The sequence below is a fragment of the Felis catus genome, chromosome D2, assembly GCF_018350175.1.
Source record: "Felis catus isolate Fca126 chromosome D2, F.catus_Fca126_mat1.0, whole genome shotgun sequence".
In the NCBI taxonomy this organism is placed as follows: domain Eukaryota; kingdom Metazoa; phylum Chordata; class Mammalia; order Carnivora; family Felidae; genus Felis; species Felis catus.
The window spans coordinates 38,454,521-38,526,609 of record NC_058378.1 but is presented as its reverse complement, the minus strand read 5'-3'; the positions used below and the strand labels follow the sequence as shown (position 1 = coordinate 38,526,609).

Genomic DNA, 72,089 nt, shown 5'->3' with positions numbered 1-72,089 from the left:
CTTCTGCATCCGGCTTCTCGTGCTCCGGAGTCTGTGTTTGTGATGCGTCCTTGATGCCTGTATTCCTTTCCTGTCTCTTTCAGTGCTGAGCATTGAGTGTTCCGTCCAACAGTCGTGTCTGTTGATCCATTCACCTGTAAATACACACTTGGATTGTTTATGGGTTTGGGGGCTTTTTTTTTAATAAGATGGCGATAAACATTCATGAACAAGACTTTTTGCGGACCCATTTTTATTTGTCTCGGGTGAACACTTAGGAGTGGAGTTTCTCCACAACACGGTCAACAGCTGTTTCGCTGTATAAGGAAACGCCAAGCTGTTTCCCAAAGTGGTTGTATCATCTTCAGTCCCCACCGGCAGCGCGCGGGGCTCCCATCCCTCCACGTTCCTCGCCAGTGCTTGTTGTGATCAGTCTTTTTCATTTTGGCCGAACTGTTGGGTGCATTTCGCTGTGGTTTTAATTTGCACTTCCCCCATGACCAGCGGTAACGCGTTCTGCTTCCGGGCCTGAGCGCGCCCTTCTCCAGCTCCACCCCCGGGAGGCGCACTTCACCTCTCTGGATTTTAATTTTCGTGTCTGGACAAGGGGAGCACCAGTCCCTGCCCTGTCCCCGTCCCCAGGCCTTTGTAAAGATGGCATCAGAGGCCATGTGTGTATACAGAAGTACACGCAAGTATTTGCAAGGCATAAAACTCTAAGTTGCACTTAGTTTAAAATTCTCACAGCCCTGAGTTCATCCGTCTTTCTCTTTCGTTTCACTTTCATCATTTCGTTGCAGTAGCTTCCTTACTAGTTTCCCTGACTGTGGTCTCCCCTGGTCTCGTCCTCACGGGGGCAGGCTCCTTGCCTCCATCCTGAGATCTTCCTTTTTTTTCTTTTTAATTTTTGTTAATGTTTAGTTATTTTTGAGAGAGAGAGAGAGAGAGAGAGAGAGAGAGAGTGGGGAAGGGGCAGAGAGAGAGAGAGAGAGAGAGACACAGAAACCGAAGCAGGCTCCAGGCTCCGAGCTGTCAGCACAGAGCCCGACACGGGGCTCGAACTCCCGAACCACGAGATCATGACCTGAGTCGAAGTCGGACGCTCAACCGACTGAGCCACTGAGGCACTCCATGAGATCTTCCTACTACTTCCAGCAGCTTCCCTGTCCTCTGTTTGCTCAGAGCCACAGTGGTCCAGAGCTAAGGGGATGCAGCCTGCAGGGGCCACCATAGATATCCATCCCCTTCTAGGGAGCCGAGGGAGCTCTCCTGGAGCCCAAATGCCCCTTTCTTCAGAAGCCTTGTCATGAATAACTGCTTCTTGTCAGAGCCCAGACCCGGGACTAGTTGGTAAATGGTGCCGTTTGCTCCTGCCTCTTTCCCCGAGGCACCTCCTGATTTGCAGCCTGCAAGATACTCGGTCTGCTAGGAGAAGGAGCACAGCAGCAATCTCCTTAGGCTGCTCGTGGCTGTCAGTCTCCTCGTAAATGGGAAAGCCGAGCACGGTGACATTTAGAGAGGACTCTGCTGTAAATCCCAGCCTGCGTTCCCATCCCCTTCGAGCTCCCGTGGTTATCCCAGGCCCGAGGCCACAGAATGCCCGAATGGAAAGCACGACCGGTGGCCATGCCAGAGCCCAAGAGAGAGGAGCAGACGTGCCGAAGCTCACACATCCAGCAAAGAGAAGAGGCATAACGAGGGACTCAGATCTTCCACCCTGTGGCTCAGTACCTTTTTCTGCACCTCATCGTGGCTCTCAAGAGATATACTAGTGCCACGCCTACTCTCTCCCCAGGACCCCTGCCTGTCCCCCGCCCCCCGGACTGGAAAGGGATCCCCGCCAACGGCTCCCCACGCGCCCCACGCCCGCCCCACCAGGCAAGTGTCGATCAGTGCGCACCAGCAGGTCGATGACACCACTCAGGATGCATCAAACAGAAAATGACTCAACACGGGGAGTCGGGTGCTTACAATGTCCCTGGCGGGACTGGAGGACGAAGCTGCAAGGTCAGCTTTGGGAAATGAGTCCCAGAACGCCACAGCCAGACCACATACTGAAGGAGCTGGTGCCTCCACTCTGATAAGAAAGTTGAAGGCCCCAGCGGCGGTCTCAAAGAGCCATACTGCCTCCACGTGACCTGGGGATCAGGGAGCTGCCGTCTCAGGTGCCCGCTCCAAGGCCCCACTGCCTCAGAGCCCAAGCCTGGGGGAGCCTGGATGGAGGTACGTGAGCCCGACTGTGACACTGCCCCCCCCCCCGGTGTTCTTGGTGGCTTTCCCTAAACAAAGCTAATCTCTTTTGCTATATTAATAAATATCTTTGATCTATGCTCAAGCTGTGGTGTAAGTCTTTATTTTATTTATCCTGAGCCCGTGTTTTGGGCTACAAGACTTGTAAGAAGAGGGGAGGTAGATGGGAGAGCCTAGGGCGGCGTGGGAAACCAAGATCCACACCCAAGCCCTTCCGAGAAGTGCAGCCCAGTGGTTGAGGGCACAGGCTCTGGAGAATTCCACCTGGGCATGCTTCCTGGCCACATCCTTGCACCCTTGTGGCAGTGGGTGAGTCACCGACACTTTCCTACGTCTCAATTTCCACATCTCTGTAATGAGATGACAACGATAGCACCCAGAAGGTTCTTAGAACAATGGCTGGCACTGAGACAGCAATTGCTACGGACCGAACCATGTCTCCCCCCAAACTCATAGGTTGAAGCACTAACCCCCAATGTGACTATATTTGGACACAGAGCCTCAAGGAGATAATTAGGAGAGAACACGATCGTAACAGTGGGCCTGGGACCCAACAAGATGAGTGTCCTTAGAAGAGAAGACACCAGAGCTACCCCAGCCCCCCTCACACCCCCGCCCACCCACCACCACCACAGACTTGTAAGAAGAGGGGAGGTACATGGGAGAGCTTACGACAGAGTGGGAAACCTACATCCACAGAAGCCTGTGAGGACACGGCAAGAAGGTGGCTGTCTGCAAGCCAGGAAAAAAAGCCCTCACCAGAAAAAGACCATGCTCACAACTTGATCTTGGATTTCTGGCCTCCAGAACTGTGAGGGAAAAAAAAAAAGTTTCTGTTGTTTAAGCCTCCAGTCTGTGGTATTTTGTTATGGCAGCTCCAGCAGACTGAGACAGCTGTTAATTAACGGGAGCTATCGTCGCTATTCCTGATTCTCCGGAGCTGACTTAGTGCGGGTTATTTGAGGTCTCTAAACCTCGGTTACCTGCCCTTGACCAGGCTTTCTTGACCTTGGCACCATTGACGTTTAGGGCTGGATAATTCTGTTGGACACAGAATACCATTCCGTGCACGGTCGGATGTTTGGCCCCACCCTGGCCTCTACACTCTAGATACCAATAACATCCTTCCCGGGCCCCAGTTGTGACCATCAAAAAAATGCCTCTATGCATTGGCCAATGTTCCCTAGGGGCCCAAATCACCCCTGGTTGAGAACCACTGCTCCACGAGATAGGACAATTGTACTCATTTCCAGAACGGTCAGGTCGACTAAAGAAGGCAATTGTGGCAATTATACATCACCTAGAGGTTATCTGCGTCACCCCTTGAATAGTAAGTAAAATGGACTCAAACTTTACCTCATATCTTGTAGGGGGTTCAATGTCCTCCTCAGATTTTTGGAAGTTCTTGGGAGTCCGCACTCACGGTCACCTCTTGCTCCAACTTCCTGTGACTGATGTCCCTACTTTTGTCTTTGCCTTTGGAGTAGTCCCTCAATATGGAAGATCGACACTTTTCATTCATTTCCCCAAATGATCACTCAAGGCAGCTGAGCCTATTGGGGCTGCTCTTAAAAGTTCATGGTCTCCACAGCCCAGTCTGACACATCACCTGGGTTTGGGTATGAGCCGCACCCAGCTCAGCTCACGGTGGCACCTGCAGCTGCCCTGTGTTGGGAGTCTTTTCCCAGCCATCCCTTCCCAGGCTCCTCCAGGACTTCTGCATTTAGCTCTCTTTCTAGCTTCCCGGGGCCAAGTGCCAGTCTCTCCAAACAGAATCCCCATCCCCTCTGCTCTTCATGGAGGAAAAAACCATCATGCCCACTACGAACACAGGGAAGTCCTGGCTAAAACATAACACAGGTAAATCTATAACCCCATCGGTGAATTGAAAATCAGGAAGGGAATATTCTCCCACTCCAGAAACATACAAAATTCAGAGCCAGGGCAGTGAGCAGGAGCTAATGCCAAGTGGCATAAGAGTATAAGAACGGGACAAAGTGTTATGTTTTCGTACTCATGAAGAATGAGGAAGTGAGGCAACGGGCCCCATGCACAAAACAGGAGTGATCTTTCTGCTTAGAGCCAGGAACCTGAGAAAGCTGTCCCTTCAGTGAAATGAAAACGAGAAAACCACCACCCCTGCCCCTCACAAAAATGGGCCAACCTCCCTGGACCATGGGTGACAAAGGAGACACCCAAGAGAAGTCAGAACTCTACATCTACTCCACGTGCCCTAGAGAGTCCTGAAGCCATACCTCTCACCAGCTACAAGACCCAAGGAAAATAAGGACAATAAGCCCAGAAAATTCCTAGATCAGTAGCAAAGGTGACCATGCAACCCAAACCTGCCAGAAGGGAGACGGCACCTTCTGGAGATGAACTTGGAGTAAAAACCACAAAGCAGGTGAGGAACATGAGCCCAAGATCTCCTACCAGATCCAACAAGAGTCCTATGAGAAGTCAGGAGGCTGGGAAGAGACCGGTGGTCCTCCAGAACTGAAGATACACATGAGTTCTTGTATCAAAAATGGAGCCTAAGCTCCAAGAGCATAAATATAAACGCATACTCACATTTGGAGTAGGGGATCAACACATCAAGTGCCGATAAATCACATAATCATTGTGGAAGAATATTGTTTATAGTATAAAAGAACTAATAATAACATACCCAAACAAGACACAGGAGAAAGTGAGGTGGGAAAAAAAACCCAATTTCCTTGTTTTTTTCCTTGAAAATCTCATGAGTTATAATTCAAGAAATAAGGCATAAAAGAATACTGTATATAGTTACAAAGCAACCACTAAAGGGACTAAAAGTACTCCATAAACCTTCCAAGTTATTGAGAGAAAACCTATACACAAAGCAAACCATGAAAATACAGGCAATGAAGTAAAAGGCTTTTAAAGGAAGCATTAAAATCAGAAAGCATAATATAAAATAATATGACAGAACTGAAACCAAACGTATCCTATCGTATCATTAAATATACTAATGGGATAAACTCATCTATTATTTATTTTTAAAACTCTCATTTTGGGATCAAAGAGTGAAACAAAAAACACAGGCTTATGGAAGATACCTCTGATTCCCCAACTCAAATTTTCTCAGGCTTACTCCTGAATTCAGCCATACCACGTAGACAGTTCTATGGCTGATTTCAAACTGGCAGAATCCGGATAAAGAAAGCACGTGAGAGCACATTTCCCTCTGCCCTCGGGCTCCTCCAGTGCAAGTGGGAGCTCCCCGGATCCTTACATATGAACTTTGAAAATGCAGGGAAATCAACACCTCCAGAGGAACACCCACCCAATGTTAAGTGAAGCCCATCCATGGGAAAATGTTCAGCCCCATTAAGTTGTCACAGAAGTACAAACTAAGCTCAAGATGTGACACCAATTTACCCTCATTCTGGGGGCAAAAATTAGAGTCCATTAGTGCAAAGGAATGGAAGGGATGTGGATCAACTAAACCTTTATATGTTACCAGTGAAAATCTTGGGGCGCCTGGGTGGCTCAGTCGGTTAAGCGTCCAACTTCGGCTCAGGTCATGATCTCACGGTTCGTGAGTTCAAGCCCCGCATCAGGCTCTGTGCTGATGGCTCAGAGCCTGGAGCCTGTTTCAGATTCTGTGTCTCCCTCTCTCTCTGACCCTCCCCCGTTCATGCTCTGTCTCTCTCTGTCTCAAAAATAAATAAACATTAAAAAAAATTTTTTTTAATTTAAAAAAAAAAAGAAAATCTAAGTTTGTATAGTCACATTACAAAACAAGTTGGCATTATCTTATAAAATTGAATATTCTCATAGCAAGTCCATGCATAGGCATGCTCCCGAGAGAAATGCTTGAAAATGCACCCTGAGGTATATTCATGAAAACACTCTTCATAACTGCAAAACCATGGAGACAATTAAAAGGTCCACAGATAAAATAATGGCTAAATAAACTGTGGCATATTCACACCATGGAATATTATGTAGCAGTCAAAATAAATAAATCACAGCATATGCAACCATATTGCCATGTCTACAAAATATCATCTAGAGTGAGAACAGAAGTACCAGAAGACGATAGGTTGTCTGATACCTTTCTTGATAAAGTTGTTAAGCAAATGCTAAACAATGCAATGTTAGAAGTGTAACAGTAGGTCAACCAAACTATATTGAAAATAGTAGCGAGACAGCTAAAATCATATTTAAGGTGAAAGATTACTTTCCCCTAAGATCAGAAACAAGACAAGGACTCTGCTTTCAACACTTCAACTCAACATTGTACAGGTGGTTCCAGCTAGAGGAATTAAGCAAGAAAAAGAAATAAATAGCATTCGTTTTGGAAGGGAAGAAGTAAAATGGCCTATATTTGCAAATACCTTGATCTTGTATATATAAAATCCTAAAGAATTCACTCAAAACCTACTAGAATTAAGAGAGGAATTCACGAACATTGCAAGATACAAATCAATATACAAATCACTCGTATTCCTAGAAACTAGCAATAAACAAAACAAAAATGAAATTAGGAAAGCAATTCCATTTGCAATAGCACCAAAAAGAAGAAACTGTTTAAGAACAAATTAAACCGAGGCACCTGGGTGGCTCAGTTGGTTAAGTGTCCGACTTCAGCTCAGGTCACGATCTCATGGTCTGTGAGTTCCAGCCCCGCGTCGGGTTCTGTGCTGACAGCTCAGAGCCTGGAGCTTGCTTCAGATTCTGTGTCTCCCTCTCTCTCTCTGCTCCTCCCCCATTCATGCTCTGTCTCTCTCTGTCTCAAAAATAAATAAACATTTAAAAAAAAAAGAACAAATTAAACAAAAAAAGTGTAAGACTTATACATGCTTCAAAATATTGTTGAAAGAAAGTAAAGATCTAAATGAATGGAGAGACATCCTATGTTCAGGGATTGGAAGACTTAATATAGATAAGATAGCAATATTCCTCAAATCGATCTACTGAATCAACACAATGTTTATTAAAAAAACCCAACTTCATTTTTGGCAAGAGACTAAGAATAATTAAAGTAATCTTGATTAACTGTTTGTTTCTAGACTCTCAATTCTATTCCATTGATCAAGATTGCTTTGACTATTCTTTTTTTTTTTTTAATTTTTTTAACGTTTATTTATTTTTGAGACAGAGAGAGACAGAGCATGAACGGGGGAGGGTGAGAGAGAGAGGGAGACACAGAATCTGAAGCAGGCTCCAGGCTCGGAGCTGCCAGCACAGAGCCCGACGTGGGGCTCGAACTCACAGACTGTGAGATCATGACCTGAGCCAAAGCCAGAAGCTTAACCGACTGAGCCACCCAGGCACCCCTGCTTTGACTATTGTTAATCCCTTATATTTCCATGTGAATTTTAGGATCAGCTTTTCAACTGATTCTTAATAAGAGTGTCAAGACAATAAAGTAGAGAAAAAATAGTCTTTTCAACAAGTAGCCCTGAGACAACTAGATATTTACATGCAAAATAATGAAATTAAGCCCTTTCCTCACACCATACAGAAACATTAACTCAAAATGGATCACAGATTTAGACGTAAGAGTTAAAATTATTAAACTCTTAGAGGAAAGCTTAAGAGTAAGTCATGACCTTGGGTTAGGCAATGATTGCGCAAGTAGAATACTAAAAACACAATCAACAAAAGAAAAAAGTAGATAAATAGAACTTTACCAAAATTAAAAGCTGCCGTGTGCTGTGATGCAGATGATAGCATTAAGAAAGTAGAAAGACAACCCACAGAATAGGAGAAAATATTTTCAAATCCTGTACTTGAGAAAGGACTCGTATCCAGACAGGTTGAATTCTTACAAGTCAATAATAAATAATAACAATAATAATAAATTAAGTAACCCAACTAAAAAATGAGCAAAAGGTCTTAACGGAAGGAAGATAAGCATATGACAAAATGTTCAGTACCATCGGTCATTACGAAAATGCAAATGAAAAGCACGGTAAAATACTTCGTATCTACTCAGATGGCTACAATAAAAAGACTTTTGCCCTGTTGGCAAAGATATGGAAAAATTAGAACCTTCATACGTTACCAGAGGGAATGTGAAGCAGTGCTGCCACTACGGGACACAGTTTGGAGTTCCGAAAATGTTGGATGTAGGGCTGAATCAACAATTCTTCGCTTAGATATATACCCAAGCAAAAAAACCTTGTATATGAATGGCCATGACAGCATTATTCACAATAGCAAGAAAGTAGAAGCAACTCAAACTCCCATCAACTCATGAATTGACACTAAAATGTCATATATCCATACAGTGGAATATTATCTGGCCATAAAAAGAAATAAAGTACGTATGACACATGCGATACTAGGGCTGACCCTTGAAAACATGCTAAGTCGCAGAAGCCAGTTATAAAAGGCCACCTTCTGTATGATCCCATTTACGTGAAATGTTCAAAATAGGCAAATCCTTAGAGACGGAAGGAAATTAGTTGTTGCCAGAGCACAGAAGGAGGGGAGGGCTGGGGGCGGCTGCCTACGAGCATGAGTCTTCTTTCTGGGTTGACAAAAATACTCCCAAATATTGGTTGTGATTGCACAATTCCTAATATATAAAAAGCATTGAACTGTGCACTTGAAATTGGTGAACTGTATAGTATGTGAATTACATCTTTAAAAAGCTGTTTTCAAAAACAAGTGAGGAGGCAAAAAAAACAGCAGCACAGGATTTACAATGATGCCTAATCGAAGTGAAAGGAAGTTAAGAGGATGAATGTGACAGGATCCCAAATGTGGATACGAGTTATTGTTATTTTTAATGTTTATTTATTTATTTTTGAGAGAGAGAGAGAGAGAGAGAGAGAGAGAGAGAGAGAGAAGGGTAGTGGCAAAGACAGGGAGAGAGAGGAATCCGAAGCAGGCTCCGCACTGTCAGTGCAGAGCCCGATGTAGGGCTCCAACTCACGAACCCGTGAAATCACGACCTGAGCTGACGTCAGGAGTAGGACGCTTAACTGAGTGAGCTGCCCAGATGCCCCTAGATATGAGTTTTCATTGTGTCACAGCCTGAAAGATCTTTATTATTAAAAGGAAACAAATACCTAACAGGTAAATACAGAAAAGAAGAGGGCCATGCATGGACCACTGAGAGTGTGTCATAAACCAAGGATGTGACTGATCCTCTTCTGAACACCTGTGGCCAAGCAGAAACAGTTAAAATGAGTATCTAGGAAAGACCAATAATAGACAGACTGCCAATGATAATCCACGGGTACAATTAAAACAGAGTCCAGAAGAAACTTTACAGCCTTGAGTTATTTTACTAAGAACAAATGAAAATAACTCAATTTAAACGTTACACAAAGCACAAAATATTAGGCATTAAGGAAAGCAGAAGAAAGGAATTAGTAAGGATAAAAGCACAAATTAATCAATTATGAAATAAGAGACAGAGGGATTAGTGCATTCAAAAGCAGGTCCTTAGAAAAAAATCAAAACCTAGTTTTCTTGAAAAAGAAAAGCACGCCAAAACCAATAAAGGAAGAAAGGGGTGAAATCACACACACACAAAGTGGAAATAAAAATGGAGACACAATCACAGATACAAAGAAAAGTAAACAAAACATAGAGATTAATAAGTCAATCTTGCAAATAAATTCGAAGAGCTGTGTTCACGAATAATTTGCTATAGAAAATATAATTTATGTAGTCATAGAGTCTATGATGAGAACAATTATCAGGGAATAAATTGGGCTAAATGTCAAAGAACTGTCACTTCATTCTTCAAAGTACTAGAAGTTTCCCAAGAAAATTTTTTTCACTTTTTACCACAGTCTTAGTTTCTGTGTTATCCCTTATTTTTAGATTAAATTTTTATGAGATAATTGTAGATTCACAAGTTGTAAGAAATAATACAGGGGCGCCTGGGTGGCTCAGTCAGTTAAGCGTCTGACTTCAGCTCAGGTCACGATCTCACGGTCTGTGAGTTCGGGCCCCGCGTCGGGCTCTGGGCTGATGGCTCAGAGCCTGGAGCCTGTTTCAGATTCTGTGTCTCCCTCTCTCTCTGACCCTCCCCTGTTCATGCTCTGTCTCTCTCTCTCTGTCTCAAAAATAAATAAAACATTAAAAAAATTTAAAAAAAGAAATAATACAGGAAGATGCCATGTGCCCTTTGCCCCGTTTCCCCCAGTGGCAACATCTTACAAAATCATAGTATGATATCATAACCAGGATATTGACCTTGATACCATCCATACAGAGCATGCAATCAAGATACATAACATTTCCATCACCAGAAAGATCCCTCACGTTGCCCTTTTGTGAACAGACCCCCTAGTCCCTCCTTAACTCCTGACAACCACTAATCTCTTCTCCGTTTCTATAATTTTGTCATTTCAAGAATGTTACATAAATGGAATCACGCAGTATATAACTTTTTTAAGTTTATTTCTTTATTTTGAGAGAGAGCGAGAGCAAGGGAGGGACAGAGAGAGAGAGGGGGAGAGAGAGAATCCCAAGCAGGCTCCACACTGTCAGCACAGAGCCTGATGTGGGGCTCGAACTCATGAACTGTGAGATTATGAACTGAGCCAAAACGGGGAGTCTTAACTGACTGAGCTACCCAGCCAGGTACCACCTTATAACCTTTCATATTGTCTTTCTCTACTCAGGATAGTTCCCTGGAGATTCGTCCAAATTGTTACATGTGTTAATTACTTGTTTCTTTATGTTTCCAATTGTATGGGTATACCAAACCTCTTTTAGCCATTCATCCATTAAAGAATTTCTGGATTACTTTCAGTATTTGGCAATTATGAATAAATCTGCTATGAACATGTGTGTACCGATCTTGTGCGCACGTTTTTCTCTCTCTGGAATAAACGCTTGCGAGTACAATTGTTTCGTGTACGGTCACTGGATGTTCAGTTTTATAAGAAATTGTCAAGATGCTTTCCAGAGTGGCTGCACCATTTTTGCCTTCCCAGCAGCACTGGATGAGTGATCCAGGTCCTCCTCATCCTCGCAAGTATTTGGTGTCATTACCATGATTCATTGTAGTTTTCTGATAGGTGTGTAGTGATACCTCATTTGCACTCCCCAATGGCCAGTGACATTGAATACCTTCCCCTATACTCATTTGCGATCTGTCTTCCTCTTCAGTGAAATGTCTGTGCATGTCTTTCACCCATTTTCTAATTGGATTCGGATTGTAAGAATTCTCCAAATATTCTAGAAACGAGGCCTCAGAGAAGTGATCTGAAGATACTTTCTCCAGGTCTTTCGCTTTTCTTTTCACATACATAATGGGGTCTTTCACGAAGCAAACATTTTCATTTTGATAAGGTTCAATTTACGGATTTTTCCTTTTACGACTCATGCCTCGGGTGTCAAGTCTCGGACCTCTTTGCCTAGCCCTAGATCCTGAAGATCTCCCTCATGTTTTTCTGTAAGTTTTTACAGTTTATCTTTTACATTTAAGTCCATATCTATTTGAGTTAAGTTTTGTGTAAGGTATGAGATTTGGGGTGAGATTCTTTTTTTGCTGTTTTTGTTATTGAAATGACTATACTTCATTGAATTGCTTCTTCACCTTTGTTCATAATCAATTGTATATATTTGGGTGTCTATTTCTCGGTTTTCTATTCTATTCCATTAATCTATACGTCTATTCCTCCAACAATGTCACACTGTCTTGATTACTGTAGTTATATGTTAGACCTTAATATCAGGTTGGCCCATGTGTTCCTGGAAGAAGTGGAATCCTTCAAGGCCTGTGTCCTTTTCCTTTAAGTCTCTCAGAGACCAAAGCAAGACCCAAAAGCAGAGAGAGGCTACTGTTGCCGCAAGATCCATACTAAATATGATTGACATTGCTGACTTCAAACCCAGAGAAGCATCTTTCTTCTTCTGTGTGGAAATATGTATTTATTTTTTGTAAGTCATACCATTTTTTACATCAGGTCAACCAAGTTTCTTTTGCAATATTTTTGTAATGACTTACACTGGAAAAGTAAAGATTTGCAAATAACTTGTAGGAAAAAAAAAATGTCTTTCGTTTCTAATAAGATTCCATTCTTCTGGTCAGAGATCATATTCTATGACTTCAATGATTTTAAATGTGTTGAAATTTGCTTTACGTCCCAGGATACGGTGTATCTTTGTGAATTCTATGCGTGCTTGAAAAAAAAATGTGCTTTCTTCTGTTTTGGGGTGGAGCATTCTACATATGTCATTTAGATCCTATTGGTTAGGTGGTTGACTTCCTATATATTCTTGCTTATTTGCTTTCTAGTAGTTCTAAAAGTTTCTGAGAGTAAGCTGTTGGAGTCCCAACTATAATTGTGGATTTGCCTATTTCTCATTTCAGCTTCTAGCTTCTCCTGTATTTTGAGGCTCACTTGTTTGGTGTATACACCTTTAGGATTGTTATACTATACCGGTGGACTGATCCTTTTATCATTATTTAATGTCTGTCTTTGTAATAATTTAAATTGCTCTAAAATAGACTTTATCTGATACTGATATAACCAAAACTGTTTTTTAAAAATAATGTTTGTATTATTTTTATGGCATAACTTTTTCTTTATTTTCAGCCTATTTGATCATTTTTTTAAACATTTTTTAAAATATTTATTTATTTTGAGAGAGAGAGCACACATGAGATGGAGAGGGACAGAGAGAGAAGGAGAGAGAGAATCCCAGATAGGCTCTGCGTGAGATCTTCCAAACCCGTGAGATCATGACCTGAGCCAAAATCAAGAGTTGGGTGCTTAACCGACTGAGCCACCCAGGCACCTGATCATGTTTTTTAATCCACTCTGCCAATCTCTGTCTTTAATCAGTATATTTAGACCATTTATATTTAATCTATTATTAATATAATAGAGTCCAAGTTGGCTATTTTATTAATTTGTTTTGTTTGTTTCTTCAGTTTCTCATGTCTCTGTTTTACTTTTATTACCTTCCTGTAGATTATTTTTAAAAATTTTAAATTCCATCTTGATCGATTTATAATTATTTTAGCATACGATTTTTTATAGTTATTTTAGTGGTTGCTCTAGGTATTGAAATATACATGCATAGCTTATCACATTCTATTTGTATTGACCTTATACTAGTTGGAATGAAATTTAGAAAACTTACTTCCATTTAGGTCCACTTACCTTCCCTACTTTTAAATATATTTTTGTAAGTATTTCCTCTGCATACATTGAGCATCACATCAGATGGCATCATAATTTTTGCTTCAAACATCAAATATGATTTAAGAAACTCATGAGAAGTGGGATAATCTATTATATTTACTCCTATTTTTACCGACATGTTCTTTTTTCTTTTCTGAAGTTCCAAGACTTCTATTTTCACTTCCATTCTGTTTAGAAAAGTTCTTTTACCCATTCTTTAAGGGTAGGCTTGTTAGCAAAATTTCTCATAGCTTTCCTTCATCTGAAAATCTCTTTACTTCCCCCATTCATTCCTAGAGGATACTTTCTCTGGGTATACAAGGTACTGATGACAATTCTTTTCTTTTAGTACTTGAAAAATGTTGTACCTCCTAGCCTCCATGATTTCAGATGAGAAATTCTCTGTTGTTCAAATCCATGTGCCCCTATAGAATGTTTCTTTCTTTCTGGGGGCACCTGGGTGGCTCAGTTGGTTGAGCGTTAGACTTAGGCACAGGTCATGATCTCACAGCTCATAGGTTCAAGCCCCGCATCAGGCTCTGTGCTGACAGCTCAGAGCCTGGAGCCTGCTTTGGATTCTCTGTTTGCCTCTCTCTCTCTCTCTCTCTCTCTGCCCTTTCCCCACTCATGTGCACGTGCCCTCTCTCTCTCTCTCAAAAATAAACATTAAAAAAAAAGAAGAAGAATGTTCATGGATGTTTTTGAGCTTTTTTTCTTTGTCTTTAGTTTTCAGAAGTTTAGTTATGATGTAACTTGTTGTGTACTTCTTCAGACTTCTCCTGTTTGGGAATCACTCTGCTTCTTGAATCCAATGTTTATGTTTTTCACCAAATTTTGGAAGCTTTCAGCCTTTACTTCTTTGAGTTTTTTCCAGGCCTTGTCTCTCTCACTCTCTCTCTTTTCTAAAACTCCAGTGATACAACATTAGTTCTTCTGATATTGTCATCCAAGTTCCTGAGATTCTGTTACATTTTTTTTCCTATTTTCTCCCTATTGATCAGATTAGGTAAATTCTATTGAACTATTCTCAAGTTCTCTGATTCTATCCTCTGTGATTTCCATTCCACTATTGAGCCCACCCTGTGAGTTTTTATTTATTGTTGTATTTTTCATTTTTATAATTTCCATTTAGTTCTTTTATATAAGTTCTATTTTTTTTTTTTTTGCTAAGATTTTCTAGTTTTTCATTTGCTTTAAGGGAATTCATAATTGTCTGTTTAAGCGTTTTTATGATGGCTGCTTCAAAATCCTTGTAGGATAATTCCTACATCTTGGCGTTGATTGCTTATTCATTCACAGAGTGTTTTTTCCGGTTATTGTAATATGAGTGATTTTTTTTTATTGCATCCTGAACATTTTGGACGCTGTGTTATGAGTCTCTTTATCCTATTAATCTTTTTTCAGCAAGCATTTTCCCTGTTGAGGTGCAGCAGAGGGATGGGTGGGCATGTGTGTTCAGCTTCCTGCTGGGTCCTGTTGCCACCAAAGATCAGGAAAGGGACAGCTGACTCAGACCGGGTTGTTGCGGCAGGCTAGGGGAGGAAGCTCAGCTACCCTACCCGCAGGGTCCTGCCGATGCCATAACACCAGGGGAGGGGAGGGAGAAAATGGAGGTGTCGACTGGCCTGCCTACCACTTCTTCACTCCCCATAATGCTGTTGAGTAGAGGTAGAGGTTCAGCTCCTCACTAGACCTCACTGATACTCTCGTGGTGAGGGATCGGAGCATTGAGTCCTTCCACCAGTCAGGATGTGGAGAATCAGCTCCCTGCTCATCCGGTCAACACCATCCCAGCAGGGGAATGGGAGGACCAGCTGAATCTGCTGGAGAGAAATGGAAGGTTACCTCTCTCTCTTGTTCCACCAGAGTGGGATCGGAATGCTGTCCGCTTCGGTGAAGTCCTTTGGGTAGAGGTAACCATTTTCTTTGGAGGGTTTTTCTTTAGGTGCTTTTTGTTGTTTTGTTCTTGTCTACACCTATTGGTGTTTTAGGCTCCTGTGAAGGCTCCACAGGTGAAGGCTCCTGTGGCACTCTGACTGGGATATATAGGAGGCAACAAGGAAACCCAAGGAACCCTCTGCCATATTGTTCCTCAAGTCCCATGGATCCTTCCCTCTTCCACCAGGCAGAGTAATTCCATGCTTGTTTCTTGTGTTATGGGAATGACATTTTAATTTTAAGAGGAAGGATCTGGGAGGAATGAGACTACTTTATCTTGGCAGAACTGAGACTCAGGAATTTTTTTTAATAGGCATTTTTTTTTTTTTGAGGAATCCTATACTTATGGACAAAGGTACAAATGCTAACTGTCCAGCGTGATGATTTTGCACCCTGAATACATCTGGGTAACTAGCACCCAGTTGAAAAAAACATACAAGAACACAACCCCAGAAGTTCATTTGGAGCCCCTTTTATATTTTTAAGATTTTATTTTTAAGTAATTTCTATACCCAATGTGGGGCTTGAACTCACAACCCCAAAATCAAGAGTCATTTTGCGCCCCTTTTACTCACTATACTCCCCAGGGGTAAACCCTCTTTCTTTCTCACGTGAAAGATTAGTTTTATTTGAGACCCCCCCCCCCCCCCCCGTCTTTCTTCCAATAAGCAACAGAATAATGACTAATTACTTACTTTAGTCCAAGGTGAAGGCTGGATTTCAGCTCCGGTCTGGTTCCATCTGCCTCTACTTTGCCCTTGTTTCTTGGGAATAGTTCCCTGTATGAGAGGTTTTTCTCCCTGATGCCAAATATGTGGTGTCTTTTCCAACACCAATGATCTGATTCTGAGTAGCCAATGATTTAATCCAATTCTGACACTAACTATCTGGAGTTGGTGCAGATCCCAGAGCATAAGGGCTCAGCCCCCACAAAATGCCCTCACTTCAGATGCCAGTAGCAACTCCCAGTACTTCTGACCAAATGTTTCTACATCTGGGGACTCCCACAGGCCCCCTCTTTAAGTTCAGTAATTTGCTAGAATGACTCAGAGAACCCAGGAAAACACTTTACCTCCATTTTCCTATTTATGATAAAGTATACATCTCAGGAATGGCCAAATGGAAGAGAGGCACAGGGCAAAGTGTGGGGTGAGGGCAGTGCTGTGGAGCACTGAGGACCTCAATATGTTCATCCACCCGGATTGAGGTCTGGTGGGGGTGGGGGGAAGAGGGTGGAGCTGACAGTTCTAGTCCTCCAATCAAGACACGATCTTTCTTGACCAGCCCACATTCTGAAGCTTTTCAGGGACCCACAGCCCCCAGTCATGTCATTAGGATACAAAAGCCATTATTATCTCTCAGGAAGTTCCAAGGGTTTTAAAAGCTCTGTGCCAGGAACTGGGGACAAAGATCAAATACATATATATTTTTTATTATACCACACCATGATTCTCAGCCAGGAACTATCTGATGGGCCTCAAACTCTCATCTTTGTGTTGCAAGACTGACAAAAGTTCTGCTGCTTTATAGAACCTTTCCATCTAGGTTCTAAGCCGTCTTCTCCATTAAATTCCAGAGTTTAGTAAGTTGCTTGAGGTAAAAATGAGCCAGATGCCTGAGCCTCCTCCAAAGTCTCTGCCCAAAGATCTCCTGCCGTCTTTGCTTTCAGCAGCGTCCTGCTACCTGTAGAAAGCCCAGATTACCAGCCTCCAGTCCATATCCAGGATCAACAAATGCCCCTGCTGTAGAAAGAGCTGAAAAGAGCTCACTTTTCCAAAATTATCCCTTCTCTGGGTTTTGTTGTCTCTGTGTCCTCTCATACCTCCAAATAAATGATTTCTCTATTTTTCATCCATTTGTGTTGTTCTCGATGGAACTGTGGCTTGCCACCGGCTATTCCGTCCTGCCTGGAAGATGATCTCACTGCAACGTCAACTGCTCCAAAATTCTTCACCCATTAGAATCATATGTAATCAAGGCGGCACAAAAATAAATAAATTAATAAAAATACCAGATCAAACCTATTTATGAATTATGTTGTAAAATGACTAATATCTTTTTCAGATAAGATCCAGCAGCACACTAAAAGTATAAGACAACATGGCAAAACAATAATTATGGCAGGAATGCCAGGATGGTTCAAGTTTGCCATAATAGCAAATAACTGAAGGGGGAGAAAAAACATGTTTATGTTTACAGATGGAACAATAAGGACTATTACAAAGGCAGCATCCAAGTGTTTAAAACAAGTCTTGATAAAATAAGAATATTTTGAATATTCTATGTAAGAGCCAAAATGCAGCCCCATACTAAATGTGGAAAATTGTAGAGAAGGTAAAGATTCCCAGGGTGATGATATGACTTAGTCTTCCTCCGGAAGGAATTTTGTGTTGCAACTCTATTCTAGAAGTATATAGGATATAAGAATTGGACAGAAGAGGTAAACAACTTCACCTTCTCGACAATTTCATTTTTAACCTGGAGATCTCCAAACGAACTGAAAAGCTATGAATGAGAATGAGAGAATCTGGACAACGGCTGGTTACAAAGTTGATATGCCAAATTAGCAGCCATCATATATACAACCAACAAACACTTAGAAAATGTAATGAAACACAGATCCCATTCACAAAACAGTAAAAATTAACATGTGAAGGAATAAACATAACAAGCAATGTTGAAGATCCGTATAGAGTTAGCTTTTCAAATAGCACTGGGTGTTGTGTGGAAGCCAATTTGATGATAAATTTCATATTAAAAGAAAGAAAGAAAGAAAGAAAGAAAGAAAGAAAGAAAGAAAGAAACATTAAAAATAATAATAAAATAGCAAAAAAAAATGAAAGAAGATGTGATAAATGGAAATATTATACACATTTAATCATGAATGCAGTATTCTAAACAGGTCAGTCTTCCTCTAGTCTATAAATTTAAACACAAACCTAACAAGAGTGACCATGTTTTTTTTTTTCCCAACAAGACAATGTGACTTTTACTTTACGTATTTTTATTTTGGATACAATTACAAATTTTCAAAGAGTTAAAAGTACCCTACAGAGAACTCTTATCTTAACCTTTTTAAAATAAATCGCCAATATAAACTGCCGAAATAATTTGCCAATGCTTTGCAAATATAAATTGTCTATCGCCCTGGAATACTTTAGTGTGTTTTGAATGTATTCTCAGAATAACCACTATGGTGCGGCTTTAATCAGGAAATTAACGTTTTACACTGTCACCACCTAATCCTCAGGTCACCTTCAGGCTTACCGCTTGTCCCAAAAATATCCTTTATAGTCAAAGTGATTGTCATGTTTTGTTAGTCTCTTTCATTATGGGACCGTTTCTTGTTTTTCCCTTAACTCATATGACCTTGAACTCTAAAAGATTATAGGCCTTTTTTTTTTTTAGAGTATCTCTCACTTTTGGTTTGCCTGCTGTTTCCTCATAATTAAATTTAGATTAGGCATCGTTCTTCTGAATATTCCAGAAGCAGTGTTGTTTGCTTGTTGCATCTTATCACATGGCATATAATTTCAATTTGTCCCCATGGCTGGTGATACTCATTTCGATCATTTGATTAAGGTGATGTCCCCAGGCTCCCCTAGAGTAAAACTACTTCTTTTCTCTTGGTAATTAACACATATTTTGAGGGGAGGTACTTTGAAACTATATAAATATTCCTTTCTTCATGAAAGTTTACATTCATTCAGTAATTTATTTATATCTGTATGGATTCATGGATTCCCATTTTATTCAATGGGTTACAATCTGTAACTACCATTCATTTTGGCCTTTGGGGTCCCCTTCAAGCTGGCTTTCTTGTCCTTTAGAATGACGGGCTTCCCCTTCACTCTTTGAATCCTTTCTTATCCTGGTCCTAGAACCAGCCATGTCTGTAAGGACCCCAAATTCCTTTAGTGGAGAATCGAATCATGTGGTAGGCAGAATATTGATGACCAAAGGTATCCTTGTCCTAATGACCAGGACCTATAAATATGCCATCTTACACTGTAAGGGGACTTTGCAGATGTGATTAAGGATAATGAGATGGGGGTGGATATTTTGGACCAGACAGGCCCTAAATGTAATCACAAGAATCATTTATTTTTGTTTTTTTTAATTCTTTTTAATGTTTATTTATTTTTGAGAGAGAGACAGAGTGCAAGTGGGGGAAAGGCAGAGAGAGAGGGAGACACAGAATCCGAAGCAGGCTCCAGGCTCTGAGCTGTCAACACAGAGCCCGACGTGGGGCTTGAACCCACGAACTATAAGATCATGACCTGAGCCGAAGTCGGACGCTTAACCGACTGAGCCACCCAGGCGCCCTGTCACAAGAATCCTTCTAAAAAAAAGAGGGAGATTAAGAGTCAGAGAAATAGAAGTGAGGAGGAAAGCAGAGGTCAGGGTGATGAGGTTGTTGGCACTGATGGAAGGAGCCCTGAGCCAAGGAACCCGGGCAGCCTCTGAGAGCTGGAAATGGATTCCTCACTAGAGCGTCCAGAATGACCTGATGTCCTCTAGCCCTGCCAACATCTTCGTTTTGAGTCCTGGGAGACCCATGTCAGACCCAACTTCCATAATTGTAAGCTAACAGATGTACTGTTTAAAACTACAAAGTGTGGGGTAATTTGTTACAGCAACAACACGAAACTAATACAAATGGGTGTGCTCATTGTTATTGGAGTATCGCTGCTCCCAGGCCCTTTCAGGGACCAGAGCTAGAATACGGATACTACACATGCATGTACATTTATGTTTATAGGTACAGATCTAGAAAACCATGAGTTCACAGCAATCCCTTTAATCCCAGTCCAACACCACAGGATGCTTTCTGGTTTTCCCCCTTCTTATGTTTGCAATTCCCTTCTCCAACAGTCAGAAACCTGGCTTTCAGTATCTTTATGATACTGGCTTCTTTGACAGATCCCGCTGTATGTAACCGATCTCTTACTTTAGCCACCGCCTCCTCCCTGCATGGACACCTTCCTCACCCAGCTTGGGCTCTGATTCCCCATGACAGGCCATCTCCCTACAAGCATGTCCTCACATCTCTTGAGCCAGACAATATGATTAAAAATTACATGTGGGAAAACAAACTTGCAGGAAAATGCACAAAAATATGAAAAATCAGAATGTCAAGAAGGAATCCAATTGTCTCATAAATCTAGAATAATTAACTATTAGATATTGGCACATAAACAAAGAGACAGATCAATGAAAAAAAAATTAAAATTCTGATTTTTAGAAAGCCCCCAAATAGTAATTTAGCATGTATAGTAAATGTGACATTCTAAATCAGTGAGAAAATGGAAGTAATTTGATAAATAATGTTAGGACAATTGACTAAATGTAAGAAAACCTAAAGTTTCTGGACCCCTACTTTATTTCTTTCTTTTTTCACGCTTATTTATTTCTTTTGAAAGAAAGAGAGTGCACATGCACAAGCAGGGGAGGAACAGAGAGAGAGGGAGAGAGACTCCCAAGCAGGCTCTATGCTATCAGTGCAGAGCTCAATGCAGGGCCTGATCTCACAAAATGTGAGATCATGACCTGGTGCAAAATCAGGAGTCAGACACTTAACCCACTGAGCCATCCATGTGCCCCCTCCTCCCCCACCTAATTTACTTCTTAACCCAAAGCAAATTCTAAATAGATCAAACTAAAAAATAAAACCATGAAAAATGTGTGTAAAAGTTATATTATATACGAAACATAAGTGATATAGATATAAATACATTGTAAAAAGACAGAGATATATCTAGCTAGCTTTAGATTTATAGAACATATGGAATAGAACTAATATTCCTATGGGGCACCTGGGTGGCTCAGTCGGTTGAGCGGTGAACTTTGGCTCAGGTCATGATCTCGCGGTCTATGGGTTTGAGCCCCATGTCCGGCTCTGTGTTGACAGCCCGGAGCCTGGAGCCTATTTCAGATTCTGTGTCTCCCTCTCTCTCTCTGCTACTCCCCTGTTTGCACTCTGTCTGTCTCTCAAAAATGAATAAACGTTAAAAAAATTTTTTTTAAAGAACTAATATTCCTAATAAATAAAGAACACTTGTAAATTAATAAGACACCCACTACCAATGGTAGGCTTATGACTATATGAGAATATTATGCAAAACCAATAAAATTTAAAATCATGAATAAGATTTGTCATCTATCAGCATTGAAAAAAATAAAAATGTTCCGTAATACACAAACTATGTTGGTGAGGGTGAGAGTATAAATTGGTGAGAGGGTAATTTGACAATCTCAAATTGTTCAAATTAAATATATACATATATATCACTTTAGCATTGCTACTTCTAGGAATTTAACCTACTGATATACATTGTACAAAGCTGAATATATAAGGATGTTCATTGCACTATTGTTTAAATAAAAAAGGAATACTATCAACAATCTAAATATTCCCCCAAATTTGACTATGAAATATATTGTGGTACAACCATAAAATTGAATACTATGTATACAGTCATGCCATCCAAAAGTATAGGCCCAGCGCCTTGAGCCTGAGAAGTCTTCCAAAGGCATGAGAAAACATTTGAGACCCATAGAAAAAGCTTTTTAACTATTAAAAAAAAAACCCTGCAAACTCAAAATTAAAGAAGACTTAATTGCTTATGAAATATAACATACAAAGCAAGTACAACTCAACTCACATATGAACGTAACGATGTTTACATCAAAGAATAAAATAAATTATTCATCTATTGATTGATTTCTTGCTCCTCAGAGGCAGAGACTTGAGTTTACCACACTTCTCGGTGCAGGGCGGAGTCTCCCCATTGGCCTGGCCCTTCTCTTGTTTTGTTTTTCCATCCGTGGTTTCCTTCCCATTCCCTTCCCACGGTCGGAACGCTTCCAATATGTTTAATGTATTCCTATACACAGGTTGTGAATTTGTGACTGCGTGTACTTTACATAAAAGTTAGCATGCTAGATATATCTCATTCCTGTTTAATTTTTATTCACTCGATACTATCTTCTAAAGCTCTGTCCATGTTGCTATAGAGCTATACATTTGGTTCATTGCTTCCAACTACTGCATGGCATTTCCTGGTAAACTTATTCATTGCCCTGGTGGTAGAACCCTAAATAGCCCCCCACCACCCCACTCTCACAAGCAAGCAGTAATGAACTCCTTCTGGGACCAGAAGGAGAGCTTCAGAACATTTGAGATCATGAAGTATCTGAACGTTGAATTTCCCTATTACCAGGGAAATTTCTGCTCTCGGTTCACATTTCTCAGAACGGTGGATGAGAGGTCTCCACTGGAGACCTCTTTGGTCAAACTTGATGTTAGCCAACTTTTGACTCTTTGGCTAGCTTAGGTGGGAAAATCATACCTTGATAAAATGTGCATTGCACTGTTAGGAGTGATGTACACTTTCCTTGTTCCCTGGGTTTCTCCTTTTGTGAACTGCCTATTCATAGTCTTTGCCCATTTTTTCCTCTTGGATTTCCTTTTTCTCTGTGACATGCAAGGATTTCTTCTTACATCCTTAATATTGACTTCTTGTCAGGTGTTTTGTCTATGGTGACCTTTATTGAATAGAAATCCTTAATTTTGATCTTGCCAGACCCATGCATTGTCCCCCTAGTTGTTGTGCTTTCCTGGTCTTATTCAAGACATCCTCTCCATCTCAAAATATATAAAGATATTTGCCTGTATTTTCATCCATATGCTTCTATTTTATTTTTCATATTAAGGTCTTTAATCCATTTTGAGCTCACCTTTGTTTAGGTCATGAGACAGAAGTTCAGTTTTATTTTCCTATACATAATCAGTAATTTTTCCCACAATCACCCATTAGACAAAAATCTCCCACTTGGTTCGTAGGTGCCTTTATCAAATAACATTTCCATATGCACAAGTCTGTTACTAAACTCTTGGTTCTGTTCTATTGCTGTGTTCTTATTCACTAACACATCTTCTTTCCTATTACTACAGCATTGTGATATGCCTGCCCAATCTAAGGTAGAGTAAATTCCTCCTCTTTGTTTCGAGTATTCAAAATTGACTTAGTTCTTTGTATACCTCTACTTTTACATATGAGTTTTTATTTTATTTTTTTTTAATTTTTTTTCAATGTTTTTTTATTTATTTTTGGGACAGAGAGAGACAGAGCATGAACGGGGGAGGGGCAGAGAGAGAGGGAGACACAGAATCGGAAACAGGCTCCAGGCTCCGAGCCATCAGCCCAGAGCCTGACACGGGGCTCGAACTCACGGACCGCAAGATCGTGACCTGGCTGAAATCGGACGCTTAACCGACTGTGCCACCCAGGCGCCCCACATATGAGTTTTTAAATAAGGTTATCAATTCCACAAATTTTGGGGATGAGTATTTTTTATTAGAAGTTGCACTGCAGGGGTACCTGGGTGGTTCAGTTGGTTGAGCAACCGACTTCAGCTTAGGTCATGATCTCACCACTTGTGGGTTCGAGCCCCATGTCAGGCTCTGTGCTGACAGGTCAAAGCCTGGAGCCTGCTTCGGATTCTGTGTCCCCGTCTCTCTGCCCATCCCCTGCTTGCCCTCTGTCTCTCTTTCAAAAATGAATAAACATTTAAAAAAATGTTTTTAAAGAAGTTGCACTACATGTATAGAATTATTTAAACCATTGACATAGTTATAAAGCTGTCCAATCTATGAATAAGGTTTAAAGATATAATTGTGTATGTTTTCACTTAAACGCTCTAAAAGAGTTTTACCCTTTTCCTCCATAAAGCCTTTGTACAATATTTTTAGGTCAGATTCTAGATAGCTTATAGTTTTTATTGTTGTTGTAAAAATTATAATATTTTATATCATATTTTCGTATTGGTTATTGCTAATGATTATAAAAGAACATTGTTTATTTACTAAGTTGTACTGTTTACTTTTGTACGCACATGTATAAATTATGTTTGAAAGTATATCCAAGAAGTTTATGGGACTGGTTGCCCTGTGGGGTAGAAGGACTTGGGGATCAGGTGCAAAAGGGAGACCACTTTTAACTGCATATACTTTGAGACCATTGGAATTACTCTATCGATGAAAAATTACAATATATGTTAACATATTAGTATACATATAAGTACACAGTTAACGTCTGCATACCATATCTATCTCTCTTTATATGATATATCTATGTTTAGAGAGAGAGACAGAGAAAGAGACAGACAGAAGAGATCCAGAATGGGCAAGTGTGAAAGTCTGTGTACCCCATATGATTCCCTCTTGATGGACAATGCTTCTCCAGCCACACTGAAATGACAGTAATTGTCAGCAGTCACTGTCCGCTGTATGCTACTTGCTTGAGTTCTGGAATCCTGAATCTTGTTCTAACTTGAGCAATGCCTCCTGCCACCTAGTTCATTTTTTTCAAACATGCCCGCTTCTGGCAATACAGTATCATTAATGGTAGCCATCGTGTGTTCTAAAATGAGCCACTCTGCAATTCTGTCGTCCCCTCCGAGTGGGATGGATGTCTGGGGCAGCGAGCCACTGTCACCATCGTAGGAATGGATCTACAGGTGACTGAGTGTCCACAACCGTTTTCGTCTTGCCTTTTACAGCCTCAGATCCCCAGGAAACCACCTCACATGCGAATTCTCTACATCGAGAAGGGAGAAGGGCGGTGGGACTGCACACGGGGTTGAATCCTGGGTCCGCCGCTTACAATCTGTGTGGTGTCAGGCAAGCCCCTTAACCTCGCTGTGCCACAGCACCCTCATCTTTGAAGAGAAGACCGCAACAGCACCTACATCATAGAACTGCTGTGAGGACCCAATGAAATAACATGTGCAAGCTCTTTCTAAAAAGCACCTAGAACACAGTGAGTGGCCAATAAATAACAACCATGGTTGACCAGTATCAGTTCCTTGGACAGGATGGGGACAATAACAGACACTCGTCACATTTGGCAAAGGCGGGACATCAGCCCCAGGTCCACCCCGCCATAGCTCTGTGCTTTTCCTGTTGCTAAGTACCATAGCGTTGCGCTTTTCTTGTTTCCAAGTACCATATTTAGCCGGAATGCCCTGCCGTGTCATGTTGGTTTAAGCTCTGACACTGTGTATGATCTTGGATAAGCTGCTTTGCTCCCCTGGGCTTCAGTTTCTCCATCTACAAGATGAACAGTTGGGGCTAGATTATCTCTAAGGGTCCTGCTAGTTTTGACCTTAGAGATGTACAACCTAAAAGAAATAAAAACTGATCTCTGCTACATCTGTAAAGAAGATGCTTCCATACCCGAGCCTCATGACAGACTGGATGGCTCTAATACACGGATTTTGTAGGGCTTAGAAGACTCTTCTGGAAGGGTTAACGCCGAATGCAATAGCGCAAGTTGCAGAGCGTGCGATAGCCTGGTGCTTCTCAAATGTCATGTGCCCAGGAATCACCTGCGTGCCTCACTAAAATGAAGATTTTCATTCAGCCGGTCTGGGGTAGGACCTGAGCGACAACGTTTAAAAGAAGCTCCCGGGTTTGTCGATGCCATTGGTCGGCGAACCGCACTCAGAGAAACAAGGGGTTTTGCATTGCAGACCAGAGAGAGAAGAAGTAGTATGGAAAGGCAGACATGCCTGCACCTGCAAAGGCAGTCTCACTTCCCACCCCTGGGTGAGTGCTGTCCCTGAGCACCATTATGAGTGTCCATTATGTCCAATCACCTGTGTTGTTAAAGTTCCCAGCCAAGTCATGGCTTCCCATAGATGAGGCATGCTGCTATCTGGGGGCAGCACCGTCCAAAAGAACTTTCCGCGATGATAGAATTACTTGGTATATGCACCTTCCAGCATGGTAGCCGCTAGCTACCTATGGCTGCTGAGCACTTGAAATGTGCCTGATGAGACCGAGGAACTGAATTTTTAATTTTATTTCATTTCAGTGAATATAAACGTAACGAGCCACATCTGGCTAGTGGCTACTCTGTTGGAAAGCACAGCTTCAGAGGGCATTCCATACTGTGGTTCCCGAAAAGGAAAATGGGCTTTAAATCTCACAGTCATATGGCAACCCTTCCAATTACTATCTGAATGGCCTCTGGCAAATCAACAAATTCTTGGCATTTCCTCGGTGGTAAAATAGGGGTGAGCACATCTAATTAGGAAGATTGACATAAAGACTTGATTTCACATATAGAAAATTCCTGGGATCCCGCATGCTTCATAGTGGGTGGCCCCCAACTAATAGCTCTTTTTATATGCATCTTGTCACCTCCGAAGAGTGTCAGATCCCCCAACCCAAGTCTGGGACCCCACTCTCAAACTTCTGTGGGCTCCCTCCTAGTGTTTAGAGCTGTGCTGGCCTCACTCATCAGAAGGGTTCGATGAGAAAAAAACACAGTGGCTCGCCCAAATCGTGGGCTATTGGTGACTCAAGTCAGAGAGGGGCAGCTGGCTACTCAAGGTCACACAGCCAGTGAGTGTCATGAACACTAGTCCTCCAAGTCCTAGCTACTGTCTCTCTTTTGTAATAGATTTATATCTAAAATCAAAATGTTGCTATTTATTAAACACTGGCTCTGTGGCAGGCACTGAACCAGATCCTTTAGCTGAGCTATCGTTCACCTTCGCTATGGCCCCAAAGACGAGGTGGATTGGAATTTTTATTGTTCTAGAAGAAGAAACTAAGGCCCAGAGGGGTAAGTAATTTGGCCTAGAACACACAGCTGTTTAGTGGCAGACTGGGGATTTGAACCAGCTCTCTCCATTCCCAAAGCCCCTCCTCTTTTCCACATCGCTTCCTTTTCATGAAGTGTCTTCTGGGTCATCTCTTCCCTCCCCGGATGCTCTCCTCCGACTCTTACCCTGGACACACACGCAGCCAGCACCCATTAGGCTGACCAACCCTCTCCCGAATGACCCAAAGGGACCATCCATGCGAGATCTGGGAGAAACGCGACTGAAGCAGAGAGAAGCCATAAAGACTTGGACGGGGACACGCTGAGTGTTTCAGAACAGACACAGCAGCGTGGCGGGCGGGCGGTGGGAAGGCGGGGGTGGGATATGGAGGCAGGCCTCATGGCGAGGAATCTGGGCTTCCTCCCGAGTCCAGAGGAAAGCCACTGGAGGGTTTTAACAGGGAACGACATAATCTGACTTTCACGTTGCAAAGGCCACGGTGGCCTGACGTGGGAGGGTTGTAAGGTGGGGGAAACCAGGGCCAGGGACACCAGTGAGGATGCTCTTGAAATGAGCCAGCTGAGAGGTAGCACCAGGGCAGAGGGGAGAAGAGGATGAAAGGCAGATACGTGCATGGACAAGACCTGTCAGCCTTACATTTGGTTGGGTTGATATGAAGACAGACAGAAAGCTCCTGGGATTCTCGGACCGAGCAACTGGGTGAATGTGCCGTCATATGCTGCGCGATCACGTTAAGGGTTCTAGTAATAGCCTTGTCACCAACTCACTGTGTGAACCCGCCAACAGGACGAAAAGATGTCCAAGGGTCTTCATGGCCCTGGCAGTCCTTCCACGGTCCCCAGCCTGATCTGAATATGCAAATGAAGCAGCTACTGACTTCCTACCGCGAGGTATCTTTTATGCTAACTCAACTCCAATGGGTGTCCCCCTAATACCTGCAGATCACCAGCCTACCCATAACAGCTACATTCAGTGTAAATTGGGATTTCTGCCCCAAATCCCACGTAAGGGGCTTAGTGGGGTCTGGACGTGGCAGCTGAGCCTAGGGTGGCAGACAGGGGCTGAGTCTAAGAGGTTCCTTGGACTCCTGGACCGCAGAGCCCATGATCCAGGGCAGGCCTAGGAACAGATATCCCTCATAAACCCTGAAACTCCGGAGTCTTCAAGATCAGTGCCGTCCACACAACAGACAAGACGGAGAGCCGCAAAGGGTGTGTGGAGCCCAGCACCTCCACCCAAGTCTTGCTCTACGTAGGCGGGCCTTGGCACGGGGGCTATATGCACAGAGAGCACTTTACTCCCTGTGCGCTTGCTGTCTTCTTTGCCGGGGACACTCTCCCCTGGGGTGTTTGAACCCCTATTTCCAGGAGTCACTTAATTCTAAGGTCAACCTTTACATCTCAGAGTGCCCTTCCTGATGTGGTTCCCATTTTATCAGTCTGTTGTGCTGTCTTCAGAACAGGTTCCACAAACCAAATCGCCATGGCTATTTAGCTGTTTAGTTGGCGTTTGGTCGACTGCCCCGATGAACGGGTGAGCCCCAGGAGAACACGGGCCATGCCTGCTAGGCAATTATCGAATCCCCAAAACCGGGGACACTGCCTGCCATCGGGGGGACGCTCCGTCCATTCTTGTTGAATTAATTTCCTCAGTGGTCATTTACTGAGCACCCGCTAGACACAACGCACAAGCCTAGAGCTGGATGAGGATTTAGGGTTCACCAGAGTCCACCGCTCCCCTTCAGGAATCACAGTCCAGGGGCATACTACTGAATGAAAGAAGGCAGGCACAAAAGATTACAGAGTGTGCATGATCCCACCCCTGTAAAATACAAAAAGAGGCAGCCCTGATCCATGCTATTAGAAGTCAAGACAGTACTGGGGCCCCTGGGTGGCTCAGGCGGTTAAGCGTCTGACTTCGGCTCAGATCATGATCTCGCAGTCGGTGAGTTCGAGCCCCGCGTCGGGCTCTGTGCTGACTGCTCGGAGCCTGGAGCCTGCTTCGGATTCTGTGCCTCCCTCTCTCTCTGCCCCTCCTCCATTCATACTCTGTCTCTCTCTCTCAAAAATAAACATTAAAAAAAAATTAAAAAAAAAAACACCAAGTCAAGACAGTAGTTACCCTAGTGAAGGAGAGCGGCTGAGGGGGCCAGGGGGTCTTTAGTTTCTTAACCTGAGGGGTGGTAACATGGAGAAAATCCCCTGAACTGTACCCTTATGCTATATAGGGGTGTATATACATACATCAGCGTATGCTGCAAAGAAATTGTGATATCGAGGAAATCCAAACCCATCAATATGGCATTTGAGACCTTCTCCAAACTGACTTCTCCTTTTAAGCTGAGGGCCTCCCAGAGGCCATGACCAGCCCCTGTTGCACAGGGGCTAAGATTTCCTGGCTAAGGGGTCTGTCTCTGCCATTTGACTGGAGCCCCGTGAAGGCACGGGTCCCCTCTTCTCCATGGACACGCTCAGAGCCTATCCCCAAGCAGGTGCTGGGCCACGTCTGCCACAAACATGTGTTGCTAATGTGATCCCTCCTCCAGGACGTGGGAAAAGCAGAACGTGGGAGTCCGGGGCCACCCCGCTCCCCCAGCCCAGCTGGGGGGTCACAGGGCATCTGGCCTGCTCAGACTTGCAGGGCAGGGGCCTGAAGGAAATCACAGCTGGAAAAGCGCCTCGTGAGCCCACTGTAACTGCCGACCCGTGTGCAGGATTGTTGCTATTGTTACTGTTACAGCTAATGATAATAATAATAATACTTATTATTATTATTATTATAAATGAAAGCAGCATATTTTGTTCCCTGAACTGTGAGAGACCCATTTAGAACCCGGGGGGGAATAGCATACAGACAACTTCCAATTTTTTCCAATTTGGCTTTAGAAAAATTCAGCATGAAGAGATAGATTGGTCTGGGCGGTGATGCAGACATCACACACACACACACACACACACACGCATGCACGCACACACCCCAGAGTGGGGGCAGGGGAGAGGCCAGGAGCCCTGCTCGGCTTTCAATCATCTGGCTGCAGCAAGCCGGGAAGCCTGGGCCTGATTTCCAAGCCCGGCGGAACGTGCACACTCATTAGCGCAGGCCTCCAAGTCTGGCTCTCAGGTTCAGAGCGGGCTATTGTTCTCAGCTCTCTGTGGAGGACGGAGGGAAGGCTTGTCATTACCCAGCTCAGAAATTGGCCCTGAGTTGCCTCTGATGGGTGGACAAGAAGCTCTCAGTTGCTAAGGTACTAGGGCAACTCAGGGCTGTTTGGGGGCCATTCATTTTAGTGACAGGAGGGGGCAGGTCTCGGTCTGCCCTGGGCGAGGTGCCTGGAAGTTGCTTGTCTTAGAAGACAGATCCCAGGATCTGCTTTCCCTCCTTCATAAGCCAGGGGTGGCTCTGAGTGTGGAGGAAGGTTGGGGGATGGGAGGAGAGAGGGACAAAGGGGGAGGCCCAGGATCACCCCCAGAGCCCAGCACAGGCCCAGAGCCTCAGAGTCCAGCCGTTTACTTAGGGTGCCAGGCCCCCAGAGACAGCCTCGGCCTGATCAGAACACAAGCAGCATAGAGCCGGGCCCCAGGCCGCCCCGGTCTGCTCAGGACGGAGGAGGTGTTGGGGGTGGGGGAGAAGGGGGGAGGGAAGGGGAGAGGAAGAAAGGAGGGTGAGAAGAGGGAGAGATGAAAGGCAGGAAGGAGGCAGGGAAGGAGGAAGAAAGGAAGGCAGAGAGGGAGGGAAAGAAGGGGAGCAGGGAGAAAGGACAGAGGGATGGGGGAGGAAAAGGCTGGACTTCTAGTCACATGGACTGAAAAACCTGAGAATGCTCCCATACCCCCTCTGACCTTCATGTTTCTTCATCTTTAAAATGAGAGGGGGCAGGGGACAGATGGCACCTACCGAGCACTTCCTAACCGCCAGATTACAGGTGTTACCTCATTGGCTCCTGTAAACTGGATGCCACCGCCATCCCCATTGACAGGTGGGGAAACTAAGGCACAGCCCGATGAGGTGAGGGCTCAGCTAGGGGGCATGGCAGCTGGGAACTGGCAGCGCTGGGACTTGTACTCAGACACATGGGTCCCGGAGCCGCCATCTGAGCCGCCAGCCCGCTCTGTCAGCACAGGTGGGGAGCACTCCCCCCTCACCCAAGTCTCGTTCATGGTGGTTCAGCCACAGGACCTGGGACCAGGAAGGAGCTTCTACGAGCAGAGGAGTAAGGATACATACTGGGGACTTCCACGGCCCCATGCCTCTGCACACGCCATGCCCTCTGCCTGGCGTATCTTCCTCTGGCCCCCACCCCGCCTTCCCCTCCTGCAGGACTCAGTTCACCTGAGGCCTTCTCACAGACTCCCTGAAAGCCAGCCTCAGCCTTCTGTGCCCACACAGCTCTTCTGTGCCCTCCGACAGGGCTCTCGCACTGCAGGGCAGTCACGGGCGCACCTGTTCCAAGCACAGCTTATTTGGATAGAGGAACGGTGGATCCTGTCTTGACCTCTTTAATATCCTCAGAACCTAGCACGGGAGTGAATTAACGAATACGCACCCAGGGTCACAGGACGAGGCTCAGAATCCCAGGCCTTCAAAGGGCCCAGTGTCCGTCAAACCGCTCCTCCCTGGCTTTCTTGGAATCACAGAAGCAACATCAGATTCTAGAACTGGGGAAGCAATGGGTCGTCATGATCAACGCCCCAGGTTTGCAGATGGGGACACCGAGGCCCAGACAGGGCATGCCCAAGCCCTCCCGACTCCCTGCCCAGCCTCTGCAACCCTGTGGACCCAGACCCCGCTGCTGCCTGCAGGGGACTTAGGAAATGCCTCTGTGTGGCTGCAGCTGCACAGTTTTATAGAGGATGTGGCTGAGGAGGCGGCTGCTGTGGCCCCCAGTCGGGAAGCTCTTTGTTCATGGTTAGCTTCATACCAGAGTGTGTTGTCAAAGGATTTGACCTGGACCAAACCAGGGACCAATGACATCTTCCCAGGGTGCCCCTCCCCACCCCCCCAGCAGAGCTGGCTCAGGGCAGCCCCGCGGGCGGGGTCAGCAGTGCATGGGCACAGGATGCAATGACACCCGCATGTGGCCGTGGCTCCGGAGGCTCTCCTCCAACCCACCCGGTAACGCCAGGAGGGAGGCACTGCTACCTGTTTTGACAGTGAGAACACATGAAGTTCAGAGAAGGTAAGTAAACCACCTGAGGTTCCACGGCTGGTCACTGGATAAGCAGGGAAACCAGGCCTGTCAAGGGCAAACCCATACTCTTCCCACTTGACAGAAATGCCCACACTTTGCAAGGGAGACTTTGGTCACTTCGTCCGAGCAGCACAGATCATACTACCGGGGAATCCCGAGCTTCCCGGTACCCAGATCAGGGTCCTCACCCATTTCACAGGTGAAGAAACTGAGGCGCAACAGAAAAAGTGACAACTGCTGGAGCCAGCAGTCACGGCTGGGGCCCTGACATGCCTTCCAGAGTGTCCCCACCTCCTCCCAACTTCACCCGCCCGAGGCAGCACCAGTAACAGGCACCTCCAGTCCATGTGGTATCCGAAGAGGGCCAAGCCATCCCCTGGAACCTGTCCTCTTAAGTCTTCACCTTCCGCTGTGGCAGACAAGTTCTGATGGGTCTCTACCTCTGACCCCTCCCTCGTCCTCCCACTACCGGAAAACAGAGCTCAGAACTCAGGCATAACCAATAACCGTGGCCTGTGTTCGCGTAGTCCTTCACGCGCGCAAACCGCTCGCACACGCGTTCTCATCTCACCCTCAAAGAACCAAGCGATGGGAGAAGCAACGGCCCCATTTCACGGATGACAGTGCCGAGACCAGCAAAGTTAAGTGATGGTTACAAGCGTAATGGCAAGCTGAGCCAGGCTCCTCCGAGCCCGTTCGTGTCTTCCTCTCCTTTCGATCAATTGCTCCGCACAGTGCTCCCCAGCAGCACCTCTCAGCGTGTGGGCCTTGAAAACATGCAATCCTCCAGTGCTAGGTGAAGAGGAAAGCACATTCTGTGGACTGACTGTTTTAGGGAAACCGAATTTGAATAAAGCTAAACAGGTGCCTGCAGGACTTTTCAGAGCCTTTAAAGTGTAAATGTGCTTCACAGCTCTCCAAAAGAAGGATAATAGGAAAGAAAGAAAGAGAAAGAAGGAAGGAAGAAGAGAGGGAGGAAGGAAGGAGAGAGAGAGAGAGAAAGGAAAGGAAAGGAAAGGAAAGGAAAGGAAAGGTGCCATATTTTCCAAACATGCAGTTTTTCAGAGGATTTCAAAAGAACAATGTCTGTGAAATAGCCTTCAGAAAACACTGTGCTATGAGTCCTTTGAGAAGGAAGAAAGCAGGAACGGCTATGTGGGAAGGTGGCCTTTACATCAGTACTAAATTGATGGCGCTGGGACAGGTGAGTAAAAGGAGGACATACATTACCAAATGGCAGTTCAGTGTTTGCAAAAACGTGGCATTAGAAATGCACAGGCTGTGTTCGGGGAGTAAGGATTCCCCGGAACATATCCTCCTCCGAGCTGGCATCCCTAGAGCAGCCCCATTTGTTATTTGGTTTGCATGTCTGGCTTTCCAGAAAGATTTTATTTGACCAAAGCCTTCTGCTGCAGAAGGGACATCTGTTGTTTTCCCTGCCCCAAATCCATTCTTCCTGCTTCTGGTAACAGAACCCCAACTTTCTTGGGGAACACACCCTCTTCTGCTCCCAGTGCATGTGCTTCCAGCCCATTCTAAGCCCCGAGCTCTGGCCCTGCCAGTCGCTGCATCACACTTCCAACACCATCCTACACCCACCTCTGTGATTGGCAGATGACTCGGCGGTCCAATGAGATTCAAGCCAGGACCTCCGCGGGACCAGGAGACTTCCTAAACCAGGAGAATGCAAGCCCAGGGCTGCTGGAGGCTACGAGAAGACATAAATCAGCCCACAAGGCAGAAGCGTCCATGTCTCACTCCCACACATCTGGAATAACCACAATCTTCCTCCTCTCCCTGTGGAAATCCTGCCCATCCTTCAAATCCCCGCTGAGCCTCTACCTCCTCCAAGAAGCACTGTCTGATTGCCTCACTGGCCACAAAGTGGGAACTATGGAGGAAAACGGAGGGAAAAGTGCACCAAAGACTAAGAAATGGCCTGGGAACCTGAAATCCAAGCCCGGCTGATGCAGCCTGATTGTTCTTAGTACCTTCTCCCCGTGGGGCTGAAGAGGGAGGAACAAGTTCTGAGTACTCTTCATTGGATCATTTGCAGACTGCCTCCCAGACACCCCAGAGTGCTGCTTGAGCTGGGGACAGCTGTGCTCTGGTGTGCACTGCCAGAGTGACGGGGAAGGCCCTGTGTCACCTGCACCATCAAAACCCAAGCACTCATCAATCCTGGATGTGGTTCCTGCCGTCGCCAACCAGCCGATAGTTAATTCCCCAGGGCACCAGCCTGCATTCTTCTTGTCTCTGCCTGCTTTTCCAATGGTTGGGGGAGAGGTGAATGACCTATGGGGGCCAGATATGACACACCTGGCTTGCTATTCTCCCCCAGGTTTCAGGGTGGAGGGACTCCACAGCCACCCAACCCGCATTCCCACTGGGACCCCTACCTCCCATCCGGGCTCACACTGCTTTGCTTCTGGGCAAGAGGGAAAACACCATTCCAGCCATAGCATTTGTTGCTTTCTTTCCCCTCCATCCAGATACAATGGGTCCAGTCCGGCTCTGGTTCCAAAGCCTTCCAGGCTCCCGGATGTCTGTATTTGCATGGAATCTGATCTTCTCCACCTCCCTCCCCCCAGCCCAGCCCCGCTTTCTCTGCAAACCCCCAACCTAGGTAAATAGCGAGTAACCCTCATTAACATTTCATAGATGTTGTATTATGCTCTTTTCCCTTGTATAAAACATGATACAAAAGAGGGCCAGAAAGAAACAAAATGCCCTTCTTGTGTGTTATTTACAGCAGACCTCTTCTAATCTAATCATCTCTCCTTCTCCCCACAGCGCCCCCCCCACTGCCCCCACCCAGTGCACCCGCAACTTTGCAGGCCTTTTATTAAAATGAACACGTTGTTCCTACAGCCTGGCTCCCTCCCTTGCAGGCCTGGGCATAAATAATTTATCTGAAAGCTGATTTGGTTGGCTACGCTTCCATAATTGAAGACCGTCCCCCACAGTTTATTGGTGAGCGCCGGGGCCCAGCCACTCAGCACCCTGACCCCAGATGGAGCGATTCAAAGGCCCACCGCGGCCCCTTCAAAGCCCGGGGAGGCCTTGTTCATTGATGTTCGCTCCCGCCCCGCCTCCCTCTGCAGCCCTCAATCTGTCAGGAGGCCGAGTTGCCAGGCTCTTCCCCAGCGAGCATCCTCAGCTGGCTGCAGACCATCCTTCCTGTGTTCCTCCACCGCCCATGACGCAGCCTTGCGTGTGCACCCCGCTGCCTGGCTGGCACCCTCTGTGGCCAGCATGCGCCCCGGGATGTCTCCCCAGGGCCACCAGTGAGCTTTGGGGCACTGGTCTGGCTTGGAGACCCTATTTTAAACATGAAGGAGAGGCTGGAGTAAAGCAGTCTAGACCCTGAACTCATGGCCTCGAGTCTAAGTGGGCCCTCCCACAATCCTCCCCCCAGCGCCTTGCCCGTGTCTTCCTCTCTCTCCTCCAATTCCTGTCAAGTATAAAGATACATATAGCATGGCAGTTAAAGGTTAGCCTCAGAGATCCAAATCCCTGCTGTGCCACTAAACTGCCACATGTCCTTAGGCAATTAGTTACCCTCTCTGTGCCTCAGTCTCCTCATCTGCAAATTGATGAGAGGAAATAGTAATGCCTCCTAGTGCTGGGGGTAGTTTGAGTTGATATATACAAGGGACTTAGAACAGTGTTAGTCCAGTAGAGAAAGTGCTATACAGATGCTCACTATCAACATTCTGCTAAAGATAAAACCTTGACCTCACCTCTCCTTCCAGCTATCATCCCAATTTCCCTGCTATCCATTTCGAGCAAAACTCCTACAAAGAGGCACCTCTCTGCCATGTCTCCAATTGCTCTCCCCTTACTCTGCCCTGAAGCCACTGCAGTCGGGTATTCTGCCCCCCTCACTTCCGTGGCTCCACGAGTTGTCACTGCCACTGGTGACCTGTGCTCACTCTTGAGTCCTCTCTGTAAATCGTACGCAGTCATCTGACACGGAGAGTCGGCCTCCTGTTCAAACATGCCGTCCCCTCGGTCAGGCTGGCCGCTTCTCCTCCTGCTCCTGTCTGGCTTCTGGTTCTCCAACTCTTCTGCTGCATCATGCCCACCCCCCCCCCCGCCCCGACCTCCAGATGTCCGATGCCTCAAGGGCCCGACGCTGTGATTTCTTCACTGCCTGGGTCAGCGCTGTCCAGTGGCCATATAACGTGAGCCGCAGCCACGATTTTAAGTTGTACAGTGGCTGCACTAAAGAAACGGGTGAAATGACTTAAAATAGTAGCTTTCATCTGATTCCACAGAGCCCAAATATTGTCATGACCACACGTAAGCAATATGGAAATTATCAGTGGGGTGCTTGGCATTTTGTGTTCTGGGTCTCCAAACTCCGGTGCGTATGTGACCCTGTGGCACATCTCCATCGGGACAAGGCACCCTTTAGGCACCCAGTAGCCAGCTGTGGCTCATGGCCACCACACTGGACAGCACAGCCCTAGAGGACCTGCTCCGTTCACACAGCACGAATGCCGTAGGTGTTACCAAGACTCAGACATTTTTTTTCACCAACCCAGGCCTCTCCCTCAAACTCCAGGTTCTTGGGTGCAATTGGGCTTCAAAAGACAGTCCACGCGTAACAGGTCCAAAGGAACTCCTCAGAAGACTCCAGAACCACCCTGATTCCTCTGGTTCTTTCAAAGCCCACGCCCTGTGGGCTCCACCTGGATCCTATGGGATCCGAGCCCTGGAGGCTTCCTCCATCCAGCACTGTGCCCACCATCCCATGCCTCTCCCGGGGTTACTGCGACAGCTTCCTGCCTCGTGTCTCTGCGCCCGCCTTCAGCCCTCGGTCCACTCCCCACCCTGAGCCAGAGGATCATTTTAGAGCAGAAGTCAGAAGCCACGATACCTCCACCCAGACCCCCGGTGGCCTCCCCAACTCCCTGAAACCTAGGGCTGAAGCCCTGCCTCTTCCCTCCACCTGGTTCACTCCCTGTCCTGTTCCCAAGACACAGACTTGTCAGAAGCCTTCCCAAGCCGAGGCTGGCGTGCCGGTCCCCCCATCTGCCTAGAGGGCTCTTTCTCAGACATTTGCAGCGTCCTGCCTCGGTTGCTCTTCAAATCCCGTCTTCTCCCAGTGTCCTTGTCAGTCATGCTGGATGAAGCAGCAAACCAGGCTCCCACAGGATACCCTCTACTCCCCTTGTCTGCTTGCTTTCCCTCCGCGGCATTTAGAGCCAGCTCACACGCCATGGGCTGTGTCGGCTGTCTCTCTCTCCCCTGTTCAAATAGAAGCCCAATGGAGGCAGGTCTGTTTGGTCGCTGTTGTTCGCCCTTGCATGGGACAGTTACCGGCACGTGAATTTTTTGCTGGATAACAAATGAGTGAATGCTTGACAACAGTGAGGGAGGAGGGAAGAGGGACTCGAAGGCCTTCTTGCCGCTGGAAGTGAGATCACAAGCTATCTCTGCTCCACGTGCAGGGTGCAAGTTCCCCCAAATGCCTGGGGGGTGCAATCAGCATCTTCAGGAAGGTAGCTCACGAGTCCACCGCGAGGAGTCAGTCCCTGCCCTGCTGGGCCCACCCCGCTGGCACAGCAGCAGTCGCGACTGTGACCAGCAGCACCGACATGCGTCCTGAGGACTACACGCGTCACATATGCCTTATCTCATTTGAATCCTTACGATAAGCCTCAATCGTGCCCCAGTAGCTGGGAGGAGTCTGAGCCACCCCCAGTGCCATCTTCCCCCAGAGAGGGGTCTGGAGTCCTCCTGTGCCCCTGACGGTGAAGCTTCCTGCCCAGCCTTTGTCCTGTTCCTTGCTCTGCAAGCCACATAGAGAGCACAAGAAATGCGAGGTCTCTTTGCCCTTCCCCAGCCCCACCCCGAACCCCATCCAGCCTACCTGGGACCCCAGTTAGTCCCTGCCACTTCATGCCCTCCCCTGGACAGCTGACCCTCTTCTTGGCCCTCTACTTTCTTCTGGGGATACGGTTGGTACTTCAGCCAAGCCCCACCCCTGCCCACTTTCATTTTCAAATCAGGACCTGGTTTCCGGTCTCACGATGGCCTTCGTCACACCCCGAGGTGTTCCACGTACATCTCCCGGCAAGGAAGCACTCTTTGTCCCAGCTGCTGGGAATGCAGCCCTCCGCTGTCAGTCCTCCCAGGGCTGCCTTCAGAGAGCCGCCTCACCCAAGGTCACACCCTTCTCGGATGGCTTGTACCCAGTGACTGAGAGAGGTAAGGGGTAGAGGGCTGCCTGGTTGAGCCCACGCAGGTGACTCTGGTGGGCATCTGACCTTAACAGTCTGTGGTATCAGCCAAGACTGTCAACCTGCATCGATTTCTCTGCCATGGCCTATTCCCTTTCCTCCCTCTCATGGGCACCTGTCATAAGCACACCATTGTATGCATCCCGCATGATAAGCCGCTTCTCGGAGACTGCTTCCTATGGAACCCAACCTGCATTGCCCATCCCCAAACAGATCAACCCACAAATTCTCCTGGACAAAGTGATGGGGCTTCTCTCCCAGGCCCCAGGGTACAGCCCAGCCAGATCCTGCAACCCACATAGCTGATTCCTGGCTGCAGCCCCTCCTTCCTTCCAGAAGCCTGCACAGGCTGAAGGCTTCAGAAGCATAATTACTGAAGACAAAACCCACCGTCTTGGCTTCATCATTACTGTCTCAGATTCAGGGCCCATGATGCCCAAGGCCGAGGGACACTGGGGGCCTGAAGATAAGAGGTGCCCATCACTCTGCCCCCAGGGACAACTGGCCTGAGCCATGGGCAGCCCCTCTTCCTCCAGCAGAGGTCCTTGCTCCCTCTTGCCTTAACAAAAGGTATCACTTGACCCATGGACTTCATAACATGGCCAACCAGTACCTAGAGGCCACAGTGAATTTATGTTTCTGATGAGTGCCCCTCTTGCTGGCTGAGAGGCTTATGCTAAGATCGCCAGGAAAAGGGTCTGCTAAAACCAATCCCAGTGAGTACTTGCATCTGGAGGTCTGTCCAGTCTTCTAGATTTCCTCCAGAGATAGCACAATCCCATGTTGAAGCAAGAAATAAAGACAGGAAAAGGTAGACAGGGCCTTCCCTAGACAGAGGGTGACTTTCGCAGCCCAGAACTCTACAGAATAGGGCTTCCACTGAGACCAAAGGGCCACGGTCTCGGAGCAATGGGCAGCTGGGCCAGGGAGGGCTCGGTGAGCCAGCTCACAGATATTCACTGGGCATCTGCCTTGGGCCAGGGCTGCTCATGGCCATGGCAGAGCTGCTGGGGGGAGTAGAGAACCAGGTACTATGGTAAAGGGCAGGGCAGGAGGCCAGGATTCTGGGAACTCTGGCCAGCCCCAGAGCAGAGTTGAGCACAGATGTATAAAAAACACGGACAGGGAGAGCTGGGGCCGGGTCAGGAATGAAGCGGGCTGCTGCCCTTGAGAACTCGGGGCCCTAGTGATGGTCCAGGGACACGAGGTCCCTGTCACTCTGCCCCAGGAACAACTGATAGGAACTCTGGGCAGGACAGATACTCTGGACTTTGGATATTGAGTCGGGTGTGACAGAGTCTCCAGGAACACAACCACATCCTTGGACCCTCATCTGAGGGCATCACTGTGTAGCCTTTGCCTCTCATCCACCCTCTGCACATAAAGGCCAGTTTTTTTAAATGAAAGCATCCCAGTAGGCTATCCTGGACCAAACAATTAGCTTGATTCATGCACCAGAAACCCGTCAAGCAAAGACATGACTCCCCCTTTGGAGCCCTAGCAACTAAAAGGGTTTTCTTGCACTTGAATAAGCATAGCTACACTTACATTCACCTGCTTATTCTGGAGTTCTCCTGGGATGCAAATTTGGACTAGTGGGCACCAGTACATCCTGTGCACAAATGCTGAAATATCACTATTTCAAACAGCTTAATGATCATTGTACATGTGCCCTGAGCAAGGCTGCATGAATAACTAAAATGTCAAATGTCTTTGTTTTAGCTGCTATGCTATCAACTCTGCAGGTCTCATAAGCATGAGCCACAAGCCAATTAGAATCTCTGATGGTCAAGTATAAATGTCTTTGTTTCATAAAACGAAAGAATGAGTTATCACTTAAACTCTCTCTAGAAGAAGTAATCTTTTAAAAACTCAAGATCCATGGGTAGGAGGGATGGGCTGTGAAAGAGGGTCCTCCCTAAGGATTGCTCCCTTGAACTTGAATAGAACAAATCCAAGGCCATAGTTCTACAGGTCGGAACTGGAATCTCCCACTGGAATCAAAATTCCAGAGACCCCGGAACATCACTCTATTTGTCAAGGCTGTAGACACAAACACACATCAAGTCTGAAAGAGGGAGGATCTCAAGAGTGATGGTGTCAGCAGAGGGGTTCTGAGGTAAGATGAGGAGTCTCCATAGCTTCCAAAGGGAGGAACCCCAGCTACATTCTCCCTGCACCGGGGACTGGAGAGGTCAGTGGTCAAGGTCCCAGGGAGACGGTTGTTTTCTGAAGACTTTCCCTAATGAACTATGCTTCAGCTGCAAAAAGACAACCGCAAAACCTGTGTTTCCAACACAGTCTCAATTCCAGGAAATTTCATTCTCTTTACTCAAGATCAGTACGTAAACATACACACACACACACACACACACACACACACGCACACGCACACACACATACATCTATACCTGTGTGTGTATATATATACATATAAATGTGTGTGTGTGTGTGAAATATGGTTTATCAACTTACATCTGTCTTCTCACCAAATAAATAAATAAGCATGAATTCATCCATCGGGAAAATTCACTTGTCAGGATCCATGTCAGATTTTTACCTGGGAAACTCTCCCATGTCATTTCAGTGGGGACAGGGATTGCCCAGAGATGAGCAGAGGGCTGATATGGGTCATCAGGGGGCACGGTAGGAATGAATCAAGGCTGTTTCTTCCATTTTCTCCAAGACTGTGCTTTGTACCCAGGTATGTGTGTGGGAAAGGGGTGGGGAGGGGAGGTGCAGGTCCCAAGATGTGGGTCCTTCAGGGAACTCAATCCTGTGAATCATTGCCACGAGGTGTCCATGGGGTCAGACAGCCTGCCTTATAAGGCCATCTTCTCACTCACTATGTACCTGAGTCTCAGTTTCCCCCATATACCTATTGCAAAGAGTCATATTTTTTTTAATTTTTTCATGTTTATTTATCTTTTTTAGTGAAAGAGACAGAGCGTGAGCAGGGGAGGGGCAGAGAGAGAGAGAGGGAGACACAGAATTGGAAGCAGGCTCCAGGCTGTCAGCACAGAGCCCGACGTGGGGCTCGAACTCACAGACAGCGAGATCATGACCTGAGCCAAAGTGGGACGCTCAACCGACTGAGCCACCCAGGCGCCCCTGAAAAGAGTCTTATTTTTAACCTACCAGGGATTTCAAAGTGAAATCCACAGAGTATTGGGGTCCCCGCGCAATTTGAGAAACTTTTTAAATTTGGTACTTTCATTTCAAAAATTGAAAACCATTAGTGAAACCGAATGGGGATTGTGTGTAGATGATCACGTGGGCACCAAATAATGCCTCGGGAATTCAGAGCTTGCATTAACATCCGGGTTTACTCTCACGTTTTTTGCAAAACGAAGGCCAGGAGACTTCGCGGGCTGCTGTGCAAACACAGGTTTAGCGGTTTAGCAACTGTTCAAACAGAGACAAGCAGAGGGAGGATTGAGTCATCAAACAGCACCGGGGACACCGGCAGGCCACAGCAACCCGCTCTGTGCTGGAGCGGGCAGGACTGTAGAGGCCACTTCGGGTGCTGGAGGAGCCGCGTCTTAGTTTGCAACAACCCTCTGGATGGCACTACCGGGTAAGGCCACGCAACTGGAAACTGTCTTGCTAAATGAGACATAATTTTTGTTAATGTTTATTCATGTTTGAGAGACAGAGACGGAGTGTGAGTGGGGGAGGGGGAGAGAGAAAGAGAGAGAGAGAGACACAGAATCCAAAGCAAGCTCCAGGCTCCGCGCCGTCAGCATGGAGCCCATCGCGGGGCTTGAACCGTGAGCAGCGAGATAATGAGCTGAGCCGAAGTCAGACGCCCGACCGACTGAGCCACCCAGGTGCCCCGATGGGACATAGTTTTCTATTTTTAAGTTATTATAGTTGAGGGCTCTATCAAACTGACTGGCCCATCAAAATCTTGGGTTTGTGGTTACAAATGTGTCCATTTTAACGCCTAAAAAATAAGAATATTGGTAAAGCTCTGGTATTAAAATACCAATAACATTGCCAGTAACTCTAATGATGGCCCGGTGTGTTCAAACATCAAAACAATCTAGTTGATAACAAGCAGAACTTAAAATGGGAACACATCCTTCTATTATTAAAGCCCACATTGGTTATTTTATTTTCAGCAAAACATCATCTGTCACATTAAATTAATGCCATTAATTTGAATTTTAATGGTTTTGCAGTTTTGTTTGCATTTAATGTGTAATTGTGTTTTGGTTTTATAGCAGTGTAAGAGCTAAAAGCATAAGGAATTTATACTTACTTTTATGTTTGTATATATTTAAGTAACAATATGATCAAAATAATTTTAGTCAACGCCGGGGGTCTGCAATAATTTTTTCCCCTTTAAAATGCATATATTAGTCAATTTTAAGAATCACTGAGACTGCACCATAGCTCGCTGCTTAAATGCACAAGAGTACTTGAATTGAAAAAGTCCTGGGTGAGGACCGATTTGGCCCAATGCATTGTGGGATGGGGATGTGAGCTCAAAATGCCCCTAGGAATCTAGATGGGAGCTTTTCAAAGCACTAAGCCAGTCAGTCACCATCTCAGATGGCTAAAGGACCTAAGGGGCTTTTCTGTCCCTTTCTGCTATTCCCTTCTGCTACACGGTTCCAAGTAATTCCATGTAATTCAGTGATAAGCCATTAAGCTCCTCGAGATTCGTAACTGGAATCATCTATGACACTCTTTGCATTCATGCACTTTGCTGGAGGAGAAGGTCCACGGTCAGGTGCGCATTTCCATGGCTCTCAGCGGGCCACGGCCACCCCAATAGTGAGGGCAGTGGCTGGGGGCCCCTGTGCCTGACCCCTCGCAGGCACCTGCTCGTTACCTTCCATCCCTACTTGAAACCTGAGGAAGCAGAGGCTTGGAAGGGTAGGTCGCTAACCTGACATCCACAGGTGAGGAAGTGTCTGGGCAGGGCCTTGAACTTGTGTCCATAGGATTCCAGAGCCTGGACTCCTAGCCACTCCACTCTGCTGCCTCCTTCTCTCCCGGTGGCTGTCGGTGAAGGCGGAAGGTAGGAGGTTCGCAGGGAGTAGCTAATCTCCCACAAGTAGGGCTGTTCTTCTATGTAACAGTATGAAAATGGGAGTCCTTTACCCAAAACTCCAAAGCCAGAGGCAGTGGGCGGCAAATATCCCCATATTCCAAATGGGGATTGCCAGAATCCATCACCCAAGTGTGTTGTGAGGTGTGTGCACTTCTCACTCCTCAGCCCACATTTAAAGCAAAGCCAGGGACCTTGTGTCTGTGCACAAGCGGACTTTTATGTTACGTAACGTGCTGGGACCTCACTGCTCTCCGCACCTCTGCAAGCTCCTGGCCGGGACTCCAGAGACCCTGTTGATTAGGGGGCCACAGAGAGGGGGCAGCAGTGCCTCATTCCGCAGTCGGAGGCCCCCTGCCCTGCAGAAACCCCGAGCCCACACCCAGGCACAGGTATGTCTATTTATCACACACCTCCCCCAGCTTTGGGGTGGAGGGCATCCCCGAGACAGTGTCCTGCTCGGGGAACTCGGTGTGGGAGGTGAACCAGGGGAGGGTAAGGCCAAGGGCAGCTGCAGATCCTGCAAGAGAATCTGAGCTTCTCCGGGGCTAAGAGGAGGCCATGGGAGGTAACCAGGTTCTAGCAGTGTGTTGGGGACCCACACCTGGAGTGACAAAGGACCACTGAGGGAACACCTGTACCCGCACAAAATAGCCCTGGGATGCAAGACGGAGGCCTTGAAAACAAGACAGAAAGACAGAAGTCAGACAGTACTGCTCATCAAAAATCATAGGCCCCCCCTCCTCCACCCCGCCCCCCATTTTGCCAGGCCCTGGAGAAAACAGGGCCCTGGAGAAAACAGAGCCCTGGTCTCCAGGGCTGCCGTAACAGAATCCCACAACCTGGGTGGCTTATAACAGAGGTTTATTGTCTTATAGTTCTGAACACTAGAGGTCTGAGACCAGAGGGTCAGGGGGGCACGCTTCCTTTGACCGCTCTGGGGGAAGATCTTTCCTGGCCTCTTCCAGCTTCTGGGGGTGGCTGGCGGTCCCTGGCCTTCCTTGGCTGGTAGATGATTCATCCAGTCACGTGGCCACCTTCCGTGTGTCTGTTCCCTCTGCATGTCTGTCCAAATTACCCCCATTTTATAAGAACACCAGTCATACTGGATTAGGGCCCACCCTGACGATGTCATTCTAACTCAATCGCTTCTATAAAGACTATTTTCAAATAAGGTCACACGCTGAAAGAGTAGGTGTTAGGACTTCAACGCGTCTTTAAAAAAAAAATTTTTTTAATGTTTATTAATTTTTGAGAGAGAGAGAAAGAGTGTGAACAGGGGCAGAGGAGGGGCAGAGAGAGAGCCTGACATGGGACTCAGACTCATGAACTCTGAGATCGTGACCTGAGCCGAAGTCGGACGCTTAACTGACTGAGCCACCCTGGCACCCCAAGACTTCAATATATCTTTTTCCAGAGACAGGATTCAACTCGTAACGGTGGGCAACCCATCCCCAGGCCACTGCCGGACTCCACGCAGGGAGGGAGACACTTTAAACTGGATGCAGAGGACAGGCTGTGCACGGGCTGGACTGGGCCTTTTTAATATCTGAGAGTAGCATTTGTTCTGGCGTGAAAAGGGTTGAGAAGCTCTCGCACGTGCCTGCGATGTCGTCAAGGGGAGGGGAAGGAGATCCAGCCGGGCATGATTGAAAGCATCGAAGGGAGAAAAATAAAGCCATTTCCTGTTCGTACCCCATCGAGTTCAGCCCATTCAATATATGGTTATATATACAAGAGGCAGCTAGGGACCACGACAGCACAATATAACATCAAGTGAATTAAATCAACTGTGGAGGGGAAAAAAAAAGGCAGAGAGAAGAATGCTAAGATAGTCGAGGAAGAGAGACTTGTATGTGCCCCTACGAGACATTGGTCTGGATGGGCGTTCAAGGATGGGATGGATTCTGCCCAGTGAGCAGACAGAGAGGTGAGAGCGGGACCTGTGTGAGCAGAGCCAGCCCCCGTGCCAAAGCTGCAGACAGCCTGGATCCCATCCCAGGAAGGTCTACGACCCTCTTAAAGAACTTTTATGTCCCCCATCCTGGGCAGCGGATGCAGATTTTATGTGTGTCTGCAGGAGGCTAAAACTGTCTTCAAACACAAAATTATAATGATCAGATGTCTGTCTCGGGGATGAGAGTGTTTCCTCGAGCCGAAAGAGCCCCGCAGACAGTGCCAGAAGTGGATTATAAATAACCCACTACCACGTCTCTCCTTCCCACTGCCGAGGCTCCTGGCCTCCAGTGTCTTTCTCCCACTTGGCGAGATCCCAGATTGGTTTTAATTAACAGTTTTGCTCTCTCAGCTCCATGCATCCAGGTTTTTCCGGATCAAAAGATGTGCTTCTGTCTCTTCTGTCCTGGCTCGTGAGCAAGGTGGAGGCTGATTAGGGTCTCAGAACATAGGAGAGAATAGAAAAATGCCACTCGCCTATCAGAAAGGAGGATCTCGAGGGAACTACCCACTACAGAGAGGAGGCCCATAGCCTGATGCTTTGCGGAGAGGTTCTCGGCTGGGTGTCCACCTTCATTTCTGAACCCTGAGGGCCACAGGAGATCAGTAGCAAAATGTCTCTAAGCGGAGGCCCCGATGCTAAGTCCCTGCATTCGGCCGTGATCAGATCCGAGCTGGAGGAACAGATCTAGCCTCCTCTTCCTACTCGACCTCCCTTGTAAGTGTCAGACCTCCCTTTTAAGTGGGCTGGGCGGCTTCAACCAAACTGGGTATGTGCTGCTCACACCCACTAACTAGCCTTACAGGCCCTGCCCTCCAGCGCTGGCTCCCGCTTTCCTCCAACACCCTTCTCCCACCCACGTCTCTACCTCCAAAGCCTCCTGCTCCTTCCGAGACCAGGACTCCCACAGCCTTGCCGGAAGCCACCTTCCTCGGGCCGAGAGCCCATCTCCCTTCAGACCCTTTGTCCTTGATCTGTTCACCCTTCCTAAGGATCCCTTCTATCTGACGTGAGAGCCTTGCTTCCCGAAATGGGCGCCACTGAAGGCAAGCAATGCTCGTTGTTCTGCAGAGGGAAGGGGGCCGTTAGGAGCAAATGCAGTAGAGAGTTCCTGGATTCCACAGCCCCCTCAGGAGGGCACCCAAACCCTGACAATTGCATAATGGAGCACGCTTAACCCCATCGGAGTCAGTATTCCCCAGGTTCTGTGACCACAGAAACTTTCGTCCCCATAACATCTATTAGCGGTCCCCAGGCACGGGGTGTCACAGACCCCACTTTTGGAAGAGCCACGTGAGAGTCTTGATGATGCCCAGCACCTCCGGCAGGTTCTCGGCATCGGGATGGGGGCGACCCGCTGCCTCGTGTCTCACTGGCCCTTTCTCGACACCGTGCCCTGCGTGTTGTAAGCCGCAGCCATCACCGGGCAGTGTCCACTCACCAAGGCAGTGAACAGACTTGGGGAGACGTTAGGTTGGGTGCTGAGATAGAAAGAAGGCCCCAGCTCGCCCTCTACCCCGAAGCCCACTCCCCACTCTCCCACCGTGTGTCCCTTCCCTTCTCCACAACCAGAAGGGCAGTGAACTTCTCCAGAAGGCGGCCAGTTTTTAATAACCACACAAAACCTCGCGGACAACGAGGCGTGGCGGAGAACCGTGTGGCGCACAGATCAGAGCCTGTGATCTCACGTTCGGTGGCTGATCTGGGACCAATTCCTTCACCCCCTGAACCTCAGTTTCCTCATCTGTAACAGAACCACTGTCATACCAGCTGCTCCGGGTGAGCAGAAAACCTGCCTGAGATGCCCTGTGAGTGGGCACAAGTCTGGCACAGCAACGTGGGAGGGCCTACGACAGGTTATGATTCTGGATCCTGTCTGGGAATACATTTCCTTTCGCTGACCCGTGGGGCGTGTAGGGGGTGCGAATCTCACTGAAACGAGAGACCCTAGGGTCTCACTTAAATTAGTAGCAGATTTGGTGGCCTGAGAGCAGATATGGGGCTCTCTAGCGGGGGTCCTGGTGACTTTCTGGGGAACCCCTTCTGTTTCCTGGTTCTGCTGGAATGGAACAGATCAGAGTTGCCGTGGGAGCATGTCTGAGTCCTCACGGAGGGCCCTGTGGGGGGTGGGGGCATGGCCCAAACACCCAGTTGTGGGGCTTGGTCTCCATGGGCCTGGCATGGGCCATCCCTCGAGCCACCTCCTTTCTCCTGTAGGCCCTGGAGGTCTGTCTAACGGCCTTGGGGAGGGGATAAGGCTGCAGGAAACACAGAAGCTGGACATCTCTTTCTGGCATGGGACCCCAGAAAGCCATCTCTATCGGGAAACAAGGAGGGCCAACGGTCTCTGATAAAGGATATGAAGGGTACACAGTGAGTCAGAGCAAGTGCCCCCAGCTCCTGTGGCTGGGTCTCCCTGGGCACAGGGAGTGGAGGGGACCAGAGGGAGTTACATCAATGGGGTTGTCAGTAGGTCCCAAGAAGATGAACCCCACATGAAACTCCCAAGTATATTTGTGGGATCAGGAAGCAAAATGCCTGGGCTCTGTGGCTGGGGAAGAGGCAGGGTTCTGGAAAATTTGAGCTGCAGGATTATTTCCAGGCAGATGAGGCCTCAGGAGGCTTTACAGTGTTTTCGTGCCCCAGGGGTGTCCAAGAAGCCAGGTGTCCCATTCATCCAACACCTGCACAGGCTCCCAGATCTCACACATCCCGAGGGAGGAGAGGGCCACAAGTGCACAGGGTCCCGTGTGCATCACCTTGGTGGGAAGGCAACCAGAAACAGAAATTGAATTGTCATAGGAAATTTGAGGAAATTCCATTTCTTGCATGCCTGAGCTTTTGACTGACGTTCCCAGCCACTGAACCTAGCGAAATCTGGGGACCATCCTACCATGACCATCAAAGACACGGGATCCAGAAGGGGATCTGCTAGGGACTAGCCCGGAGCATGGAGCACTGTCTCCCACAACTTCTCCCTCTGCGCCTCTGAGCAGCCTGCAGCGGAGCAGCCGCTGGCCCTTCTGGGGCCTGGCGCTGACCTTCTGACTCCCTGAGGTCTGAGGGCCCCGTCCCCATTGGGTCACGGGGCCTCCATAGTGTGGATTAGACACGTAAAATCCTCAGTACTGTGTCTGCTACAGGTTAAGTAAGCCCTTGATTAATGGTGGCTATTGTTCTTATGGTGATCACAGAAAACACACCTTCTGCCTCTCCCGAGTCTCCTTGGCATAGCCCTCACACTCACCCTCCCTACCCCATCCTCCTTTCTCCCCTAGGCCCTGGTCTCCTGGATGCTGGGACAGGGGATCCTGAGTGGATCGTGGGGGAGTTCTGGTCAGCCCACGCGGGGGTAGGGCCGTCCCTCACCATTGGAGGATGCCAGAACCTGGAAGGACCCCCAGACCAAAAGGCACTCACACCCTAGTTCCCTGGATGGACGGGCGGCAGCCCAGAGGAGGTGGGGCAAAAGCAGAGCCCAGGCCTGAGAGCCAGACCAGGCTCGCCCAGGCCACTGCCTTTCCTGCTGCTCCTCCCGCCACACACCCCCTCCCACCCAGGCTGGATTCAGGCGTTGGGAGGAGGAGGAGGAAGAGGAAAAGAAGAAGGACTGCTGACTCACGTCTAATAATGGTATCGCTCACTTCCTTGGATCCAGTCCCAAAGGGGTGGTCCCCGAAAGTCGGGAGGCGGCAAAGCAGCCCATAATCCCCCTGCACGCTCTCCAGAGAACAGCACCGAGCTAATGGACTCAACCCTGCCTCCTTCCCGAGGCCCTACAGAGCAACAGCCAAGACCCTGCAGCAGCCCGACAGCTTGTAGGACCTAGGGGTCACATGAGGCCCCATCAGGTGGGCAGGTGGGAGGGACATTGTCTCCTTCCATCTAGAGGTCCTGTCCTGGGAATTCAGACCTGTCTTCATCAACGCCGCCTGTGGGCGTGTACTGTGCCTGACAAGGAGGGGCTCCAGGGAAGGAGTGGGGGGACCCTGTTCTGAAGGCCCCCATGCAGGACTCCCCACTTTCTGCAGATAGCTGCACCTTGGCAACTCCCCTTCTTACTCCTTCTCTTTGCCTTCCCATCCTGTCCGTGCACCAGTCCTAACCATCCGATTGCCTCTCTGTCCCTGCAGCCATCGGCACACTTGGGGCCACAGTAGCCTGTGCGGCCCTCCTGTCAACTCATCCTCTCCTACCTTTGCCAGGTGGCCAGAAATCTGACATCCCAGTGACATCACCCCCTGCATAATAATCACAGTGACACTGAGGGGCCCTGGCCACCCACCTTCGTGGTGGCAGAGGAGCCCAGGCCGGCCTGTTCCGGCACCGTGCTCTCCCCCACCCCTCCACGTCACCCCCGCCTCCCACAAGCAGTGCTGGTGTGGCTTTTAGCAGGGCCGACTCAGGGCTCTGGCCTCCGCCTCCTTGCTCTCACGGTTTTGCTGCCTGTGATAGATCGTGCTCAGGCTACGATGAAGGTGGTGGCACAGGAAGAGGTAGAATGCAGAAGAATGTAACGGCAGGGCAGCAAGAATTGCCTCGCAGGTGACGGGGAGACCCCTGGGTGCCAGTGCCAGCCTGAGGTGGGACAGTCAGGGCCATACAACGGAACACTCCGCAACAATGAGGAGCAGAGAAAAGAAGCCAGACACAAAGGAGAACCGAGGTCTCCGGGATGCCGGGCATGTTCTATTTCTTGATCGCAGTGCTGGCCACGCAGGTGTGTTCACGCTTTGTGAAATTCCATCAGAATGGACACTTGGTATTCATGACCTGCTCTGTAAGCATATGATACTTCAATACAAGGTTTACAGAAAAGGCAGCAGACCTGCAGCTCTGGGCCTTCTGACCTGCCAGATTCCCCGCTTCGGGCAGGATTTGTTGAGTTCTGAACTTCGGGCACACTTCGAAAGTAAAGATGCCCAGGGCCCCGTGCTCGCGCCCTGGAGCCTGCTCTGTGTGCGTCCCTGGCATTGCCTGCCTGCTGTGTGCTGTTTGTTCGGTAGCAAACAGAAGTGAGAGCGTCCACAAACCCAGCCCGGGCTATTCTCACCGGCCCTTTCATCCGGAGCCGGTGGCCTGGCTTAGATCGCCGGCAGGCCAGCCTGCACACCTCAAAGGCAGGACGGTTCCTGTGCACGGGGACAAAGGTTGTACAACTCGGCTCCTCTCTAGGCATCAAACCAATTACCTGTGGTCATCACCCAGGATCTTGGCTCCGCTCTGCTACAAAACAGGATCCGGCCGAACCCCTTCCCTTTTACAGGCGGGGAACCTGAGGCCCCACGATGGAAGAGCTTGCCCAAGGCCACTTCATAGCTCTCCTGTGGGCAGGCCTTCACCCAGCTGGCCTCGAGAGCGAGTACTGGGTCTCTCCCCCCAGTGGCCCCCACCTGCCCTTCAGTGATTGGAAGTGGGGTTGTTGAGAGGCTTCTTTCTTTTAAAAGAATCTTAGAGGCTCAAAGCAAAAGGAGATGCATTTTCACTGGGCAGATTTGGGGCATGCTGGACTTCCTGGGGGGCAAAGGGCATTTCTGGGGCCGCCCAGCACGGGAGGGTCACAGCAGGCTGGCAGCCATCAACCCCTGTCTGCAAAAGCGGGGCACAGACATCAGCCCCAAACTCCGATCTCAAGGTTCAACACGGTGGGATGCTGTCGACATCCCTTCCCATGACCTTTGCAGCGACCCCCCAGGGGCCGCCGGTGCAATCTGGGGGACAAATGCAGCCTGTGGCCCTTTCAAAGCCAGTGAGGCCTGCGCCCTCTGCCCTTTGCTTCTCCATTGTCACCCCTGCTCACCCATTCCCATGTCACCCTCTGCACCCCAGCCTTCAGGCCATCTCGTCCCCTCCTTTCTTCCTTATTTATCCTCATATTCGCTTGTTCGTGCCGCCCCCCATCCTTCACCCCTCCACTCCTGAACTGCCGCTCCCCCATTCTCCCCTCCCTTCTCGCAGTCACAGCACTGACTCCTTTCTTCCCGTCCCCCAGGCGCACCTTTTCCTCACGCGTCATGGCAGGTGTTAGCGTTGTGCTGATGCTCCCAGCCCCCTCCCTTCCGGACGGGAGGCGACTTTCACCGGCTAGACCCCTCGTGGTAGAGGATGGGCCTTGGCCCGTGGTAGCCGCTGGAGCTGACATGCGTCTCCCCTGAACCAGAGCCTTTCATGGCCAGTGTGAGCCCCCCCCACCCCAGACATCATGGTTAACTGCGTCCCAGTGACCAGCTGTAGCCCGACAAAGAGGCTGGATTCAGAGCGAGGAGTGAATGGAGCCCAGCTCCCGGCCCACCACAGCAGCCGTGGAGGCGCCCCCTTCCAGAGAGGCTGCTGGAAGCAGGGCTGATTGACACCGGCCAGCTGTGCCCTCTGAACCCGGCACGGTGTTCACGTGAGGGTGTGCTTGCTTCCCTCAGGCTCTCCCCACAGATGGCACACCGTGACTGGGCCAGAAGTGGGATTCCGCTAGCGGGCAATGTTGGGCTAGGGGCTCCCCCTCGGCCTGCTCCAGACCTTGTCAGAAGTGCCCAGTGGTCGAGCTCCTCCCCAGAGTCGGTCCCTCCCCTTGTCCTTCCTCGGTCTTGGTCTCGGGTCTCGGACCTGCCCTGAGCTTCCCCGCCCTCTGCCTTTAATCTTCCACAGGCACCTCCCCAAATCAAGGCATATCTAATCCCATCCTGAAGCCCGCTTGACACTGACATCTCAGCTCACAAAGGCCGTGTGCACAAGCAAGAACGAATCTTTGTTTGCTCCCTGCTGCGGCATACCCTAGCCTTATTCACTCGTTGACTCTCTCATCTGGCCACTCAGTCTACACTCAGCGACAAGCCATTCCTCCACCTGCCACCTATTCATTGACTCCACTCCGACATCTACACGTACTGGCGCGTGTGCAGCTTGGGCTTTTGGTGTGTGGGCACCCTTGGTAGCCCAGGTTCCTGACAGATGTGAGTCCCCTCCCCCGCCGCCCATCTGCCTCTGTCTCAGCCCTTTCTAACGTCTAGGGGACACTGTCAAAGTGGAGCCAGCGCTGACTCCACTGAATGGAGTGCAGGACATCAAGCCTCCCAGACGAAAGCCACCCGGGTAAAAACTTGAACACTCTCAATCCTGTCCCAGGCGGGGAAGGGGATTCGCCTCGTGTGGGGGACAGAGCAGGCAGACGGGGCAGACAGGCGAGCCGAGATTTGGAAATGAGACATGGCAGGGATTACTGCCTTTGAATCAGCCCTTCGTTCCCCAACCACTCGCTCCCTCTAAGTAGTGCGCTCATCTGTAGCCGTGCCACACACATCTGGGGCTTCGTGTCCTTCCCCGTTAGCTTGTAAGGTGGGTTTTTATAGGATGAGCATTTGGGAGCCCCGCCACCTGCCTAAGGCCTCTGGGACCTGAATCCTCCTCCTTTTCAGCCACTCTTTCCTGGGGGTGTGAACTGGGGTCAGACAGAGGATCAAAGAGTCAGAAGAAGGACTCTTGATTGTCCTTGCCCTGTTCTACCGTCCATACGGCCTCCCCCTAAAAGATTCATTCGTACCCCATTAAGAACCCTCAATAGCCCCCCATCAGCTTAAGGAGGAGGCCGAACTGCTTGGTATGATCCTTCACGGCCCTCCTCAGACTGACACCAGCCAGCCCCCTCCCGCCCCCTCCCCTGCACCTCTCCACCACACACCCTGTGCACAGCCAGTCGCCCTAGACTGCCTCCTTTTGCCAAGGGAGGAGTTAGACTCGATAGGCTTTCACTCTCTTGACTTTGCTCCCTCTTTCCGCTCCACCTGAAGCGCTTTCCTGCTGCTTCTCCCCCCGACACAGCCTATCTTGTTCTGTTCCCTAGGACACCACTCAAGGGGGAGCTTCTTTGGGACCCCTGAATCAGCTACCGTGACGTGAATGCGCTGGTCCGGCCCCAGGGCATTGGTGTAATCCATGCCGCAACAATCCCTTGCCTACCTGCCTGGTTTTCCCTGCCAGGCGTCAATGTGGAGAAGGAGCTTTGGACAGGACACCAGCCTGGCTCGGCCCTGCATCCCAGTAGTCGGCCCTGCCACCTTGAGCGAGCTACCCTACTTCTTCGAGTCTCTGGTTTTGCATCTGTAGGGTGAAAACCACACAAACCAAGAGGTGTGTGGGCTCGTTTTCTTGTCTTTGTGTGTCCTCGGCACCTCGCCTGGAGGCTGGTGCCTCATGGGCACCAGTGGACTCATCTGGTCCAACTTCCTCATTCAGGAGATGGGGAGCCCGAAGTGCGGAGAAGGAAAATTCGCTCAAAGTCGTAGGTGAAATGGGTCTCAGGGAAGGGGCTGACCCCAGGCCTCAAGCCCTCCATTCCAGGCTCTCCTCCCACTTGTGGAGACCAGGTGGAGAGGGGTGATTGCCAGGAGGCCATCAGCCCCTTTCCAAAAGTCCTGCACCACCTGCTCTCCAGGTGGGGTCACCAGGCCCCATCTTGGCCCAGGTGGGTTGGTTCTAGCTATAGAATGATTGCAACCCATGCCCCTGAATCTGACGTTAAGATCATAAGACCCACCAAGGTGCTGGAGCATATCCAAGGGGACAAAATCTCTGCGACACACCAAGGCTTGTGTCTCAGGATGAGAGACCCCAGAAGAGGCAAGGCCACAAGAGCACAGGGCAAAACAAAAGGGAATCCAACTCAGAAACCCGCACTGCCTTCTCCTGCCCCTCCCCTTTCTCCTTCTCTTCCTCTTCTTCCTCATGTTGGGATTAACCTCAGGAGGACCCATTTAATTTTTTTTTAATCTTTATTTTTGAGAAAGAGAGAGAGACAGAGTGTGAGCAGGGGAGGAGCAGAGAGAGAGGGAGACACAGAATCTGAAGCAGGCTCCAGGCTCTGAGCTCTCAGCCCAGAGCCCGACGCGGGGCTCGAACTCACGGACTTCAAGATGAGCTGAAGTCGGACGCTTAACTGACTGAGCCACCCAGGCGCCCCAGAAGGACCCATTTAAAATAAAATCAATAAATGTTCACAAAGTTCACATGGATAGCCACACTCGAAAGTAGCATTTAATTTTCAAGAGCAGCAGAATAGCTCTCCAGTGACATGGAAATAGGGACGGTTGAGGGCTCTCTCACCCTGAGTCTCTCAACCCCCTTTCTTGACAAAATCCTAATAAAGCAGAAAGGATTCCCAGCGTTTGGGAGGCTGTGAGATCCTCTACATGTTCAATCCTAAGGAAATGGAGCCATTTCCATATCAAAAGACACACCCCATGTCTACCCCATACAGCTGAAGATGGCTGGGATGGGGTGGAATTGAAGCAGGTGGGGAGGGTGTCTCTAACACCTGGAGCTTGTGGTGGGCTATGAATCCCACATACCTGGATATTACATAGTCATGATCAACCCCCAATAATCTCAGAATTCCAATACAGCACATCTTGAATATAGTTTGACCAAGCCCTGGCAGCTGAAGGGAAGGAAAAGTGCCAGAATCCACCCTATGGCACCAGTGTCCTTTATACTCCTTCTAGCAGCTTAAACCTGCCCAGAGCCCAGCACTGGAGGGCGTCTTGGCTCATGGCCCTACAGACAGAACCAGGGAGCTGGACAGATTCCCCATCTGAAAGCAGGTGTCTCTCACGCAGGGCTCATTCTATTTAGAGCCCATCTCTTTTCAAAAAGAAGAAAGAGAGAGTGAGGGACAGGAAGAAAGAAGGAAGACAGTTGCGAAGGAAACATGAACTCAAGAGAGAAGATCTCAGGGCTAAGTGGTGCCCCCTCCCAATTCGTCTGTTGAGGTCCTAACCTCCAGTGCCTCAGAATGGGACTGTATTTAGACATAAGGTCCTTAAAAAAGGCAATTAAATTAAATTAAATTAAGATATGGTCATCAGGGTGGGCTCTAATCCAGTGTAACTGGTGTTTTTATGAAAAGAGATGAGGGGAGTGCCTGGGTGGCTCAGTCTGTTAAGCGTCCAACCCTTGGTTTCAGCTTGGGTCATGATCTCCCACTTCACGGGTTTGAGCCACATAGGGCTCCGTACTGACAGTGTGGAGCCTGCTTGGGATTCTCTGTCTCCCTCCCTCTCTCTCTCTCTAAATATAAATAAACATTTTATTTAATGTTTTAAAAAAAAATAAAAAAGAAGAAACCAGGGCACAGACACAAACAGAGGGAACACTGGGTAAGGACGCAGGGAGAAGGCGGCCAGCTATAAGCCAGGGAGAGGGGCCTCAGCAGGAACCAACCCTAGGGGCGCCTTGATCTCATACTTCTGGCCTCCGGAACTGGGAGTAAACCTGTTCTTTAAGCCACCCGGTCAGTGGTATTTGTTATGGCAGCCCGAGCAAACAGATACAAGGTCTGAAGTCCACTGTCACTTACCCAGGACACATCATGACTTCATCATAACTTGGGTAGACATTTTTTCTTTGCATGGGCCTGCTCCTCCATAAATATATATAATTCATACGAACATAATTATAATATACGTTGATATTATAGATTGTTATTTTACAACCGCACTGGCATAAAGATAAACATGTTAATTAATATGATAGACTGAAAGATATTCTTCAACCCACAAGCTTATTTTCCTCTTGGATATTACACACCTCTTAAAGCCCCCGTTGCTAAATTGGTACCGGTGGGTGGGCTGAGACCCATCTCAGGCAGTTACAAGAAGCTGAGCTCTTGTGTAGAGGTGCCTGGCCTGGGGTGAGTGGCCATTTGTCAGCCTCTAAACCTCAGCTGAGCCAATAAGTGCACCCCACCTCCAAGGCCAAGTTCCCAGCCTGCCTCCTGGTTCCTCGCCAGTGACCCAAGTTGGAGAAGCACGCTTTGTGTGGCTCCCGGCCGCTCCCGGCCGCATCTCTGACTGTTTCAAAGGGCTTTTCTCCTGGGTCACGGCAGGCAAAGTCAGCAGGGAGAATAAACCACTGCCTCCGTGGGCTGTGTCCTCCCCTCCCCTGTCCTGACCCCAGCCCCTCCCTCTGTTCTGGCTCTCCCACAAATCTCTAGGGAGGCCCCCGTCTTCTCTTCTGCAAAATGCACGGCTGGACAACATCAGTGGTTTTAGACTTTTTTTCCTGCCACGAAGGCTTTACATGGAAACCCAGCGGATAAAAAGAATAAATAAAAAACTGTCTTGGCAGAATCAGCTAAGGGGCTGGATCAGCCCTAAGGGGCTTGTTCAGAACCCCCAGGGTCCTAGGGACACTGTTTGAAAGCCCCTGGGCCGGGTAATCTCTTGGCCCCCGAGTGGGAAGGGAATGGCCTAAGTGCCCCAGCTAGTGGTTCTCCTGGGCTGGGGGCACCTTGTCCTGAGAAGTACGGAAGCTCTGACCCTCTACACGGCAGCCATGGACTCAGGGTCATGGGCGTAGCGGTCGTGGCATAGAGACTTGGGCCAGCGGTCATGGACACAGAGGTCATGGCACAGCAGTCACGGGCATAGCAGTTATGGGCACAGTTGTCATGGACAGAGAAGTCATTAATACTGTGATCATGGACACAGCAGTCATGGGCACTGGGATCATTGACACAGAGGCGATGGACATAAGATTCAGGGACACAGAGGTCACGAACACAGTAGTCATGGACAGAACAGTCACGGACACCGCGATGATGGTCACTGCAGTCATGGGCACGGGGGTCACAGGACGGCCATCACGGACACACGGTACTTACTAACACAGAAGTCACGGACACGGCACGTTCGTGCACATGGCAGTCACGCACAGCCCTCAGGGGCATTTCTGCTGAATCCATTAGCAGACTGGCGGCAAGTCCCCAACCCCTCCTTGGGAGCTCTCTAGCAAGCTAATCCCCGCATAGCTGAGCCATTAAATCATTGCTTCTCCTGCCTGTGGGCTGCCCAGGTACATCTGGCTTCATTTAGTCTCCCCCATTGAACAGAAACACATGTGGACCCTGGCGCGCCTCTGAGGTGGGAGTCTGTGTGTCAGGGCTTCTGGGGCGGGTGGGGCCGAGCAGCTATAAGAAGGGATCTAAGGCATCCTTTTCAAAAGTGTGTTTTTTGGCACAGGAGTGTCTTGTGAGATGTTAATGAGGTTCTATGGAAAAAAGGTTTCCTCGGTCAAGTGAATCTGGCAAACTCTGCACTCTGCACTCTGAACAAAAGTAAGCAGAGCATTGTGGGATTTCTCAGAGGCTTTGATAGGTGACCCTTAATGAAGGAGGGAAAGCAGTTTCCCAAGCATCCTTTGCTGGCGTATTGGGAAGGGCGCTTTGGGCTGCAGGTGAACAGGAAATCCAGTTCTAAACAGGTTAAACTCTCAAGGAAGGCCTGAGCTCACGAAATAGGAAGTCCAGAGGTGGGTGCTTCCAGGATCCGGCAGCCGACGATGGCGTCACAGCCAGAGCCCCTCCATTTTTCCCCTCCACCCACCTCAGAGTGTTCTCCTTGGGATGGTGACCCCCATTGGACCCAGGATGGAAGACGCAGTTCCAGAACACCCCTGAGGACACTACGGAAGCCAGCAGTGGCGGGAGATGACTTCTTCCCAAACATCTTTTATGGGCAAAGTACACCTTTCCCCACAAATCTCCCAAAAGACTCCTTCACGTTTCATTGGCCAGAACTTTGGCACGTGTTCCTGATTAAACCAATGACTGATTGCTTTGCACCCATGTTCCCCAGACTGCAGACTGAGCCACCCCAGACTGCCACAGCAAAATTCTGGGGTGCTGCAGGATATTTCACATTTTCAAGAGAAACAGCAATATCAGATACCACAGGAACTACTAGTTCACTTTACTTCATAGTTTCCATATTAGATCATGCTATATTCCTCCAATGGTATCAGATCTTTGAGAAGCTAAGTTTTCAGTGGTTGCTGTAATTAAAAAAAAAAAAAAAACAAAACAAGCATGGAATGGAAACCAACGTGGAACAGAAGGTGACAGCAGCAATGTCCAATCCAAATCCAAAGTCTGAGAAGTTGTGCAGTGCCCGACAGGGACAACCATCTCATCGGTATGCAATTGTAGTTATTTAAGAATAAATTAAAATCATTACTTTTTTCTTTCAGTTCTTTATATTGCTTTTGCAGTTGGGTAATAAGTTGTCCCAGCATAAATAGTTCCTAAGTTGCTTGAGCCTAACTCAGTGATCTTAGGTACTTCTTTAGGCTTAGGGGGGCGCCCATGAAAATTCTAGCTAAAACTTCTCATAGTTTACTCCTTGTGACAGGGGCTGCAGCTTGAACCTGCCTCCCCCAAGGCCCATGAAAGATGTATACCCGAATATAGCCTTGTAAAGGAAGAAGGAGGGGCCTGGGTCAGAAGGACAACCAACAGTGGCTGCTAAACTACGGCGTCACACTTTCAGAGTTGCTGATCCAAGCAAGCTATTCTGTTCTGAGGGTTTCTTTCTTCCCACTGTGCGTTATCACTGTCGGGGACTTGGTGACACCCCCACCCCCCCCCCCCACCGAAATGCCCGTGTTGTCTGGGATGGCTCCAGCCACAGCAATTCACAGTGCCTGTCTTTTGGCCTCACCAGCTCTGCTCTAGCCTGTTGACCTCTCTCCAGCCACCAGAGACAGTTCGAGACCTCACCGCCCCCCCAGATATGCATGAACACCAACTACTGCCTTCCTGCCAGGCCTGGACCAGGCACCCGTGTCTGAGAGGAGTCGCGTACCAGCCTGTGGTGCTTGTAAAGTGTGGGGTGCCCAAGGGGGCTCCCCTTGGCCTCTTGCCGTCGGAGCCAACCTGAACATGGTTGAACATCAACTACGGGCTGAACCCAGCTCAGCCCCCTGCCTGGCCCCGCCGCTTCTCCACGGCATCCCTCTCCATTCCCATTGTACTCCGGCTGCTGGCCTCCTTCCTGCCCCCAGGATCTTGACACTTGCATTTGCCACAGCCTGGGAGGGGCTGTACACCCCTGCTTCGCTCTCATCCTGAAGCAGTTCCTACCCTGCCCATGCCATTCACGCGCTTTCGCGCCGCTCTGTTGCATTACTATCTCAACGTGAAAAGATCCCGTGACCTCCTCTTTTGCATGTCTCTTGACTGTCTGCTCCGCTACAGAGGGAGCCTCATGCGGATGGGCCCCCCATCTAGCTCACGCCTGTCCCCCTTTCTGGAGCAGAGCCTGGCACTTAGACAATAACCAATCAGTACCTGTTCAATGAATAGCCAATCCTCACAACAGCCTAGAAGGTTGGAGTCATGCCCCCATTTCACAGATGAGGCAGGTAAAGCCACGTGCACCGTGCCACAGCCTAGTGAGGGCAGAGCTGGGACTCTTCCTCCTCTCTCCCCATCACATGGGTGACTCCCCTCAGCTGTCCAGGTGACGCCCAGTGCCTCTGGTCACTTTTCTAGGGAAATGCAGAAGACGGGCTGAGGGGGGCAGGGAACACTCTGGATTCCTGCAGCCATCTCTGGGCCAAGTGCTCTCACGGTGCATACCTCCCTAGGGGAGGCAGGTGCATAGGCAGAGGTCAGCACGGAGGGGGCAGGAAACCGGCAGGTCAGACCTGCCTTCAGCCAATTCTCTTTCTGTGGCCTCAGGAAGATACCCCTTCCCCTCCTTGGGCCTCAGTTTCCCCATCTTAGCAATAACAGTGCTAGTTTGACTTAACACATCACTATCTTCCCCCCCTGATACCAGAACGCCAAGTCCAAAAGAACGTAGTGGATTCACAGCAGGAGGGAATGAGAAGAATCTACCCCCACCAGCCCCTATCCTCTGAGAGGCCAAGGGGAGCCCCCTTGGGCACCCCACACTTTACAAGCCCTCCTTTCTCTCCCCAGGGCTGTTCCTTCACTCTGCTGGGATCCAAGAACCAGCTACACTTTGTTCCTACCCACTAAAGTATACCTCGCTGAGGTCAAGGTCATAGATGACCAGCCCCGCTTACAGATGAGGACCCAAAGCACAGAGGAAACCTGTCTTTCCTAAGGTCACACTGTCAGTAGACGGCAGAGCTAGGGTTTGAACCTGGATCGGTGGCATGCCAAAGCTGAGCTCTGACTGCCACCGTCAGCGAGGCATTCTGTCCCCATCCCAATCCACAGAATTATTCTCAAGTCCTGCACATGATGCTGTCTTCTCTGACCTCCAGACGCCAAACTGCTGGACATATAGACCATTTTCTCTGCAGGTGGTGAGTATCCAAAGAGATGTTTCCCAGGGGGTTTCTAGAGCTTCCCGAAAAGGCAGCGTTCTGAGGTCTTCATTAAAAAAAGAAAAAAATTAACTTCTGCAAAGAGCCACAATGAGAGAGGACATGTTGCTCATTTGAGCCACACCCCTCGTTTGAACTCAGAGGGGACAGTCGACCTCTCCCACCAGGGTCTGTGCCCAGCTCCAGGCCGCTAGGTCACGTTAATGCAATCTTGGAAATGCTGGTCATTCAGACCCGGGGTGGGGTGGGCACGGGCTGCGCTGTGCCTTTTCCTCTCCTTCTCAGACGTGCTGCTCCGGGCTGCAGGACCTTCAGGGGCTGTCCACATCCGCGTTAGACCCTGGCCAGGCGGGCCAAGGCCCAGAGTGTCCGCGGCCCCAGGAATGCCTGGCGTTCCCGCTGCCATGTCTGTGTTCTCGACAAGGACGCCCCACAATGGACACAGTGCTGAGTCGTCAGTCACGTCAGACACAGACCCTTTCCGGGCCTGATGAGCCAGCCGGTCACCACAGAGCTTCTCAGGGCTGGGAGGCCAGGGTCTGGGTTTCCAAGGCACGTCTGACTACCAAGTGCTGTGTGAATTTGCACAAATTACTTGAGCTCTCTGAGCGTCCAAGATAATTTCCTGGTTTTACTAGAGAAAAAATAAGTGTGCCTTCCCACTTGAAAGTACAATAACTCTGCAGTAGTCCTGGAATGGGGCAGTGGGGTCAATAAATGTCACACACCGTCACTGCCACCTGTCCAATGACAAGGAGCTCCGTCCAGTTACAGGGCCACCATCCTAACCTTTCACCAGATTCTGAAGGGTAGTGACATCATCTGAGCAGAAAGAAAAGACTCCCAGGACACCTGGCTCAGGTCGGTTAAGCATCCAACTCTTGATTTTGGCTGAGGTCATGATCTCACGGTTCGTGAGTTCAAGTCCCGCGTTGGGCTCGGCACTGACAGAAGGGAGTCTGCTTGGGATTCTCTCTCTCCCTCCCTCTCTCTGCCCTTCCCCTGCTCATGCTCTCTCACTCTCTCTCAAAATAAATAAACATTAAAAAAAAATAGACAAAGACTATCTTCTCCATCTTTTGTCACAACATATGCTCCTTCAAGGCAGAACCTTTCCCTTCTGCCCCATGAGGACCCCTCAAGAGGCGCAAAGTCAGGAGAGGACTTGATTCCCCCCGTGTGGGCACCCCCACTAACCTCCCCACCAAACATGCCTGGATCCTGCAGTGTGGCTTCAGAACATGTGGTTTCTAGGACCTACGGGAGCGGGAGCGCCTTGCTTTGGACGTAACATCTGTGCCCCTCCCAACCCCCCTTACCCTCCGCACACAAGTGAGGCTCTCAGCCCAAATCCCCTGCTCCACACACAGCCTGCACAGGACCAAAGAGGGAACAGGGCAGGGGGTGCCCGGAGCAGGACCTGGGAGAATGTCCACACAGGGAGGTGAGAGATTTCCCTGCAGACCCCCAACCACCGGCAAGATGGAATCCCCATCCGCTCAAGAGAGCCAGCACGCACTCTCTGTGTCCGGAACCAGGGCCCCTCTCCATGCAGCCATGTCTCTGAGAAGCCAGATGCTCTGCTGCCTGCCTGCCTGCGCTTCATCAGAATTCAGCAAAAGGGACATAAATAAATAAAGGAAACTCTGCTTAGCTCTTTCCTCCTAACGATCGCCAACATGCAGACGCTTAAAGAGACGACACTTTTGCAGAGGAACAGTGGGTGAACTGCATCCAGACTGTGGACGAATTTTCTGTTAGATATTATTGTTAGTTGCATTAAAAAAAAAAAAAAAAAAGACCAAAGCAAGAGGGAATCGTTGAGATTTCTATCAGACCCAGGAGGCCTCCTGCATTTCAACTTTTGCTTATTTGTTTGTTTTTGTCAATACGTTAGTGTCTGAAATTTGTAATGCACTCGCTGGCAGCTAGAAAAATCCCCCGGTTGGAGGGCCAGTGTTTGAAAACACGATCTTTTTAATTTCTTTCAGCTGGGCCTCTATCGCTGGATCTTTGGTTAATATGGATTCCTTATTCACAATCTCCCCCCGCCCCACCCCGTCTCTGTGTGGCTAATCAGCCTGTCGGACATATGGAATTGTTTATGCTCAAAGCAGTTAGCAACGCCCCAGGCCAGACTGGCTTCAGACAAATGCACCACTCACCTTTTGGGCAGAGCTCCCCCCAAGATCCCATTAGTCTTTCTTGGGCAGAACCCCATGGTCCCAAGGATGACCCTCAGGGGACGCTGTGCAGGGCCAGGAGGGTGTTTTCCCAGGCGGCACAGGACAGAGTCTCCAGCGGCTGGAGGGTTGCTTTTGGTTCCCCACTGTGTGCTGTGTGACACTGGGGATCGTCTTCCCCTCCCTGGCCTCCCCCTGCAGCAGTCAAGGACACGGTTGGACTAGTAGCCAAAAAAGTAGTGAGGTGGGCAGAGCGCCCAGGATCACTCTTGTCTGGGGACCTCTAATGACCCAGGACGGTCCCTAAGCCAGCCCGCTCATGCAATGGCAGCCAACGATTCACTCAGGCTGACCTGTCCCCAGGGGGTGAGAGGAAACTGGGGGCTCCGTAAGAGCAGGCCTGTCTCCTCAACCACCCGGACCCTTCTCCATAGACTTTGGAGGCGTCTGCCCTACCCAACAGGTGGCATTGGGCCAGGCGATGCTGTGAAACAGGCAGTCAGCTCTCTGTGGAGCTGGAGGTTCTTGGCTCTTATGGACCCGCCTTGTCACCTTTGCAGTGCTGATAAAGCAGCAGAGGCCCAGGGAGGGTCTGTCCCCCACTTGCCCAGGCCATCCAATTGCCAGATAAAATTCAGGGTGCCCAGTTAGGTTTTAATTTCAGAGAAGAAACAAATCTTTTGAGTGTAAGTATATCCCAAATACTGCATCTTATCCGAAATAATTCTTTTTTAAAATTAAGGCACAGGTCCTTGGACAGGGGCTGAGACCCCTTGCCCGGAGGTGGAGGCTGTGTGGAATGGGGAAGGCCCCCACCCCACCCCCCTCCCACACACACCCTGAAGGACTCTGCAGTCCCTCTTTTCCAGGTGCTGGTGACAGCCAGGCTGGGCAGGGAGAAGCCACGTGTGTCATGCCCCCAGGCTACATAGCAACAAGCAGGAGCGGGAGGGATGGGATTGCAGATCAGCTCATTTTATGGTTTATCTGACATGCAAATTTCCGTGGGAGTCCTGTTTTTGTTTTTGTTTTTGTCTTTGCTGAATCTGGCAACCCAGGACACAGAATAGGTAGGCACCAGAGCCCAGCCCTCCCTTCCTTCCCCAGCACCTCCCACTGCCCTCCATTACTGTATCCTCTGCCTCCAAAATGCTGCAGAGAGCAGGGTGGCTACAGGGACGCTTGGGAGGAATTGTCCTCATCGTTCCCAGCAGACTGCCTTAAAACTCTGGAACCAGAAGTGGGTTCTGATCCAATCCAATGGTTCTTTATCCATCTTGGTGGCCCTGCCAGGTTTTCGCATAGTATAAGCAGTAAGAAAGGTTTGTGGAAGGAATGAAGGAATGAGTGAGCGAGCTGCAAGCTCTCTGATTGGCTCTTGGGAATGGACTTTAGAGAACGGGCCGTGGAGAATGGTCACGTGAGTGGACTTTTCGCACTACGAGCAGCACCAGGGCTCCCCCACCCTGTGACCCTCCTGCCTCATGGACATCAGGACCACGGCGCAGGGACACAGGTTCTCTTCAACACGAGTCTGATCGAGGGTGGAGTGGGCAGTTCTGCCGCGCTCCGGTCCTGTGCTTGAGCCCCCCACCCACGACCCCACAACGCCTCCCTGTCCTGGCCCCACCACGCCTTTGCAGAGTCCACACAGCCGCTGAAGTAGAGAAGGGGCGGGGGGGGAGAGGCTGAGAGTGAGCACTGGGCCATGTCCTAAAGTGCCAGCCAGATGGCCATCTGTGCATTTTGGCCTCCCCAGGCCTGCTGGGGCAGGAAGTATGAAACCAGAGCCAGACAAGGGCAGGGATCCAGCCAAGGGCCTCTCTGCAGACTCCTCCAAGCACACGCCGCTCCTCGTGCAACCTGACACGTGCATGTGTGCCCACACGCATGCGTACACACGCTCCTCAGTCACCTTGCTGGTCAGGTGACGCGTCTGGGGGTTGCTGCTGCTCCGGTCGATGTACCCAAGACAACAGCCCACCTTGCAGAAGTCCAGAAAACACTCAGAAGACTTTCCGAAGCACCTACTGAGCCCCAGGCACGGCTCACTGTGGCTGGAGATGAGTCAGATGTGGGAGAACAGGCCCCAAAGACAGAATGGTGTCATGGGACAGCCCAGACCTCTGGAGTGCGAAGGCCCGAGTCTTTCTAGAATCATCTGAACCCCTCGGAGTAAGCCACGGCCCCTTTCTCTTTCAGGCCTCTGTCGTGGCATCCATACAATGAGGACTCCAACCCCTATCCTGCCTGCCTCATTAGAAAATTCCTCGTAGACTAGAAAGGGATTGGCAGGACTCACAACCTCTGCTTTCTGATTGTGTTTACATGATTGAAAGGAGGCTTTTCTACTTTGGTTGGGTGTGCTATGTCTCCACACTGCCTAGGGTCTAGTGCGTATGCAGACCGCCAGGGCCGGAAGAGCTCAGATGTTAGAGAAATTGCTACGGGCTGGTCTCGGGGGTCACAGCAGCCTGTCACTTCCCATGTTCTGCCCACTGGACCTCCATCAGTGTGGCCCCTGACTCCCACAGAACTGAGCGTCAGCTTCAACCCTATGCCTGTTTCCCATGCTCCGTTGCTAGCATCCCAGCCCTCACCAGGGTGGGCCTGGGGCCACGTGGTGCCCTGTTCCCAGGCCTGCAGAAATCCTCTCTCTGGGGGCACCTCCGCCAGACCTGGCTGAACCACGTTCCTGAGCCAGGAGGGGATTAGAGGCCCCCACTGAGCCGGAGCTGGGGATTTGGCACAGAAAACCCCTCCCTTTCAGCTGGGCAGAAAGAAGAGGGAGCAGAGCCAACAGCCCCAGGGCTTCCTGAGGAAACTTTGCACCAGAAGCCTCCTGTTTCCTGAGCCTGTGCTGATGGAACAAAACTCCCTCAGACCCTCGGTTGCCCAGGTGCTGGAACAGTCTGCCTTCCACCAGGCACCACATGGGGGATGGGTTCCAGGCCCACGGGACCTGACGGTGAGGCTGTCCCTTACCTCACCACCCACCCAACCTGCTCTGTGGCCTCCAACAAGTCCCTTCCCTTCTGAAGGCCTTAATTCCTCAGCTGTAGAATGGAGCAGGGAAACAGAATTGGTCCAGGGAAATGTCAGAGCTGCTTGAGTCTTACTGGAGCGGATGCTCGGTGGAGAAGGGTGTCAGGCTCCACCATTTCTCATTTCTGCTCTCCCTTCAACACACTCACACTCTCTCACACCCCAGCCCTCACTGCCCTAAGGTGAACTCTGGGCTCTTGGCCTTGACTGTGCCAGTAGACCCTGCCCATGGGTCAAAAGGACAGAGGAAAGGGTCCCCAAGGGCCAAGGCTGGGACAATGGGAGCAGCAGTATAAATAATGAGAATATCAAATTATAACTCGTAAGGTAAATATCCAGGAGCCATATGGTCATAAATAAATAACTGAATAAATGGGGGGCAGCTCTTCCCTACAGAAGAATTCCAATTAATATATGCGAAATGAATGAGGAAATTTTTTAAATTTGCTATTACAACACCACAGTAGTAATTATTGCAGACAAGATGCTAAAATTACTAGGTGAAAATTTAAGGCGAAACAGAAGATTTGAATGATCTCAAAATATCTCCCCGAAAATATTTATCAACTATGAAGGGGGGGGTGGGAAACACAGTAATCTGCAGTGCAGAAATTCAGCAGACCCTACCTTATTCAAGTGGCCAAACCTAACATCACCAGTGATTAGACGTAGCGACATCGCGTGGCCCCTGGTATGATGCACTGAGAGAGACGCATCACTCACATGGGACACTCACCAAAAATGCGTAACCTCGGTCTAATCATGAAGGAAAAATCAGACAAGCACAAACTGGATGCCGTCCTGGAAAATAACTGCTCCGTATCCCTTCTGAAGTGTCAAGGTCATGAACAGCCAAGTGCACACCGAGGCACTGTCACAGACTGAATGGGACTAGGGACGCAGCAACTAAATACCTCACAGGGTTCTGGATTGGATCCTGGAACAGGACAAGGACACTAATGAGAAAACCAGTGAAAGCTGAATGAAGTCTGTAGTTTTGTAATAACATTACCCAATATTAATTTATTGGTTTGAATAATTCTGCATAAGTATATAAAATTCTATAAGAGGTTAACATTAGGAAATGCTAGGGGAAGGATATACAGGAACTCTCCACACTATAAGTGCACTATCTGCCCATATCCTATTCTCTAAGTCTCCACACTAATGTCAATCGTAGATTACAGTGTTTCCTTCCATGGGTCCGTCCTTTAATGAAGGGTGGGCCCTCAGTGCCAGGTGTCCTCCGGATGCAATTTCATCGAATCCTCATGATGACCCTCTGAAAAAGGTATTAGTAGCCCCATTTTACAGATAAGGAGACTAAGGTTCAGGACCACAGACTAGCAGATAGAGGCACCAAGAGTCGATCTGAATACCGTCCGTCTAGATGCAGACACTATGACAGGTCATGCCTTTACTCAAACGTAAAAGGAACTCACAAGGGAGGTTGCAGGCATATGACAGGGCATTGAGAGTAATGCCTTCGGGCCCTTCAGAGTATGGCATTCCGGTGCCACCTACCCTAATCCAATGCAAACACAGGGCTGCTTCTTTGACAGTAGGGTAGTGGTTAAGAACAAGCTTCTAAACCCGGCTTGGGTATAAATCCCAGGTCTGCTACTTATTTATTGTGTTCTTTCAAAAGTTACTTAATCCCTCTGTGCCTGCAGTGTCCTCGTGTATAAAATGAGGGTAATATTTAGTATCTATCAATAGCCTGACTCTGCTGGCCAAGCATGGAGAACAATTGTACACACTCCAGAGGTGTTAACCATCACTTTTGTCTTCACTCTCTGCATCTGTCCTCAACCACCTGTAAAATGCCAGCTTGCTGAGTGGGTTTTTCTAAGCTAAACAGTGAGTCAAGGCCCAAGCAAAAGCTAAGAGTGCACTGTGGAGAGAGGAGCAGAGCGAGGTCATCTGGCTGTCATTACCAGCCTGAAATCCTAAACTGGGTAACAGCCAAGAATCATCCAGAGGCATTGTGGAATTAGAAAAATGTCAAGGCAGGAAAGGAGCCCTGGGATAATCCAATTGTCTCCTAACCTGCATATGGTCCACAGGCAGAGCCGTCCAAGTGCCCCAGGTGTGACCAACCTAAGGTTAACTTTAAAAATAGAAAGAAGAAGGAGAAGGGAGTTGAAGAGAAAGGGAAGGGAGGGAAAGAAAGAGGAAAAATTCTCACCTAATGATCTCACCAAGGAATCCTTGGGTCCCTGAAATTTTGAACATGAATCAATAAATCTCAGAATGCTACTGAACACCAAAATCTAGGCAGTGCTTCGCTCCTGCTGGCTCAGTGAAAGCACTAATTTTTTTTAAATGCATGGAATGACTGAAACCAAGCTGAGAAGTGCCATTGCTGATGTAAAGCTGGAGACGGAATTGATAGGAGCCCTGGCAGAACGTGCCCTGTGGTTCTCCAGAGTGCAGAAGTCTGTTAAATACCAGAATTCTCATCAACTTGATCAAAACCAATCAATGGCTCACACCAGGTTTATATGTGGGCACTTTTGTGGTAATAAGGCTGATTAAACAGATTTTAGAACTGCAGAAATCCATAGTTTTGCATAGCTAATGGGTTGGCCTTCCCTACCACGTTTTGAGGATGTACATCTCGCATCCAAGTGCATTGCAGACCTCCTGCCATGATTACAAACACCTGGATGCCAAGAGGCATCCTCCTGGGAAGATAGAAGATACATATTCTGTACTCTTGTTTTAACTGGGCTCTGCAGTACTGAGATCCACCGCCCCTGGTATCTGCCTCTAGCCATTCTTTGTTCCAGGGGCCTCAGCTGTAAATTGGGGAGGTTAAATGAGGTCAATGGTCCTCGGCCCTGGGTGCACATTAGAACTACCAGAGAAAATTTTTTAAATACCAATGCCCCTATTGCTGCTGTAACAAATTGCTGCAAACTTAGTGGCTTCAACAATATAAATTTATTATCTTATAAATCTGGAGGTCAAAATGAGTCTGAGTGAGCTAAAATCAAGGTGTTAGCAAGGCTGCATTCCTTCCGCGGGCTATAAGAGAGAATTTCTTTCTTTGCCCATTCCAGCTCCAAGGAAACCTGCTTTCCTTGACTTACGTTTCTCTTTTTGTATCTTCAAAGCCGACAACATGGAACCAAGTCGTTCCATGCTGCCGTCTCTCTGGTTCTCTCCTTCCTCCCTCTTCTACTTTTCAAGGTCCTTGCAGATACCTTGGGCCCATCTGGATAATCCAAGATAACCTCCTTATTTTAAAGGCAGCTGATTAGTGACACTAATTTCATCTGCAACCTTAATTCCCCTTTGCCACGTAACCTAACGTACCCATTGGCTCCAGAGATCAGGACATAGACATCTTTCAAGGGCCATATTCTGCTTCCTATACCATCTAAAACAATTAGACAAAAAAAGCATAGAAAAAATATGTAAAACAACGGTTTTCAGATGTTGAACAACAGGCATCGTAGTACTCCAGTTCCAGAGAAAAGGGAAACAAAGGAAGGGAGCCCTATACGTCCAAAGATTTTTGCCCAGAGGCACTTATTGGACTCGGCAAAGATTCGTGCAGATGCAAACACAGCGTGTGGTCTTCATATGCTGAGGAGAGAGAGAGTGGCTTTGGGATGCCTAAGATTTCTGGATTATGTACAGCAGAGAGCTGAAGAGGAAGAAGCTATGCAGAAATCTGCCCAGGGATTCCCTGAGTATGGCTGAACACTAAGCTGTGGTGGGAGATACTCCATGAGTCTAGAAAAGGAACAATTACCAAAGAAGAAAACAACTCCTGGGAAGCTACTAGTTAAGTAAATACTGAAGCTCAGCAAGGTTGAAAGACATTTGAGTTCTCACCAAAAAGAATGGGGAGACTCTGTTCAGGGCATTCAGGAGAAACCCCATGAAGAGCACACCTTAGTAGTGGAACTAAGTAAGCCCTAGAGTAAAGGCTACTCTAGACTCTACAAACCTTAGAAACAAGTCTCATAAGTACAAGATGACCTGAAAGTAAACTAAGTGGCCTCCAGAACATGACTCAGTGTACTCAATGGAAGAAAACAAAATCCAGACACTCAACAACCTCATGTTCATAATGCCCAGCATCTAATAAAAAATAACTAAACATGCAACAACAACAACAACCAAAACAGAAAAATTTAACCCAGTCAGTAGAATTAGTCTATAGAATCAAACCTAGAAATCACAAAGGTAATGGAACTGGCATGAAAAGACTTTAAAGCAGCTATTATAAATATTTTTAAGGATTTAAGGAAAACATAAGCATAAGGCAAAGAGAAAAGGAAACTTAAACAAAAACCTGGAACATCCAGAGCCAAAAATCACAATATCTAAAATGAAAAACTCATCATTGGCCAGGCTTAAAATCAAATTAGACATTACAGAAAGAAAACATAAGTGAAATTGAGGAAAAGATGAGAGAGACTATCCCAAAAAGCAAAAGGAGAAAAAAAGCTAATAAGTTAAACAGAGCTTCAATGACATGTAGGGCCATATCAGGTGGTGTACCATGTGTATAATTGCAAGTTCCCAAAGAAAGAGAACATAAAAAAGTTTTGAAGAAGTCATAGCTGAAAATATTCTAAATTTTATTAAAAATATAAATTGACATATCCAAAAAACTGAACAAACACCAAGGCAGAATAAATACAAAGAAAATCACATCAAGGCCCTTCGTTATCAGGTTTCTGAAGAACAACGATGAAGAGAAAATCCTAAAAGTCAAAGAAAAAGTATTCACCACATGCAGGACAGAACTAAAATATTACAAAGATTACTCAACTGAAACTACGCAAGCCAGGAGATAGTGGAACAGTATCTTTAATATCCAGAGAAGAAGGAAAAAATGACTATCAATCTAGAATTCTATATCAAGTGAAAATATTGTTTAAAAGTAAAGGCAAAATAAAGAATTTTTGGACAAATTAAAGTCAAGAGACTTCATTATTGTGAGCAGACTTGCATTACAAGAATTATGAAATAAAGCTCCTCTGGATGCAGGAAAGTGTCAGAAGGAAATCAGGTCTTTACAAATGAATGAAAAGTATGGAAATGCTAAATATGTGGGTAGATTAAAAAAAAAAAACTTCTGTGTTTTCTTGCTTCTTATTTTCTTTAAAAGGTAGCTAACTACTTAATATAAAAATAACAATGTATGTAGGGGTTATAATATATGTATAAGTAAAATATGTGACAACAATAGATAGTACAGAGCACAGAGGAGGAAAGGAATTAAACTGTTGTAAGTTTCTTACATCACGCATATAAGGCAGTGTAATATTAATGGAAAATAGACTGAGATAAGAGTTAAACATATACATTATAAACTCTAGAGTAATCACTAAAGCCATAAAACAAAGAAGTATAGCTAATAAGCTTATAGAGAAGATAGAATGGAGTCCTAAAATAATTGATACAGGGAAAGAATTCAGAGGAAAAATTGGAACAAGGAATGGATGGGAAAAATAGAAAATAAATAGCAGGATGACATAGTTAAACCCACTGTATCAATGATCATATTAAATTTAAATTGTCTAAACGTTCCAATTCAGAGGCCAAAAACTAGATAAAAAGGCAAGACCAGATTACATGCAGTCTAGAAGATATCCACTTTATTATTATTATTATTATTATTATTATTATTATTATTTTAGAGAGAGAGAAAGATCTGGGGAAAGGGGCAGAGGAGAGAGAGAGTGAATCCCAGGCAGGCTCTGGAGTCTGATGTGCGGCTTGATCCCACAACCCTGGGATCATGACCCGAGCTGTAATCAAGAGTGGGATGCTCAACCAACGGAGCCACCCAGGCACCCCATATGTCCACTTTAAATATAACACAGATAGGTTAGAAATAAAAGATGGAAGACAATATGCCACACAAACACTAATTACTAGAACATTCTATTGTTACATTGATATCAAGTAAAGCAGACCCCATAAAAAGGAATATATGCAGGAATAAAATGGCCTATTGCATAATAATAAAGGGGTATGAGAATGACAGTGTGAATAATTTAATGCCATAAATTCAACAACTTAGAGAAAATGTACAAATTACTTGAAAATCACAAACTACCAAACTTGCCTGAGAAGAAACAGAAAGCCTGAATAACCCTATATCTATTGAAGAAATTGAATTTGTAGTTATAAATCTTCCTACAAAGAAAGCACTGAACTCCAATAGTTTCCCTACTAAAATCTATTTTTAAAAATTAAGTAGAAAAGAAATACCATACCTATCAAACTCTTTCAGAAAATATAGAAAGAGAAATCCCTTCCCAGCTGGTTTTATGAAGCTAATTTATCCTGATACCAAAAGCAGAAAAAGATATTAGTAA

At 47.9% G+C, this 72,089-nt stretch overlaps 2 long non-coding RNA genes across 2 annotated transcripts; both read right to left on the bottom strand.

The window, feature by feature from the left end:
* Positions 1-16,016: 16,016 nt before the first annotated feature.
* LOC123380813 lies at positions 16,017-34,906 on the bottom strand. Its single transcript, XR_006587035.1, has 3 exons — positions 34,524-34,906; positions 33,724-33,832; positions 16,017-17,247 (listed from the first exon to the last, which is right to left on the bottom strand). It is a non-coding gene; the product is annotated as an uncharacterized LOC123380813 (long non-coding RNA).
* Positions 34,907-47,887: 12,981 nt separating this feature from the next.
* On the bottom strand, positions 47,888-51,321 carry LOC109492517. The gene is made up of 2 exons (XR_002146415.3): positions 49,014-51,321; positions 47,888-48,150 (listed from the first exon to the last, which is right to left on the bottom strand). It is a non-coding gene; the product is annotated as an uncharacterized LOC109492517 (long non-coding RNA).
* Between the last annotated feature and the right edge of the window lie 20,768 nt (positions 51,322-72,089).